At 48.8% G+C, this 71,146-nt stretch overlaps 1 protein-coding gene across 3 annotated transcripts; it reads right to left on the bottom strand.

Annotated features, from left to right (window-relative positions):
* Positions 1-19,756: 19,756 nt before the first annotated feature.
* ONECUT1 (one cut homeobox 1) lies at positions 19,757-50,431 on the bottom strand. 3 transcript variants are annotated; one of them, XM_087814593.1, is made up of 4 exons: positions 49,313-50,431; positions 31,751-31,768; positions 29,762-29,873; positions 19,757-20,049 (listed from the first exon to the last, which is right to left on the bottom strand). In XM_087814593.1, the coding sequence occupies exons 1-4, from the start codon at positions 50,429-50,431 to the stop codon at positions 19,757-19,759; spliced, it is 1,542 nt and encodes a 513-aa protein (XP_087670719.1). The 3 variants fall into 3 exon arrangements, with proteins under 3 accessions (XP_087670719.1, XP_087670728.1, XP_016080462.2); XM_087814602.1 differs by lacking the exons at positions 29,762-29,873; positions 31,751-31,768 and adding an exon at positions 20,145-20,198 and having other exon boundaries at positions 49,327-50,431; XM_016224976.2 differs by lacking the exons at positions 29,762-29,873; positions 31,751-31,768 and having other exon boundaries at positions 49,327-50,431.
* Between the last annotated feature and the right edge of the window lie 20,715 nt (positions 50,432-71,146).

The following is a 71,146-nucleotide window of genomic DNA, read 5'->3' as shown; positions in this document are numbered from 1 at the left end:
CCCCTGAAGGAAATGAAAACTGGAGTGAATCAGAGCACTAATCCCAGTTTATTTTGCAAGCCCTGTTCTTCCTGAGAAACAACAAAAATAATGAAACTATATTTATCTTGCGCTGCCTCACATCAGAAAGGAAAATACAGTCACCTGCTGTGACTCATGCAGTCTACTTGGCAATGATTTCCAGATTCTTCTTCCAGTTAAGAAGTGAGACGGAAGAACCGAGACTGTTTAGTTCAGTCTGTGTGGCAACAGATGTTCGACCAAAACTGCATGAAGTCACTGACAGTGCGGGGACTCGGTCTGTAAATGAATTCTGATTCTGAAAACTCACCGAGACTTTAGGTTTCTCCCATCCTGTCATTTGATATGGCTAAAGAAATTTTAAAAAACTATGTGAAAAATAAAGATTGAAGAGCTATGGAGCCCCAAGGTCAGAATTATTTTATTATTTTAGAGTTTGAAGCGTTTGGGAGGGAGGAGTGGAGGTGTGAGATGGGGAGATGCCCCGGGGAGGGAAGTGGGACCAAGGCCGCCTTTCTGAGATGACTCGGGCATGGGGAAGGGGCCCTCCGCCTTCCCAGCCCGGAGGGGCTCCCTGAGGTTCCAAACAGGCCTTTGGAACCTGAACCAAGACACAGCTCTAAACTGCATGTGGCCCCTCCTGCCCCGCACCCCACTGTCCCCCCTGCATTCTTTGCCGGCGGTCCGAGAGGAGCATTTACCGTGGTGGGGAGCAAGCTTATGTTTAGACGACTACACTGGACTGACTGTGATTTATAGTCTTCAGTGGGCTCTGCTTTATGAAGGGCCATGGAATTTAAGAACCACAAAGGCTCATAATCAGAATTTTTGATGTTTCTACAGACTTATCTTCCTATTGTGTTTCTTTTTTGAAACAAACTCACTCCCCGATTATGTCTGCCTTCTCATCGCTTAAGGGGAGGATGATTCTCCCCAAATGGGCCCAGACTTGTTACTTTCTAGCCCAGCTCTCGTGTCCCTGGTGCCTTGCAGGATATATATTTACTTACTTGAAATGTCTGTATCCCTTTTTTCTTAACAGATCTGTAAATCACTATTCCTTCATCCTCTCTCTTGGTGAGGAAAAAAATAAAATAAAATCCCTGATCCCTGAAATCTCCTAAGAATCTTTCTGTGTAGAGCACACACTTCAGCTTTTGTCCTGTCTCCGAGACACACGGTCAATTTCCTGTTGACTTGATGTGTCTCACGCACGTGCCATTAGACCTTATGACTAATGCAGGCCACCTTCTAGAGAGGACCTAAATAACCTACCTGTAATTCTAGTTCTTTTGTAATAGAGCCACATCTGGTTTCTCTTCCTGGTCTAGTTGAGGCAGGTGATATGGATGTCATTTTTCTCTCCCAGCTATTTTCAACCCGTGTGCTGCAAGAATTTTTAAGACCTGCAATACCTGACTATTTAGTCAGGGGCACTGACCTCTTTTCCCTTAGATTGTCAAATAAAAAAATGACAACAGTCAACACAACAACAGCCGTCCGGTGTGAATGAATCAAATTACGCCTGTTTTTTTTTTGGTCAGATTGGCAAAAATATATTTTTTGATGTGCTGCAGAATTTTAGTAATTGGTTTATGTGTGCCATGGGAGGAAAAAGGTTGAAAATCGCTGTTCTATAGGTAGGGGGTGGGGTTAGCTGCTCATCCCTGCACTGTGCTTCTGTGTCAGAAACAAAAGAAAGGTGACACCCAAAGGGTTTCTAGGGAAGTATAATAAATAGTTTTCACCATTACAGCTTTTATAGTCCAATTCTCCAAGGTGCATAAAACCAGTACACGGAGGTAGGGCAAATGAGTCTAAGCGTCAGATCTCAGCTTTCTTGTCTCACAGTACACCCCAGAGAATACCTGACCCTCCGTGTAAGCCAACACCAAGGTTAAAAATACCTCTCTCTGTTCTGGCTGGGGGAGAGCAGGGCTCCGCAAGGAGAGGGGCATTAAGGCACAGCCGCCCTGTGTGACCGAGGCCTCCCTTTGCAGCCCACCACACGCTTCCCCAGGGCAAAGCTCTCTCCTGGGTAAGATGCCTTCCCTGCCCTGACAACCAGACACCTGAAATTCTCTCACTGACAGATGCCTTTAGCTGAAGGCCCGTCAAAGGGCAAATCTTCCCAAGAAGGGTAACATTATAGATCAACGTATTAACAACAAAACTTGTGGTTGTTCGAGAAGTCATACATGCACATGGTAGAAAAGATTCCAGGGGTGCAAAAGGTTATACATTAAAATTAGATTTCCTCCCACCCCATGCCGTCGGTGCCCCCTCCCCTGATGCCAGAGATTATATTCATCAGACTCTTAGCTGGCCTCCCAGAAATACTCCATACATATTCAGGCATATGTAAGGTAGAGGACCCTTTATGGCGGCCTCCTTGGTTTTTTACCTACATGTGAGCAAACAGTTGTGACTCCTTGCATTCCCCCCCCCATCCAACCTCTTTTTTTTTTCCTCCTTCCTAGCTTCTTTTTTTTTTTTTTTTTTAAATGGTGCCCTGACTGGGGATGGAACCTGCAACCCTGATGCATTGAGACGAAGCTCCAACCAACTGAGCTAACTCGCCAGGGCCTTCCTAGCTTTCATTTTTTTACAGACTGATTTACACTGAGGGTGACTTAGCACTTGGAGATGGAGCTCATCCTTCCTGGCCCCTGCCCGGAGCTCCATGATCACCATAACAGAGGGAAAAGATGACCTGTCCAAGGATGGTCCCGAGGCTCCACATTTCCTTGAACAGAAGAAATGGCCAAAATCACTTACGGTGGCGTCTTTGAATAAAACCCAAGCTCATAGAACAAGTTATTTATTTGATAAAACATGGTAAAATAGTTAGATTTGGGGGTAAATTAAGTTTTGATTTTGGGGTAAATTAAGTTTTGAAATTTGAAGCTCTTATAAACTTTGAGAACATGGTAGAACTTCAAATGTCCAACCTTCTTCTACCTGGATTTGTTGTTGCTACTCATGATTTGTCACCAACGGGGCAGGCTGAGGTAAGGACCAAACAGAACAGTGGGAAGTAAGTGGGTTGGACTCGGACCAGAACCAGTGGGGGCAGAGTTGGATTGTAAGTCAAAAAATGGAAACAGATCCATTTCCCAAGAGGAAACAGGGATGTTTTCTATAGAAGGTTTAACTATGCTAATTTCTTTTTTGTCCTATTTTCCAATCCCTATCAGACCACATGTTTGTGATTTATGAGATTCTAAAGGTAGACTGATAAGAAGACTCCTGTCCATAGGGTCAATATGTGAGTAGGTTTTGTGTTTCATGAGATTAAGATAAATGTGGTCTAACTGAGCAGTACCAGTTGATACATGTGTGATACTTTATGCAATGCAGGTCATTGTCATTTATGTCATTCCGCTTTTCTATAGGATACTTTCTCTTTTATAAAATATACTTAGAATTCTGGCACATTAAAAATGTTTAGCCTGCATCTAACTTTTATTTATTTATTTAAAAACATGTTTTTATTGATTTTAGAGAGAGAGAGTAAGGGGAGGAGAGAAACATTGATCGGCTGCCTCCTGCACGTCCCCTACTGGGGACTGAGCACAAAACCCCTGTATGTGCCCTGCCCAGGAATTGAACTGGCAACCTTTTGGTGCATGGGATGATGCCCAACCAGCTAAGCCACACCGGCCAGGGCTGCATCTAACTTTTAGACCTAACTTCTAGGTTACGGGAAATTTAAGGGATAGAGAAACAAGCTGAACCACATCTGGAAGTAGCCATCAGATACACCCAAGCGTTCTATAAGTCAACTGACCCATGTCTGCAAGGAGTCAATAGCATGAAAAAAGGTCACTGTTGTAGATTAAGAGATCATAGGGACATAAAACACAGGTGCAATGTATAGTCCTGTTATTGAATCCTAGTTTAGACAAACCAATTATAAAGGACAATTTGGGGGAATTTGAATTTTAACTGGTAATTATATATATTAAGGAATATAATTATATAATTTAACTTGGTCAAATGTGAATTTCTTAAAAGATATTTTTATTGATTTTTAGACTAAGAAAAAGGGAGAAGGAGAGAGAGAGAAACATTGATGTGAGAGCAAAACATGGATCGACTGCCTCCTGCACACCCCCCACCAGGGACGAGCCCACAACCCTGTGCATCAGACTGTGCCCAACCAACTGAGCCACACAAGCCAGGGCAATGTGAAATGTTATTTGGACTATTTAAAAAACAAAACAAACCCACAGTTCTTATTTAAAAAAGATGTACACCGAAGCTAATAAACAAACAGCCATCACCCCCCTCCCCCACCCTGGGAACTTTGGGTCCATAAAATGAAGGTTTACCAGATCAGGCAGGGTAACAGGGCTGTGTTCTTATTTTCATTCTGGTTAAAAACAAGCGTCATCATTGACAACTGGGGTTGGGGTGTGTAGGGAGGAAATTATAGCAACTCAAAATGTTTGCAGCCCTGCATGGCTGTCTTTCTTGAGTTGCCTCATTGTGGGTATTGAGTTCTTGTATTAGGTTTTGCACTGTCAGCAGAGCGTGCCATGTGTTATCTAAAGCCATGGATTGTTGCATCACGGTACTCAGGCCCTCTGACCCACATCCTGTCACATTCAGCTGCAGATGTGGCAAGAAACTCCAAAGCAGTACAGAAGACCTGTGCTTGGGGCCTCAGTGTGCTGCGTGGTTAGAGTGAACTGCAAGGACTCAGGCTGGAAGGGAAGGCAGATGTGAGTCACAGCGGACTTCAGGGTCTCCTCAAGCACACAGATTCCAGAATTTTGTCTGTGCCTCTACATTCTAAGGGGTCCTTTTTCAGGAGGAATCATTGAGAAGGACCACCTATGATCTGGGCCCTCCAGTTCCCTGGTTTGGACTAGACCCTGAGACTCCCACAGCGATAGCTTCTCTCAGTGGCCCTAACCTGGGCCTGAACCAGAAACTCAAGAACAGCTCCTGTTGGAACTGGTTCTTTAAGCTCATCCCTGTCAGTCCTCATCTCTCTCAAGCTTAGGCCCCAAGGATCCCTGCTGCTTCTGGCGGCTCCTGAAGGCCATGTCCTTCCACACATCCTTCCAACCTGCTGCTTTGCAGAATGAGCCCTGAGGAGGTGGGGGGTGGGGGGAGTTTCAGGATGCCAGGCAAGGAGTGCTAACTGAGTATTTTAATACTGGTGGGGAGCTCTCTGAGCTGGCACCACAATGCCCATCTGTCCATTAGCAGAAGGCTATGGATTAGGAGCGGTAGAAAGGGTATCTTTAAATAGATTTTTTTGTTTGTTTGGTTTCAGGCCTGGTGATTGAGGTCACTCTGGGAGAAGCTTCAGGGGTAGCAGGAAGCTCTGGTCAGCTTTGGGTTTTACATTTCATGACCATTATCCTCCCACTTCAAGGGGGGAAAGAAAAGGTTAGTGGGGTGGGGCCGTGGAATGAGGAACAAACATTCTCAGTCTAGGAAAATCAGAATATAAAACATTATTAAAACATGTTTTATATGTCTTAACCATTGCGGAGGCGGGGTGGAGTGGCTTAGTTAGTGCAACTCAACTTCACCAGGCAGACCTTGGTGCCCACAGCCAGAAACCAGCCGAGAGTCCTGCCCCCTTGGAGCCCCGACCTCCACAGATGAAAGGCAGGAGTTGAGAATGGGTTTAAGCTCCATGGAAGGAGTTGAGGGAGGACTAGACTCGCCCAAAGTCTGGTTTTAAATCCCACCTCTGGCACTTGATGGCCGTGGTATTTTAAACAAGTCTCTTGACCCGCCTGGGGCTCAACGACTACTAAAGATAGTGGAGATAACTCAGGTATTAGACTTTGATGGGAGCAGTTCTGGGATTTAGAGAGAAGACCGAGAGAGGAGAGAAAGAATTGAGTGGCGTTCTTTCCAGGCCCACAATTCTAAGAAAAAAACAACAAAAAATTTGGTAAGAGTCTTAATTAAAAATTATTGAAGTTCTTATGCTATTAATGATTTATTGTTTCTTTGTAATTCAGTCTTTGGAAGTCTAACAATTTGCTAGTCCCCTTTTGTTATTCTTTAACTGGGTGGCGTTAACCTCTCGGGGGAAGTGGTGTCTCCGGCTCCTTCCTGTTGCCCCAGGCTGGGGTGGGGGCAGGGTGAGGTGGACAATTTTGCCTCCAAGCCTTACATCACTGATTACGAGTTCTTTCCTCAGTGCCTCATCACTTAAATGCCCATAAAAATGGCATCTCCCTGTGGTGACTGTGCGTTTGTCCCGGTGGCCTCATTGCCTCCCTCCCTTCCTCCCTCCCACTGTTGCTTTTCAGCTGTTTTTCTTCCTGGGTTTTTCTGATGAGAAACTGGTCACGTGCTGCCACCTACTGGCCAAGGTGTATATAACGGAGCGGCCGTGGCCTGGAAAAATGTTAAAACTTAGGTTTCCAAGACCATGAGTGCTTCTTTTCACGTTATTCTGTTAGCAACTCTACAGTAAAGACGACCACAACCGTACTTTCAGAGAAAAATGAATCTGAACATAATTGTTTAAATCAAATATTTAAGACTTTTTTATGCTGAAATAATTTTGGACACAAGTTGTACAAATAGGCTTGGCCCGTGTGGCTCAGTTGGTTGGGCGTTGTCCCTGCACCAAAAGGTTTCTGGTTTGATTCCTGGTCGGGTCACATGCTCGGGTTGTGGGCTCAATCCCCGGTAGGAGGCGTGCTGGAGGCAGCCAGTTGATGTTTTGCTCTCACATCAACGCTTCTCTCTCTCTCTTCCTCCTTCTCTAAAAATCAATTTTAAAAAATCTTTAAAAAAAAAAAAAAAAGGTGTACCCTCTGCCCCGCCTGCCTAATATTAACATCTTGCATAATCTTAGTGTAATTATTGAAACCAGGCAACACATCACTACAATACATGACAAATAGTACAAAGCGTCTAATCAGAGCTCCTCCTACTCTACAGACGTATTTGAATTTGACCGCTTTCCCACTAGTGGCCTTTTTGTTGTCCAGGATCCAACCCGAGAGCTCACGTTGCCACGTCTCCTTAATCTCTTCCAAAAGTGACAGTTTCCCAGTCTTTCTTGACCTTAACACTTTTGAAGAGGACTGGTCATTTATTTTGTATAATGTCCCTCAATGTGTCTGATTCGCATGATTAGATTGTAGAAATATATTTTTGGCATTGCATCATATCAGGAAATATATGATGTTTCTACTTCTTATTTATAGATAATGATGCTAACTTTGGTCTCTTGGTTAACCAGGTGTCTTTCAGGTTTCTCTGCTGTCATTAGTATCATACATATCCAATTTCTCATCATACTTTCGGCTACTGATTTTAGTATCTATTAATGATTGTTGCCTGCGGCAATTATTATTGTGGTGATTACCTGTTTCCACTTCTCCCTCTACATTTTTCAATTGGAAGTCTACTGTAAGGAAGCCTGCCCCCCCTCTCCCCCCGATTTATTTATTTATTCCATTATGTATTTATATCAACACGAACTCATGGATATTTATTTTATACTAAAGACTCTCATGCTTTATTTTTTTGTTCAAATTGACCAAGCTGAGGTCTTTGGGGGCTTTTAGAAGTCTGCTTCTGTGCCCTTCAACACGTTCCATCGTTTTTTAAATAACAGCATTAGTAAGATATAATTCACATACTGTAAAATTCACTGCTTTAAAGTATAGGATTCAGTGGTTTTTAGTATTATCACAAACTTATACAACATGACCACTATCTATATAATTGTAGGACATTTACATCATGCCCTTAGCAGTTACTCCCCATTTCTTCTTTCCCTCCACCTCTGGCAACCACTGATGTACTTTCTTTTTCTATAGACTTACCTACTTTGGACATTTAACATAAATGGACTCATACAATATGAGGCCTTTTGTGGCCGGCTCCTTTCACGTGACATAATTCTTTACGGTGCATTCCTGTTGCAGCACGCTTCAGTTCTTTTCATAGCTGAGTAACAGTCCAGTATATGGGCATTCTGCATTTGGTTTATCCATTAACTAGTTAATGAACATTTCACTTGTTCCCATGTTCTGGCTATTACGACCAACAACGCTCTGAACACTTGTGTACAGGTTTTTGGATGAGCATATGTTTTTAGTTATTTTGGTTGTATAACTACAAGTAGAATTGCTGGATCAAATGGTAATTCTATGACTAACTTTTTGAGGAACTGCCAGACTGTCTTCTAAAACAGCTGAACCTTCTTATGTTCCCACCAGCAATGTCTGAGGGTTCCAATTTCTCTCTGTCCTTGTCAACACTTGTTGTTTTCTTTTTTAAAATTGTTATTATAGCCATCCTAGTGGGTATGAAGTAATATTTCCTTGTGGTTTAGGTTTGCATTTCCTGAATGACGAATGATACTGAGCATCTTTTCACGTGCTTATCTGCCGCTGGTATATCTTATTTTGATTTACTTAAATGTTTTGAATTTCTTGCAGCTGTGGTAGGCAGTTAGACGGACATGAGCTGAGCAAGGATGATGGGCCAGGTACAGAAGGTCACTGGGGTGGAAAGTCCTGGGTGCCTGCAAAGGACAATGTAGGGTAGGACCTTGCCCCCAGGGTCGCCTTTCTTCCCCTAGCATATCGATAGTCATGTGGTCTTGGACTCCCTGACCTTTACTCCCCAGAGATAACATCTAGGCCTCAGTTGTGTTTCAGCTCCAGGCCCAGAAAAGCAGCAAAACCAGACAAGTGACCCCACAGCTGACCTCAGGACCAGCTGCATTGGATAATGACCCTCCTGTCCTGGTGCTGACCAATCAATCAGTGGAGACCTAGACCCTGAAAGGACACACCTGGAAAACTGCTGAATATTCTATTGAAATCTTCCCCTGGGACCTCCCCTAAAATCTCCACCCTTAAAACCCTTAGGACTGAGGACTCAGCGCTTTCCTTCCCCGGAGCACACCTGAGCCTTTCTCTTTCCCTTCCCCTCCCCTCTCCCAGGCTCCTTACCATTACCTTCCTCACTCCCAAACTCCTAGGACCCTTCCTTTGCCTCTATAACTTGCTTCCTAAGCCCATTTCTTCTACGAATTACTTCTTCCACCTCTGTGATTTTATAAATAAATGTTCTCTTACGGTTTGAGTCTTGGCTCTGAATTCTTTCCTAGCCAGAACTCAAGTACCAAGGTTGCTGAACCCAGGTCCAGTCTGACCCCATGGGTCTAACACCTGGTGCTGTTCTCGCCGCCTACAACAGAATATGCTGGAGTTTTCAGTGTACAAACCTCCCACTTCTTTTGTTAAATTTATTATTTTTGATGCTAATGTGAATGGAATGTTTTCTCTTTGTCTCTCTCTTTTTTTTAATTGATCTCACAGACAAAGAGAGAGTAACATCCACGTGAGAGAGAAACATCCATCGGTTGCCTCCCACTTGCGCCCTGGCCGGGGAGGGACCTGCAACCTGGGTATGTGCTCTGCCCAGTGATCAAACTGCTACTTTCTGGTGTCCAGGATGATGCTCCAACCAACTGAGCCACACTGAGCAGGGCAGAACTTTTTTCTTAATTTTATTTTCCGAGTGTTCATTGCAAGTGTATAGAAATATACTTGATTTTTGTATAGTGATCTTGTGACCTCCAACATTGCTGAATTTCTTAGCTGTTCCTAGATCCCTCAGAATTTTCTATATACAAGATCATGCCATCTGTGAATAGAGATAGTTTTACTTTTTCCTTTCAGTCTGGATGACTTTTTATTCCTTTTTCTTGCCTCAGTGCCCTGGCTAGAACTTGCAGTGAAATTTGGAATAGAAGTGGTGATACTGGACTTGTCCCCAGTCTTCGGAGGAAAGCATTCAGTCTTTGGTCATTAAATATGATGTTAGCTGTGAACTTTTCATAGATGTGTTTCTATCAGGTTGAGGAGGTTCCTTCTATTTCTAGTTAGTTGAGAGTTTTTATCATGAAAAAACACTGAATTTTGTCAAATGCTTTTTCAGCGTCTTTTAAGGTGATAATGTGGTTTTGTTCCTTATTGTATTAATGTGGTATATTACATTGATATTCATATGTTAAGCCAACCTTGCATTCTTCGGATAGATGGATTATTTCAGGCCGGGACAGCTTCCCTAAGGGGACGGCTGAAGGCAGGTTGCCTTGCTAGTGCTAACCAGGAAATTCTAGATTGATGGTTTAAAATTCCACTCCAGGGAGAGGCTGAAACTGCAATTAGGGATTAAGTCTTGGTAGGATCTAGCAAAAGCGATTCCATCTTGTGTCTGTTGTTTCTTTTTAACAGCATATACCCTGTGAGACTATTCCTTACAAAATATCTGAGCATCACCGTGCTTTCCTGTTGCTTAGACTGTATGTTTGCAACTATCTATTTTACATCTCCAGTGAATTGACCTAAAGAGTTGAAATGTCTATTGGCTTTCTCAGGAATCGCAGAGAACATACCACGATGTTCTCAATGTGTGAACCCAGAACAGGGCAACACTCTTCTCGGATCACAGTTCACTGTGCCCAGCCCAGGCCCTCAGGACCTTGGTATTTTACCCTGTGGAGAAATAGCCTTGGCATGACAAAAGTAACAACCATGGAGAAGTTACAAAGGTTGAAAAAAATCTAGGCGCTCTAACAATGGTTACCACTGCCTTGTGAGCCCTGGCTGCCTTCCTGAGGCAGCACCTGGATGGACATCGGCTCTGTACCTTCATCTTTAGGGGTGTTGGGGGGGAGGATGGCAGAGAAAGGATCTCCAAAAAGCCACTCCTCCATAAAAGGAATGACAACGGCGACAAAAATAAAAATCAACATTTTCAGAACTCTGGAATTAACCAGAGGCTTGCAACAGGGTGAGGAATGTGTATTTAAGAAAAATAGCTGAATCTCAGTAAGTACAGCTAAACTTTGTGTTATTTTAATCTGTGCTGTTCCCATCCGCTTCCCCAGTAGCCTTGAAAAGTAACAACCCTGTAATCAGAGGGAAAACCAACAGCCTAGCAGCCGCTGGAGGGGCAGGTGAAGCTGGAGCTCTCCCAGGACACCGTTCTCAGAATTATCATTATTTGATCCATCTGGAAGTTCCCTTGAAACCTCCATTCACAGGTTTTTGATTTTGTTTGTTTTTTAAATTTGGCCTAACTCAGAGCCTGCTCAATCCTGAAAACCTTGTCTCTGGGGCATTTGTCAAAAACAATCAGGGACAATTAATTGCCTAACCCGTAGCCGCCTGAGACAATGGCAACGTGGGGAAAACTGGGAAACTCACCAGAAATCGTAAAAGGAAAAGCTGGGGGAATGAGCTACCCAGAAAGGACGCTGATAAGCTCTGACATATTTCTGGGAATGGGAACATCTTTATGCACCCTTGTGGGATATTCCCCTTTACTTAAAGTCAACTAATTATGAACAATAATAACATCCCCAAAATACCATCACAACACCTAGATCAGTGTTTGATTGAATAACTGGGGACTAGAGACCAGCCAAGTTGACACATAAAACTGACCATCACAGGAGAGAACAGAACTAGAGAGGAGCAAGGTTCTTACATACTATTGAAATGAAGTTGGCATTAATCATCCCGGGGGCAGAGCTCGACATACCTGCCACCATCCCACTGGGAGGCCCCAGGCTGCACACACAGCCAGCAATCAGCACATCGGTAGTCCCAAACCTAGTTCCCCTCCTCCTTAAACCAGGCCTCTTCATCAACCACTGCCCTCTATTAAATAGAAGAAGATCTAATTTCCCAGCACCCCCAACCCCCCAGCTCCTGAGACTGACTGATAGACACCCCCCCACACACATTATTTTACTGGAGAGGGCTATTTAAGGCCATCCTCTCTAATAATAATTTTCCTTCTCCTGAGAGTTAATCAGGTTAATATCAACAGCTGACACCTACAAGGAGAACATTTAAAAGCACACGGTTCCACTAGAGAAAAACACACGGTTCCACTAGAGAACACCTCCTTCGTGTGTCCCCCCCCCCCATAGTTAATCTTTCTTTAAAACGTGGCCCTGGCCTTCGCTGCCCGGCCTGCCGTCCTCTCGGCTTCACCCTTCCTCCGAAGAAAACCCACGAGCTACTCACTGAGGTTTGCAGACAGAATAAACACAAGAGAAGGCGAGAATTGTCTAAATTTAAAGTGCTGGAAAATCCAACATTTTATTTACTACATTTCGGTGACTACATAAATGCTGAAACATTTTAACACTGAAAAGCATGATGGCATCATCACTTGCTTTTTTTTTCTTTTTTTTTTTCTTTTTTGCTTAGCAAACACAGCAGATGATATTGCACGGCATAAAGTGAGAACAGTCGCGAAGCTTAAAAAAAAGAAAAAAAAGAAAGAAACCTTAATGCGGTACAGGAGATACTCATAAACAAACCAGAATAATGCCTAATGCATTACACTTTTTGTCGCTAACACACAAAAATACAGAAGAAGCATTGGACAGAGAGAAAGAGAGACAAAATATTAGCAAACAACCATAACTGGGTACAATAATCATTTCGTCTGAAATGGAGATGCAACGTAGAAACTACCACTGCTTTCTAATTGACAAAGAAAATGACAGCAACATTTGTCTTTTATCAAAAATCTTCTAAGCCCCTCATGGTTAGGTTTTTAAATTAATTAATTATTGAATTACGTATTTGCTTTTTCTCGCCACCCCCCACCCCCCGTTGCTAAGGAAGAACTCCCTCTGCTCTTGGAAGATTTTCTACTCTACTAATCTTTTTTTTTTTTTCCATTTTATTTTTTTTTTACCTGATGATTGTCTTAGGCACCCTCCTTACATAATAAACCATCAAGCTAACTTGAACAGGGAAACTGAGTCACACTCAAACAATAGTAAGGTCAAAGGGGTATTGAAAAGAGAAGCGGGGGAAGGGACGGCCTAAGTGAGTGACCGGTGGGCAGACTTCAGAAGGGACAGGAACACGGGGAGATATGGAGACGACTATCGAAGCAAGTGGAAGACAATGTTTGAAAGTTTATTTTGTTAAAAAAGACTTGTCACTTGATTCCGACGGCACATCTAAAATGAGCCCACAGTGATTATGCAATAAATGCAGAACATACCACGAAAAAAATCGAGACTAACACGGAGACAGGAAAGGCGGCCTTGCGAGCACAACCCCGGTCAGCGGCGCCCCGCCGGCGGTGCCTCCTCCCTGCACCGTTCTCCTGGGCTTTCTGCAACTCACCGCGCAGCGTTGGTGTGAAAAACAAATACTTAGTCAACACTCACCCACGCAGCACTGAATGATCCTGTGACTCAGAGCAGATTTATTGCCCTATTAAAACACATAACTAGTATAAAAATGCTTCTAGGAAAATGTAACATTTGACCCAAAGTCTAAGCCCTCCCTTTCCTTCCCCAAACACCCCTGCAAAAGAAAAGAATTGTTATCGAGAGGAAAAGTATTTACATCTATGGATTTATGCCATGGGGTTGAAGCAATTTATCTCAGCAAAATAAAACAAAGTTAGTGGGCACTGGGTCTTTTGAGGATGCCGTGAACCGGCTGCGAATTCCGCGTGTGCTGATCTAAATTAAAGCAGGGCCAAGTGTCTGAACAGCCTCCATGAAGTGGCCAGAGGCAGGGACCGTTCCAGGGTGTGGAAAAGAAAACTAGTGGCAAGATGAACAGTGAGAAGGGACAAACCCAAATAGGCCTGGGGTACAATTCACTAGGGACTCTGACGTCTGAGGAGAATTCTTCCAGTTTTGGTGAGCAGGGGTATGTGAGTAGCAGGTTCCGAGAAACACGTGTGGGGTTGGGATAGGTAACTGTGAAGCATTTTCCTTAAAGTCGGCTGATAACTGGGGCCGAGCAATCGTGTTTTGCTTCTTTCATGGGTTGGCCAGATGGGCAGGGGCCTGGTCAGCTGCCCCTGGGCCTTGCCTTTGTCTGAAAGGGCTTAAAGCCATTATATGCTCCTCTCAGCTCTGCCAAAGGGACTGTGTCTTCACGCCCTGCCTCCTGCCTTGAAGCAGTTCAGAAACTTGGTGGAGCCCAGGAGGATTTCCAAATTCAAGTTAGCTTGTCTCTTTGAGTTTTTGCACCCTTTACTTCTCATACCCGCGCGAATGGCTAAAAAACAATAAAATTAAAAAAAAGAAAGTAGCAAAGTATCTCGCAAATGCCGGTGCTTTGAAACATTAAACAAATCTTAAATTCTTTGGAATTTCAGGTCTAACCTGCAAAGTAACCTTTCTTAAAAAAAAATAAGTTAAAGGAAGACCGCGAACAATGCCTTTCTTCTTTCTAAGTGACAAAAAGGACTACCTTGAAACACTCACTTTGGCATGTACAAGTTTTCTGAGGGGGGAACCTGGCAGTGTTCACAACACACATTGAAGTGCCTGCTAAGAAAAAGCTAAAGCTACACCCTGCAGTTAAGAGAAGCTCTTGCCTTCAGCTCATCTTAGCATCAACAACAAAAGGATTGTAACATAAAGCTTTGGCCATTTGGGTTCTACTATATACATTTTTAAAAACTACACAGTCATAAATTAAAGCAGTGATTAAATAAGCTCATATAAAATGTAATTAAATTAAAAAATCACAGCACATTATAGAGAAAATAGAAACCAGTTTCACAAAAAGGAGATTATATATATATATATATATATATATTTTTTTTTTTACCCTGTGGAAACAAATTTTACTACGAAACACAAAAACTTCATAAGTAACCATCAAAACGAAAAGCATTTCTTATTTCATTCTTGCATTTTTACACAACCCTTAACCCACGTGGGGAACATTTCCAGAAATTAAGTCTTCCTTGAGCAACAGAGCAGTTCTGCCAAGAAAATAAACCCCAAACCAAAGCAAGGAGGGGGCGGACATCCCAAACATACAAACTACAAAATAAATAAGAATTATAAAGTTTCTTTTAAAAGTAACCTTAACAATTATCAAACTAGTCAGTTCTGCCTTATCACATAGACTCTCTATACAACATAACCCTAAAACTTTATTCCTATGAGGTATTTGGAGGAATTGGTAAAAGTGAAGCACGGCCTGCCTGGTGAAGGGGCTCGGTGAGGTGGGGGGACCGCCAGAGGGAACCGGGAGGAGGAGCTTTGGTTTCTCAGCAAGAAATTGGGAAAAAAAAGTCATCCTTTGGTATCAAAGAAAGTTTCATTGCATGGTTGCACGGAAAAAGCACCACGGTGAATAATTATTCCTTTTTTTTTTTTTCTTTTTCATTAGTGGCCTTTCTAAGAGGCTGAGGTATTCAAAGAGTATAAGGTGAGAGAGGTCAACAGCGGTTTAACACTTTGGTTCAAGCAAGGCACTCGTCCTAGGAGTTTACAAAGTTTGCAACAGGTTTGCCTAGAGATTTACAAGTAGAACTAGCAGTCGTGTTTCCTAATGTTGTTGTTGTTGTGGTATCATTATTATTAAGAATGAAGACAAGTTTACACACTGAGTGGACAGTGAGGAGGGGCGAGGAGGCGGGAGAAGGGAGGGGCGGGGTTCCCTCTGCAGACGGAGGCCGTGCATGAAAATATCTTTGGTATTCTTTGGTATCATATCAATGTGATTAAAATCACCAATGGAAATCGAGTGAGGTAGCGTCTTTGGTTCACACTATAAATAGTAGATCTTTACACTTTTTTTTTCTTTTTCTTTTCTTTTTTTTTTTTACTTTTTTTTTTTTTTTTTTTTTTTACACGTGGAAGTAGCTATTTCTTACCTTTTGCTTCTTTGTCCTTCCTGTTTAGGAAATAGTTACCAAATGCACTGGAAAGCTAACCACACCACAGGAGCAACCCAGAAGGCCAACCGCGTCTCCAAAGGGCCTCTGGTGTTTGAATGCACCCTAAACTAGATAGGAAAGGGGGAAGTGCTTTCTCTTTGTTTGCTAAATGCATAGTTTTCATTTCAGCCTTTATGTACAAAGACGGGAGGACCTTTTTGAGGGAAAATGCCTTTATAGCTCACGTGAGAATGTCCTAGGACTCTTTGGTATAGCAAAGTTTGCATTTAACCTGCAAAGATGGGTCATTCACCTGGGGGAGCAATGGGAGGGGCATGAGTCCAAAGGTTGCAGAGTGCTTTTACTTTTCTTCCTGGAAAATTAATTATGCTTTTTTGGGGGGGAGGGGCAGAGTGAGTGACATGTTCAGTTAGAAATTCTGAATTTCCCCTCACATTTTCTTTGGTTTTTGGGGTCTATTCCAGCTGCATCCAAGGCCTGGAACACTCAGGTCCTGACACCCAGGATTCTTTTACCTGAACATTTACCGAAGTCTAGGCTTTTGGGGTGTCCAGATCTCCCACTCTTTCTCCTGGCTCCCTTTCAGGGAAGCTTCTGGTCGTGAGAGGACATAAGTGATTTATGGCCAAAAACAGTCTAACTTCCATTCTACGAAAAAACCCCCAAAATGTGGTGTTTGAAGTGCAGTTTTGGGATAAACATACATACAAGTAAAAGAATTAGATATCTTTGTAGGTGAATTTTGTTCCAGGACTGAGAAATGATGGGCGAACAAATAGCATGTGACCTGCTCGGTTACGGTAGGTTTAGAACCTGAGCCATAAATTAGTGCTCAATGAAACAGGAATTCTCTCTATGTGACAAGTCAGAAGCAGAACAGAATCAGTCATACACGATGGAATAAGTGTATTGCTTGTGAGAAGCTGAGTTTGTCCATTATGATTTCTAAGAAGCAGAGGTTGTGAGGATGCTTAAACAGTCAAGTAAAAAAATTGCTTTTCAGGCTCGGATTTGTGCATCTGTTTATGAGAAAATAGATCTCTAGGCCCTGAAATTGCATAATGGGTGCACATTCAATGCTGGTATGAAAATTATCTTTGGTGTTAGCAAATAGAATCACTGGTTATTTTTCAAAAAACCATCATGGTGAGAATATTAAAAATGTAATATTCTTCGTTACTGTGTCTACACAGTACCAAAATAATTGGTTGACAACTTAAAATGCAGTTAGATTAATTGGACAGGGTAATGTAGTGAAAAAAAAAAAAGCAAAAAAACATGGTTGTCTGAATTCAACTTTTGCTTTTCCAGGGGTGTTGAATTTGGTAAGATTGGGTGTAGACACAGCTTGAATTTCCCTGCATTTAAAATTCTCATGTTTTAAATAAATAAGGCTTTCCTCCCTCCTAAATTATAAATGCATTATATAGCTGTACTTGTGGCCCCCTCTGTTCCTGGAGAGAGAGAAAATGTTAATCAGTTTTTTCCTTTTAGTTTATGTCATTGACAAGATTAAATTTTTAGCAAATCTTGGAGGGCGGCCATTGAAATGGTCTCTTTTAATAGCTGAATTGTACTTGTGCCATGTTTAGAAAGGAAAATTTTAAGCTGGAATTTGGGGTGAGATAAAGAAAATAGACAAAATGTGTCAAGGCAAATGCGCTCTTTGATTAAAGGGGGAGCATGTGTTGGTTTCCTTTCCTCCCCCTACAGCAGGCACGAAGGAGACACAGGTGGATGGCTGGTTTTGCCCCCTCTCTCCAGGCGCCTGCCTCTCCTAGACCTGGGCAAGATGCTGAGATGTGATCCTAAGGAGTTAGGTTTTATTTCAAGATGGTTAAATTTTTTTTTTTTTTTTTTTTTTTAGCATTTTAATGACTCTCAATAAACAATTTATTGTTGAGATAATGTTTAATTTTATATTTCTAGTTAGATGTGTTAATTAACCAAGAGTACCCAGTTCTTTATCTAATAGTACAAAAGACATCCACTTATATGAGTGAAAATTCAATGGAATTCAGAGAGAATTTGGGGGTGAGTGGGGATCAAGTGATTCATTTGGGTACTACTAGTACAACTGTATTATCTTTTGGTGTGGTTTGGGTTTTTTTTGCCTTGATTTTTATAGGCCTGGTTAAGTGATTTTGGAAAATAAAAATTTAAATGTTTATATTTCGAGGTTCAGGTCTAGTTTTTATCTGTCCCTATTAGAGAGTGGAATCTATGTTATAAAATTTCCAGCTTAATGCAGTAGCAAGAAAGAATGTAGTGCGCTTTGGAGGCGATGCTTAATGAAATAAACAGTTTAAGACCTGTAGAGCCTAAAGCCTTGTCTTCCACTAGAATGTGGGTTTTTCTACGCTCCACCATTTCTTGGTTGTACCTGCTATTTTTATTGATGTACATGTCATAAAATGCCTGGGATTAGCAATAAAATCAGTTTGATTATATTTTTAGAATAATTACAAATATTGGATAGTTCATTTTAATAATAATGTTGGTCTACTCACTTTGTGTGTTTGTAAAGTATTTTTAAAAGGTGTTTGTCCTGGCCAGCATGGCTCAGCGGTTGAGCATTGACCTAGGATCCAGGAGATCGAGGTTCGATTCCTGGTCAGGGCACATGCCCAGGTTGTGGGCTCCATCCCCAGTGGGGGATGTGCAGGAGGCAGCCGATCAATGACTCTCTCATCAATGTTTCTCTCTCTGAAATCAATAAAAAGATATTAAAAAAAATAGGTGTTTGGTGTCAAATGCATAAAGCAAATTTGTAAAATTAATCTAAGTATGGAGTCCTTTATTCCGTGGTGTTTTTACTAAAAAGCATTCCTTTAAACAGACTTCTAATTTAGTTACCTGCCCTGTTAAACTTAGTTATCTAGTTTACAAATGGGACCCTACTTTGGAAGAATCCTCAGGTTTTCTCAGCTATAAACAGATTCTGGAATCATGCTTATATGTCTACTTAAAAAGTGACATTTATGGATCCCAAAAGGGCGTGTGCCGCCCGGATGTCCACATGTACTGCATCGACCTCTCTGTGATGGTAGCAATTGCTTCCCTGAAGCTACATTCTTTCTTGCTAGTTCTGAAAACAAACATTTCAAAAGCCTCAAGAGTCATAAATAATAGTCATGATTCTACGTGGCATGTGTATTACAGCTAGATCAGTTCATACGTATAACTTTACATAGTATCTTGTGTAAAAATAGCTTTGGTTATTAAAATCATTGCAATAAAATACCTGCACTATAATATTAAGTGTGTTCTTTGGTACCTAGGTGATTTTTTTTTTTTTTTTAATGGATGGACTCTTGTTTCATTTCTTAAAAAATATCTGAACATTCCTTAACAAACAAAGAGAATGCACTAGTTTAGGTGTCATTCAAATTTTCTTTGCTGGGTTTGAATCTGCATTTAGGTTGCGGGCCTGGCAGGTTCAAACAACAGGCTAGACGAGCGAAATCACACCGCGAATCCAATGAACTCAGACAACCCCACGCTGTTGGCTGCACTCCCGCAGTACAACCTGCCGGGAGGCCAGCCCTGCCTAAGTCCCCAACCACTGGTGGGGGGTGTGTGTGTGTGTGTGTGTGTGTGTGTGTGTGTGTGTACACGCACGCACCACACACAGTACTGAGACACCATACACCCTCCTGGCCTGGTGGAACAGATGAGAAAGTCTGATCTTAACAGATGTCCACTCAATGGCTCAAAATCACTATGCTCCAAACCATGAAACAGCCACGCGCAGTGCGAATGATCACGGACTGAAGGCGTGAGATCCAGTGGCGTCTTCCTGCTCATAATTTTTCTTGCCAAGTCGTCGCCCCGCTGAGGTGTGTGTCTCCGAACAAAGTCAGAATGCAGGTGAGCTAAGTCTTTGGTTTCTTTGGACTATAAATAACACTTTTTTTTTTTTTCCCCTTCTTCAAATATTTCTAAGTATAAACCTGCTATCTTGAGGTCCTGGTCTTTTAAAAATTTTTTTTAATTTAAAGCTTTTCCACCGAGGTTTTAGTCTGTGGTTGTTCCTTCATGCTTTGGTACAAGTGCTTGATGAAGAGGATGAGTTGCCTGAATTGGAGCCGCCCTCGTCCTGCCACTTGTCCAGGCTCCGCCTCCTCGCGTTCATGAAGAAGTTGCTGACGGTGCTCAGCTCCAAGCCCAGCTGCTGGGAAATGGTGATTTGCAATTCTTTGGACGGACGCTTGTTTTCCTTGAATATTGCATGGAGAGTTCGACGCTGGACGTCTGTGAAGACCAACCTGGGCTTTTTGGGTGTGTTGCCTCTATCCTTCCCGTGTTCTTGCTCTTTCCTTTTGCACGCTGCAAAGAAACACAGAGGCTGTTAGAACAAACCGTCTGGGAGAACCAGGAGTGGAAAGGCAGGGCCAGGAAAAGGCGTTAGCCGTTCCTCATGCCCGCTTTCGGCCTGCTGGCCTCTGATTTTAGCACCGCGGCGAGCCGGGAGGGAATGTGACAGAATGATGGAGAATTAGCAGGAGGTGGAGTCCTGGGAGTCCTGGGCGGGAGTCCTGGCTCTGAGGCTTTGACAGGACAGTGTACCTGCCTTTTGTCTGTGGTAAATCAGTAACCCCGCCTGGGCCTCGAGTCCTCACCTGTGGAACATAGGGTTTGGGCTGAACAGACTTATTGCTTTAATTTTTTTTATCACCAAAATGGATATAAGAATACCTACCAGGCTGGGTTGTGGGAAGGATATAGGATATAGTTATGTAAAAGTTTATGTTAAGCAAAGTGATCCACTGGACGTGGTTGCAGCCCTGAAAGGGTTTACAGTCTGCTGTTGGTAGAACACTGGGAGCTTAATTGAGAATCTGAAAATAGAAACTGCACTGGGTTGCCCTCTGATCTTCTTTGCTTTCTAGGAAATGTTGTAAGAAAACTGTATGCAGTGTCCTCCTATGCCCATCTGACAGCCACCCACTGATTTTTAGTGGAACCAGGGCTTGTGGAGACGTGAAGGCTGCTTCCTCACCGCTGGGACAAACCTGTCACGTTTGGCGTATTCATCTTTGGGGTCTCTCTGTGTCTCCTTTTTGCTTTTCGTGAAAGACTTGCTCTTGGAGTGCCCCTCTGCCCTTACCCCATCTCTCGCTAAGAAGCTCCCTTCCCTGCTCATGCCTCTTGGTCCTGTATCATGAAGCTGCTCCTTGGCTGCTAGAGCTATTCTGGAACATCAGAGTCTGGTGCTGGATCAGGGTCTCCTCTCATCTCAGATGCCACTGACACTCCCCTTTCTAGCCTGCCGTGGCTCCCTGGCTTCCGTCTGCCGAAGAGGCACTACGGCTGCATTGCTAACAACACTCTCCCCTGCTCACACTTTCACCATAGTCAATCCCTACGGCTGTCCCCAAATAAGTATACAACCCACGTGAAAACAGTGCTCTGGTTATGCTAATGCAACTTCATATATATATATATATACACATATACACACACACACACATATATGTATATATATATAAATTTATATATTTATATATATTTATATACAAATATATATTCTTATATATAAATATATATATATTTTAAATATATGTTTTTATTGATTTCAGAGAGAGGGAGAGAGATAGAAACATCCATCATCTGCCTCCCACATGCCCCCCTATTGGGGATCAAGCGTGCAGCCCGGGCATGTGCCCTGAACGGGAATCAAACACGATCTCCAGGTACATGGGACAACGCTCAGCCAGCTGAGCCACACCAGCTGGGCTGTGCTAATGCAACTTGAAGACCAGGCCCCTGTGCCCTCACTCTGGTCAGACTGCTTCTCCTCAGCCCCCCTACCTAGCATTCCGGAGCAGCGGCCGCTATCTTCGCCTCTGGCTGGCTATACTCTGACGTGAGCCCCCACCGCAGTGAAAGGCAGGTGGGAGGTAGGGACTGTCGCCCTTCCCTACGCCCTCGGGCCTCCAGTTGGCCGCCTGGCCTGCTGCTGTCTCTTGCTCCACCTCCTGATTGCTCACCACCTCTGGCTAGACACAGCCTCTGCTCTCTCCAGGTAGCCCCGCTCCTCTGCCTGACCCTACCTTTCATTCCTAACTGCTCCAGATCTCGGATTTCAGTTGCCCTAAGGCCTCAAGTGCCCATCAGTGCAAATTAGCTCAGCAATCAGATCAGCTGGAAAATGAACGGGTGAAGGCTGAAGAAGCCTCCAGTCTTCGGAGTCCAATCTAGGGGTATCCGAGTTCTTTTTAAGCACATGCTACTTAGTAAAAGATGATCTGAGGGTACACTCCCTAATACTATTTATTTATAAATTAGAGAATGTGCATATACATGTGTATTACTATGTTATGCACATTAGAAAGCATACGTGAAACACAGAAAATGTTAAAGGGGCAAAATAAAAATGAAGAGACATAGGAATTCTCTTCTACAGATGCATCAGCCTGCCCACACCTTAGGGTGTGTTCACCCCCCTGAAGGAACCGCTGATCCGATCACAGAAAATATAGGGTAAGAATTCCAGAATGGACAGGAGGGGAGACCTCAGTCATAAAAGGGAGATCTTTGGGCAAGTCAGGTCACATGGTACCTTTCGCAACACATCCCATCGGTCACTGGCTACGTTCCTTTCCCAGCATGAGGGGCAGCATCAGCTTAATGGGGAGCATTTATTAGCCGCAGGGCACTGAGCTGTACACACCAAACCGGCTGAATTTCCCCAAACAGAGTGCCTCCCCCCAGGGACCTATCGCCCTCGTCGAACAACTATATTAAGTCCCTGAAAAAAACAGCTGACTGGGCCACAAACTCTGGCTGGTTTGAGTCAGCCCATGTAGACACAGCTTTATACAATCCTGATGCACATGCTGATTCATTCGTTCACATTCAAAAGTGAATATAACACAGACTTTGCTCTTAAAGGGGTCAGTCTTGTGGTCAATAAACAAAAAACTGCAAGAGTAGAAAAAGACCGTACAGGATATTACCTCTGCTTGAGGATATTAGGGAAGGCACCACAGAGGAGGGGGTGCGTATCCTGGGCCCTAAAGGATGAATAGGAGTTTGCTAGTGAGAGAAGTGGGACAGACTCATACTCAGGAGGGGGAACAGCATTTGTGAAGGATTGACGAGGTTAGTAGATTGGTATTAGTGGGGCAAGAGAGCATGCAGGAAAACTGTGGGAGACAAGGCTTCACCCTAGACAGAGATCAGAACTGAATTATCTTGTAGATAAGACAGAGCTATTGAAAGGTTATGAGTAAGGGTGTAGTGTGATTAAATTTGGGTTTAGAAACACTCCTCTGATGGTGTCATGGGGGATGTACTGAAAAGCTGCAAGATTAGAGATAAAGATGCTGTGGAATACCACCCCGACCGCCCCAGGACTAAGGCATCATCATTCTTCCACCTGCTGGGAGAGCTGGTGGCTCTCAAATGAGGTCCATTTTAGGAACTGCCCTTGGCCAAAGGTTATGCCACCCTGGGGTGGGGTAGGGGGGCTGCCCATATCCAGTGGGGGTGGGGAAGAGGAGGTGGTATGGATGGTAGAGGTTGAAAAGAGTGGAAATGTGTTGGTTTAAGGTCCCCCAACCCCAGCCCCTTGCATCAAGTTGGGACAACTCTGAAGGCCATCCAGTTCCAGATCACCCCGTAGGATTGAGGCTACTCTTGCAACTACATCAATGTTCACCTTCTCCCTCTGCTTGGTGTTACCTCCTCCCTGCTCCCCCACATGGGTTATTCCCCATTGCTTTCTCTGATAGCCTTCCTGCATGCAAGTTGCAGAAACCCAGAGTCTTTTTCCCAGAAAACCTAACCGAAGATGGAGGCCATTAGAAAACCACTGTAGTGAGAACCCCAAATTAGACAATGGCAGTTAAGGATGCAATACAGGGAGCAAATTCAAGAGCTTCTTGGAAGGTCGAGGAATCAAGAGGACTTACTGACAACTTGGCTGGGAGGATGGTGTTCAGGACACTTTCCAGGTTTCTGGTTGGATGGAAGTAATGAGGCCATTAGGAAATGCAGATGGAGACATGAATTTTACCAGGGCAGAAATCACTTTCATGTGGGACAGACTGCATGTGAAGTGCTTGTTGGACATTTTGTTAAAGATCTCCAATAGGCGGTTGTCCCAAGGACAGCAGGATATAGGGGGTCTGTTGTTCAGGGGAGAGGTCTGGGCTGGGGATAGAGGCTGGGAAGTCATTAGGGCTCTGGATGATAAATGACACAGAACACATACCTGCGGAAAAGTAAACCACCGAGTGTTGGGTGCAGACTGGACTTATTCAAAAGGTGCAGTGAAGGGAAATCACAAGAGATCCATTTCCCACCTAACCAGGATGTATGTTTGAATGACTTCCAGCTGGTCGTTGGCATCTGGCAGGACCAAGTGGGCTGAGGCTACTCCTGAGCCAGCATTTCTCAACCGGCATCAGGGGCTCCTCGAAAAGATGGTTTGTGGGTCGAGCCCACGCACACAAACCTGCTATATACGGCCTCCTCCTCAAATTCATAGCACGTGTTAGCACAGGCAAGGCTGTTTCCCAGATTTTCTGAACCCCAGGATCCTTTTCGGCGGGGACTGTCTATTAATGTCTCATATAATACTAATGTTGGGGGGACACAGTTTGGAAGTTCCTGCCGCGAGCTCTCAAGCATCGTAGACGTCACAATATGAGAAGCCAGGGAGTCACCTTCTCCCAGGCCAGAGGGCCTGGCTGGCTCGCTCTGTCTTCCAGGGCCTCTGTGCAGAGGCTGGAGTTGCTGAATAAGAAAGCAGAGATTTCGGTAGAACAGGGGTGGACCAAAGCTTGTTGAGGGTCCCTGGGCGACCTCAACAAGGAGGCTAGGAGGAACAGCTCTCAGAAATAAAATACTTCTAGGAGCTTGTACAGAACTATAGTTGTTAGGACTGTTAAGAGAAGATGAACGACAGCAATGATTTGGAATTTCCACGGAATTCACTTCAGGGTATAGGTTACCTGTTATAAGGTGGGAAACCACCAACTGGGGGTCAGGAGAGTCATGCGCAAGTTAGAGAGAGAGAGAAGGAAGTGCGAGTGGAGCATGACAAGAGGTACAGCTGCTTAGGGAACAGCAATTTGTGTTTTAGCTGAAAGCGACACTCTTTGTGTGTGTATACGGTTTCCATGAAAAACAGACAAGCATTTACCATAGAACTGGGTTTATGGGAAGAGGATTCCTCATTTGTGAAAGGTGATACTGCAGAGGAAGATGACCTGCCACAAGTCACCTCCGTGAAGGTGGGCAAGCAAATATATTGTCAATACTCAGTGGCCAAGTGTAGTGGGGCTGTCTCAGACAGGCGACTGTGACCTTCTTTATGGGTGACATCACCTGTAGCGAGACCTCTGTGGGAGGCAGAAGTAGGCATGGAAGTTGGTAGAAGGCAGAGCATGACTTTGTGCTCTAGAGAACAAATGAATATAAAGAATTTTTTAAAAAAACAGCACATGAGGGCATGGGCAAAGGACAGAGGCTTTCATTTCAGGCGTACCTGGGGCCTGTGCTTTATCCATAGTTGGCAAGACAGAGCCAAGGATATTTCACACAATATGAACTCTGCAGGATGTTGAAAGGTATTTCATGAACAATAAGTTTTTGAGGTCAGTCTGTTTGGGAAAGGCCGAGTTAATCAATTAAACAAGCTTCTTTAATGCAGGACTTCTCAGAGCCTTCAGTATGCTAATGTGCACTGATACATTCTAGCTTATAGAGACTTCCAACTTTATCTGATTAAGGAACTCTTTATTCAGAGAATTCTCCTCGGAAATGGAGTTGTTGAGAACAGTATTTCTCATGCTGGTCTGTGACCTGTTACTGACCTGGAGCAACATCAGTACAGAAAATTGAGAATAAGCAATTAGAAATGTTTGTGGCAGTTTGACATTACTGCAGCATTCAAGTATGTGATTATTGTTCTAGTAATACATTTTAAAAATTGTATTATCAAAATTATTGGTCCAGGACAGATGGAAATTAGAAACAAACAGCTAGTCCTTCACTACTAGAGCTTAAGAAGCCTTGTCTTAGGACACACTTTATAAAACATGGTGTACAGTAACATCCTAGAATTAGCTATCAGCCAAGTGTTTGCATAACCAACTTATATCCATTTCCCTGATTTAATGACACAAAAGACTTTACAACATCTAAAGTGCTGATCGAGCTCCACAAAAGTCTGCCAAGAACTTGTCTGGGGATATGTGGGCACAGACATATTGGCCCGAAAGACGTTTATAAGCCAGATAGATTTATAATACAACTTCTCAGATGAATCTGGACTCAGAGGACACAAGTGCAAGTCCCAGCTCTGTGGGCTGATAGATGCGTGACATTGGGCAAGTCCTTCATCTTCTGTGAGCCTTAGTTTACTCAGCTGCAAAACAGAGGAAATGGCCTTTTTTCCTCGCAGGGCTATAATACACATTAAACAAGATAATCTATGTTGAAGCAATTATTAAAAACTATAAACCCTTGACCTGGCCGGTGTGGCTCAGTTGGTTGAGTGTCGTCCCATGTACCAAGAGGTCATGATTTGATTCCCTGTCAGGGCACATGTCCGACTTGCTGGTTCAGTCCCCAGTAGTGGGTGTGCAGGAGGCAGCCAATCGATCTCTCTCTCTCTCTCCTTTCCTCTCTCTCTAAGTCAATAAAAACATTAAAAAAATGAAAAAAACCATAAACCCTTGAGGAGTATTCTAGATGTTTGCAAATTAATTTTCTGATACTTTCTTCCTTCTTTAGTCAAGGTGCAAGTATAAATAGTGAATTGACACGGCAGGCTGGAACCTTTGCTTTGTCTCCAGCCTGTGGTATGAACTTGGACACCTCACTGATCTCTGTCCCTGCGTCCTTTATTTTATTTGTTTATTTTTTTAATCCTTACCCGAGGATATTTTTTCCATTGCCTTTCAGAGAGAGTGGAAGGGAGAGAGCGAGGGAGAGAAGCATTGATGTGAGAGAGACACATCGATTGGTTGCCTCCTGCGTGCACCCCGACAAGAGCTGGGGGTGGAGGCATGCACCCTTGGCTGGAATCGAACCCGAGACCCTTCGGGCCGCGGGCTGACATTTTAACCACTGAGCCAAACCAGCCAGGACTCTCTGCATCCTTTCAATGAGCAGGCTGTGTTCCAAGGCCCCTGTGGGTGCGAAAGCCCTGTGAGTCAACGAATGCAAGGCTGCAGTGTCTCCTGGTTTCCAAAGTTTATTAGAAAATGTCTATGGTAGCTCCGGCCGGGTGGGAGCATCGTCCCGTACACCAAAATGTTGTGGGTTCAATTTCTGGTCAGGGCACATACCTAGGTTGTGGGTTCGACCCCTGGTCGGTCGTGTATGGTCGGCAACTGCTTGTTGTTTCTCTCTCATATTGATGCCTCTCTCTCTCTCTCTCTCTCCCTTCCTCTCTCTAAAATCAATAAACATATCCTTGGGTGACGATTAAAAAGAATTTCCCAGGTAACTGTAGTCTGTCTTTTCTTTTTATCTATTTATTAAATTTGTAAAAATTGATCTTAAAGAGAAGAGAGAGAAACATTGATATGAGAGAGAAACATTGATCGGTCACCTCCCAAACGTGCCCTGGCCCGAATCGAACCCGCTACCTCTTGGTGTGCTGGGCGACCCTCCAGCCAACTGAGCCACGCGGTCAGGGGTACAGTCTGGGGTACAGTCCGTCTTCTGGAACATACCCCACAATGCTTCCCTTTCCCCTGCATCTTCTCCATCCTTCTGGCTTCTCAACAAAAGCAGGTACTGGCTCTGCAGGGACATCGGCCAGTCCTGCAAATAATCCAGATCCACGTCCATCTGGATGAAGGTGATGAAACATAAACTCACGTTCCTCACAGCTGCTCTCACTTTCTGAATTCATAAGCTTTATAGATGAAAACAATTACAACCCTCACTATCAAAGACCCTGTGAACAGTTAAGCATTTGCCCTCCTAGGACTCCGAGCCAATAAACAATAGCTAATTTGTACGTTTATCGAGTTTCTGCTTTTTGATTAAATTTGTAGGACAGTTTATTTAACTTGTTTCCTGATGTTCTTAGTCGGTTTGTCCCAGAGTCGGCCACTTCGCAGAGGATGGACCCGCGGACTAGCTGAGGCTGTGTGTCAGCCTGTGCTTTCTGGCAGCACACCGAGGGTCGGGGCACGGTCGGGGCGTCCTCCGCAATCCTGGCCCATGACTGAGGAAGCGTCTGTAAAAAGCACTGCTCTAGGTGTCAGAAATTCTGGGTTTTGGTCTGGCTCTGTCATTAATTTGCTGAATGACTAGATTAAGTGCCTTAACCAAACCGAGCCCAGCCTCCTTTCTTGTACAACGAAGGGACTGGACTAAATAACGTACAGCCCCTTCTCGGTGCCGCTCCATGACCAGATGTGCATTAATGCTCTCGACGCTGGGCGCAGCAGCAGAGGTGCAGACCCTGCCCCGGGCCGCTGATTTCTGCATCGGAAACGGGCGCCTGGAGAAGCGGGACTGCTGCGCCATTCATTCTGGGGGTGGCTGGGCCACGCTTCCAGTCCACGGCCCCTCTTTTGTCAGACTATCCATGTACCACTGGCTCTGTCTCAGTCCTGGCAGGCAGAGATGGGGACAGAGGCCTTGGGGGCAGAGCACCTTCAGGTGAGGTAGGAAGGGGACCTCGGCCTCTGCGCTTAGTAACCAGTATCATCAGGAAATTGGACTTCATAAACTGAGTTATTCTTAGACATAATTTGTAAAGGTCCTTTAGAAAACTCTCGCTTATGATAGCTACACGAAGGAGGAATAGGAGAAGAGTGTGGTTTTGGGGGGTGGTACACATACAGACAAGTGACAGTCAGTGGTCAGCACGAGTCGAGGAGGCTGTGGTATCTGATAGGACAAGATGGAAATGGAGCCAAATGAATGGCATGTCTGTTGAGCCCCCAAAACCCTCTCTTGACAGCTGAAGCTGCTTTTCAGAGTCAACTCCATGGGACACTATATATGGAGGAGAAACATGCAAATAAGAGATTTCAGTAAGACAGACAGGGGTTGGGAGAGACATAAAGGGGGAACAGTGGAAGTGACTGTGGCAGGTCTGCTCTTGAACCCACCTTACAGGTTGGCACATTGTGGGGAGCGCAGAGCCAGCAGGTGGCCCAGGACAGCTTCAGGATTAGAGCTCGGACTCCAAGAGTCCAGGGTCAAAATGTTATCCGATCTGCCTCGAGTTATTTTGCTGTATTGTGCATGATTTTACAAGATGAGGCTCCTAATAGTTTTTTGAACCAAGCAGCTATTAAGAGGTGAATTTAGAGGGCAGAGCACAATGTACAATTTGAAAACCAACTCCAGTGAGTTCTAATGGATACGGCCAAGGGCAGCCTTTGCACGGGAAGTGGACTCCTGCTCAGGCTGCCTGGCAGCTGAGATGCCCAGCAGAGGGAGATGAAGCCAGCACAGCGTGCTGCACACAGGTTCACTCTGCTGTGTCTGTGAGTCTGTGGGCAGCCAGAGCGGCCATGGAAACTCTTCAGGGCGTGCACAGGAAAGGCCTAACAAAACCCAAAAAGAGCAGACATTCCCAGTTAGGAATGATCACGATAACCCACCCCTGAATCTTGCTCTACGGTGCTTAAAACACACTGTTAAACCTTCCCCTGGGAGCCCCATGAGACTCAGGGGAGGTAGAAATGTGTGTTGTTTTTTCTGTAGATGAAGAAACAATATCAGAGAGGGCAGGTAACGTGCCTATGGGCACACAGCTGGTTAGTGGGGAACCTCCAAATCCACTGTGTCCTGGAGGCAGATGTCAGCATGGTGGATGCACCATGAAAACTTTGCCCAGGGTGGGGAAACGGGAAGGAGTAGGGGAGCCCAGGGACCCCACAGCCACAGAGTGCACAGTGGGAGCCACTGGCAGCTGGCAGCAGGCTGTTTGTCAGCCAGGCCTGCCCCTCTGTGGTGGAAAAAACTGCAGGTGGCCCACCCAGGAAAGTGGGCTGCAGGGAGGCAGAGATGGAAGGCGTTTGGGCAGCGGGCGGTGTAGGGTGAGCACACGCACTCTGGCCTGGGAGAGGGACAGGAGGACACCCAGTTTCAGCGGGAGAGCAGAGGAGCCCGAGGCAGCTGTCTCCATATGGATATGGGCTTTGGGAGGAAGCTGACGGAAACTGCTGACCCGATGGAAAAGGAAAGGTGGGGAGAAGTGGGCTGAAGCCAGGACATGTGCTCCATCAAATTTGGGTTGGGAAAGTCACCTGAACCTCTCCTCACTCCTATTTGCTATTTTAACAGCGCTGTCCAGAACAGAGTTCTGCCTTCCCGTGCATCTGCTAGAGGCCTTCTAGAGTCAGCACATAAAATAATTCCATCGCCCTCTCTTCTCTAGGTAAAGCTCCATAGCTGTAGCCCAGGACAGGGGAACCCATTGGACCCTGTGATCAAAGGGCGGAGGCTGCCAGGGCCTGGGAGGGTGGGACTGGATCAAGTGAAACTTATGGCTGCTTCCCCTGTGCTAAGCCCACATGGGTTGTGTTGTTACCTTACAGAGCCTCACAGCACTATGGGAGGGCCAAATTGTTATTATTTCTAGTTTACAAATGAGGCTCAGAGATTAAGGGACTGGCCCAAGGTCATCCTGACAGTAAGTGGTGGAGCTGGGATTAGTGTGAGGCCCAGTGACACTACTGGAGGAGACCAGGTGTGGCCCAGGTATTCCTCAGGCACAGGTTGGGGGGAAATCAGAGAATCATACAGTAAGTCTTCATTTAACTTCACCTATAGCTTCTGCGACTTTAAGTGAAACGACTTATAACGAAACGGATTTTATCATAGTCTAGTTGATACACACAGGAGTTAAATTCCTAGGCATCTCATCAACATTAGAATGAAACTACGTTATTGGAGGACTTGCTGTACCAGCTTTCACTCTTCATGGCCCCTCAAACAGACCTTCCTATGTGAGTCTAGACTATCTTAGTTCTTCCCACAAGCTGTGTCTTCTCTCTTTTGTTCTGTGTTCCCTCCAGCATAGGCTGAACCTGAGACAGTAAAGTGAGCTGGGCCTCCTCGGCGGGTGAATGCATGTTCACACTCCTATGACGGACACTTGCATTGCCGGCTTGCTGGCCATTCATGCTCGCACGCACACACTCTCCCCAGCACAGGATGAAGCCTTTCGATACGGACAGGAAGAGATCCCCACCACCTAACCCTTCCCTCCATGAGGCTCTTTCCCTGCGCTGTAGCCTCCAAGGAACCAGTGGGAAGAGAAGCTGCTGATGGCACCTGCTTGTCGGGTCAGTAACAAAAGGTCACGTGACTCTTTTCTGAAAGACTGGCTCAGAAATTCTGATTTGTAAATTCCTAAACTTCTGTTGATGCCTGATCCATTGGAGTTTTATTACATCAGTATCCCTCACCTTGAAGAGCCCCTCAATAGTTTGGACCCCAATAATTGGAAATAGGTGATATTGAGGCCCTAGTTACAATGCTGATTCAACAAGAAAAAACAAACGGTACACTGGACGAATTACATGCTAATTATGCACTATTATCTCACATAAGCCTATTGTGACTTGTAAGTCTTAGTTTCATGATCCCATTTCTTTAATTAATAGCTGTATATAATGCCTTGTAATACCTTATAATATTCACAGCAATTGAAAGTTATAAAATGGAATTCTTTCAAAAATAACCTATAATTTCGACTTTGCACTAAGTCAGCGGACATTTTCCACAAGTAATTTCAAATTAGTGGTTTGCATTTCTAGAAAGTTGTCTGTGGAGTCCAATTGTAAATGCTATTCTCCCAATGACATGTACACAATTAGCCCTACAAGGGTCTCCCAGAAGCTTGGGAGGAAAGCCCTCGGTGGGTGGTCCACCACGATAGTCAAGGATCTTGACACTGACCCCAGCCACCTTTCCCATCTCATTTCCCACGATGGCCCACCCACCACCCACAGTGAGCCACGCTGTTCAGAGGGTCCTTAATACATTCGACCGTTCATGCCCCCATTCCTTTACTCACGTTGTTCCCTCCACCAACACGTCCTTCCTTCCCTTTCTTTTCCATGTAAAAAGTTCCCTATGTAATCAAGACCGAGCCCAAGCGTCTCAGTTTCTGCTAAGCCTTCTGTGTCTCCCCTCCCATCCAGGGACAAGTGCCGTTTCTGCCGTTTCCTGTGCCCATACAGCCCCCTGGACAAGTCAGTGAAAGGGGCTAAGCCCTGGGAAGAAAGCTGAAGGTCCCCAGGAGCTGGGCATTTAAATGAGCTGGAAATAGGGCAACCAGCCCCTCCCAGAGGAGGTGCTCAGGTTGGGGGGTGGTGGTCCCAGGGTCCCAGAAGGCAGGGGGATGCTATCTGTGTCTGTCCTCCATGACTCTGGGTGGCGATTATATACCTTAGTCAAATATAGAGTTGACAGGGATCTCATCTATGGATAATGTCAGCAAATATCCACACAGAGTCTGTGTGGTGAAAACCATACAATAAATTAATGAGATGATCCCAGGGGAACAGTTTTGGAGAAATTCAAGTTCAGGGGATGAAGGATGTAGATAAAGAATGCTTTATAAAAAAGCTGAAATGACATACCGTTTTGTTTCTTTTTCTTCTAGCAACTGCCATGTCATTGGAATTTTTGAATTGGTGCCCTGGATCCGTGGCTGAGGGTGTCATTCCTTCCCCCTGGACTTAAAAGCTGTGGAATGGGAGAGCACCCCCACCCCCATACCAGGAAGGGCACTTCCACACCCACCCCGCCCCCTCCTCCGGCTCGCACCACAAAAAGAAACAAGGCCAGAGGCCTGTCTACTTTTACACCTATACCTCTGAACCCACGCTGTGACAACAGGACCCTATTAGCAAGCACTGGTCCTGTTTTTTTTTTCTTTCTGTTTTTTTAAAAATGTCTTTATTGATTTCAGAGAGAGGAAGGGAGAGGGAGAGAGAGGTAGAAACATCGGTGATGAGAGAGTCATCGATCGGCTGCCTCCTGCCGCCCCCGACTGGGGATCGAGCCCGCAGCCGGGCATGTGCCCTGACCGGGAATCGGACCGCAGTCTCCTGGATCCCAGGTGGACGCTCAACCGCTGAGCCACGCCGGCCGGGCGGGCCCTGTTTTATGTGCTACATTTCAAATATGTTGATGGTATTATTTTACATACTTACACGTGGGCGCATGGGCACACCATTTACCCATATCATAAGCACGTGCTGCGTGTTTCAGCGTGCACTGGAGTCACTTCAAGGGGCTTGTTAAAACAGATTCCTGGGTTCTAGTCCGGAGTCTCTGAATCAGTAGGATTTCTAACGGGGTCCCAAGTGAGGCCTGGATGTATATGTGCAGGGAAAAAATGCAGGTGAATCCTAACTAAACATATTTTAGCAGGTTTGTTTATTTTATGGGAATGGGCGAGGCAATTTTGAAAGTATTTTAGATGTATTATTGGACTGAGTAAATGAGTAAATGCATGCTATGAGAGAGAGAGAAATGTTATCGGGGGCCAGGTTCTCAGAGAGGAAGCGACATACAAACATGGAGTGGGGCAGGCAAGGGAAAGATCCTGTGGGGATGTATCACAGTGGAATGTGGAGGCACTGGTGCGAACTCATGATTTTAAAAATATGTGCATAAGCATATTTATGTGCACATGTGTATTAAGTATGTATGAGCGTGTATATGCACATTTGTGTATGTGTGCATATACACGCTTATTTTTCCTGGATTTGCCTGAGAGGGCCAAAAAGAAAGTCACACTTGTAGTCCCGAGCGCACCTAGTTGCCCTGGTCTTCTTGGTCTCTAATACCGTTCCCCACCAAAGCAAACAGGGCTCATCAGAGGAGGGGTAGAGCCTAGGGCCGGGGCAACAGGTGAGCGTGAAATACCTTATTACGATGTCAGAAAGTTAAAAAAAAGTTGGAAAAACCCAGGAACTAGATTAAAGGGACGCCCACCGGTCAAATCTGGGACACCTTGAGCACTGAAATAGTGAAGTATAGTAATGAATTATAAACCACTGTGAAAAAAGGAATGGGTGAGTCCACACCAGTAATAAATGGGTGAGTAAATGAGAGGGAAGGGGGCTCTTGCTCACAGTAGAAAGACAAGAGCTGACTGTTAAATATGGCTGGAGCGCTGGAGATGGAAAATCATTTTGAAACCATTGTCATAAAGACTAGATCAGGCAAGAATCAATAGATGCTAAAATCTATGGGGAATTTTGATGAGGAAGGAGATATTTGCAAGGTTTTAAAGTGTATCCCCAAAGATTGCTCATTAGTCGTTAGGGAGGGGGGAAAGCCCCAGTGATTATAAAGTGGAGAAATGAGACAACATCGTCACTAATGATCAAAATGAACTCTCCGGTTAAGTGAGGGACAGACAGACTTCGTGGGCCCCTGAATGAGATCCCTGGGGAAGGACATGCCTCACCATGAAGCTTTCTGGGCAAGTAAGCATCTCCTCAGTCTAACCGAGGAAACATCAGATAAACTCCAAATGAGAAGTATCTTTTTTGAAAAGTGGGGACTGTATTTCTTCAACCATGTGAATGTTATAAAAGGCAAAGAACGGCTGTGGAATGTTTCAGATTAAAGAAAAAAGATCTGTGACAACCTAATGCTTGACTGAATGGAGGTAACAATGCCGTGGAAGACTTTACCAGCGCAAGGGAGCTGCGGCTATATAAAAGCACAGCCCTGCCCTTGGAAATATACTCAAGTATTTAGGGACAAGGGGCATGATGTTTGTAATAGACCTGCCACTGGTGCACGAAAAAATTCTGGGCCGGAGGGAGACAGAGAGAGAGAGCATGTGAACAAGCCAATGATAAAGCAAGTAAGGCAAAATGTTAACAGTGGTCAATTAGTCATGTTAACAATTGGATCAAGGGTATAAGGACACTCTTTGTACTCTTTTATTTTTGTACCATAAAAATTTGAAATAATTTCCAAATAAAAATTACTTAACATCATGTTTTTGAATAACATTGAATGACATCAACCTGGCAGGGTAGCTCAGTTGGCTAGAGCACTGTCCCGATACACCAAGGTTGTGGGTTCAATCCCTGGTCAGGGCACATACAGAAATCAACCAATGGATGCATAAATAAGTAGAACAACAAATCGATGTTTCTCTCTCTCTCTAAATCAATAAATAAAAATTTAAAAAATTTTGAGGACTTTGAGATATGTCCAGTTTAAATTCTCTATGAGCTCAATTTTGTGAAAATTAAAAATTGAAAATGTATCTTATGTATGTACTTTGAAAAGCTAAAAGGAAACGAACCAACATATAAACAGGCACGATCTCTGGGTTATGAAATTATAGATGATTTGGTTTTGTTGTATTGTTTACAATGTCTCATAGCTTTCAGAGTTCTACACTGAGCATGTATTACCTCAAAAATTAGAGACAAATTAGCTTTGAAAGAGAAAAACAATATTTCCGTAAAGTTTTATGTATAATGCTGCTGACTGCTGTCATTCATTAGTAAGAGCAAAAACAAAGCCAAACAAAAAATCCTGAAATCACTGAAATGTCCAGTGATGGGGACAGTTGTTGGAGAGGTTGTGTAAATAATGATACTAAAATACTACAAAGTCATACAAATTTATGTTTACCCAGTCGATTCATGGGCTAACCTCAGAGTCCTAAATAGGGGGTTGATTAAATTATAGCATATCTATAAAACAGAAAATGTGTAGATTTTCTGACATGGAGTGCTCCAGGGGCAGAGGGATGGCTTTTACCTTTTCCTCTGCTGTTTTTGAAATTGTGAAACTCTAGCTCTACATGTCTGCTGACTGAATGGGTGCTACTTATGAGGCATTTGGGAGGGGTGGTAAAATTTCCAGGGATTTTTGTTGACTCAGTTATTTTTTTGTGTATTTTCAAATATCCTACCATAAATTTAATAAAAAAATTTTTTTTAATTTAAAAAGTTACAAAATTGTATATATCATGTTATTGAAGAAAGATTGGAAGGATATTCACAATAAAATGGAAGGGTTATCTCTGTGTGTGGGTTTTATGAGTGATTCTTGTCTTCTTTTTTCTTGATTAGCATATTATACTTTTACAAGAATAAGTTACTTTTTATTTTTATTTTTAAATATATCTTTACTGATTTCAGAGAGAGGAAAGGAGAGGGAGAGAGAGACAGAAACACCAATGATGAGAGAGTCATTGATCGAGCCTGCAACCCGGGCATGTGTCCTGACCGGGAACCGAACCCCGATCGCCTGGATCCTAGGTCGACGCTCAACCGCCGAGCCACGCCCGGCCGGGCAGAATAAGTTCCTTTTTAAAAAGCATTGGAGTTAAGTAAAATTTAAAAGTAAGACCGGCCGGTGTGGCTCAGTGGCTGAGCGTCGACCCCTGAACCAGGAGGTCATGGTTCGATTCCCGGTCAGGGCACATTTGATCCCCAGTAGAGGGCGTCGAGGAGGCAGCTGATCAATTATTCTCATCACTGATGTTTCTATCTCTTTCTCCCTCTCTCTGAAATCAATGAAGACATATTAAAAAAAGATAAGATAGAAGATGTTGGACATGGTAAGTATGCAAAAATGGTAAAAAAAAATTTAGTAGGGCTATGTCACGACATTGTGTCTGCAGAGCACAATAATGAACTCATCAGGAAGAATCCTTCTCCCTGTGTTGAAGGCTCTAAGGTGATACAGGCTGTGTCTGGTTGCATTACTTTAAAATAAGGAGGCTGGGTGGAAGATAGAGTATATTTTTATAAGCTTAAGTTTTGGACCACTTCTGTGTACTGAGTTGTCTTTCATAAAAGAGCTGGATTAAGGGACAACCACTGAAGCCACCTGAGATAATTTTCAGTATATCCAGAAGGGTGGTCACCGTGCGCTAATCCTTTAATTTTATTGTTCAGATAATTGCAGTGGGCAGCACCTTGTCGGGCATGTAAATATATTTCCAGGAAGGCAACTGTCAGTTAAAAGAGCAGAATTTTGCAAGAGGCATTCACTATTTTCCCTACAAAGTTATTGTCTGGGAGATGGAAGAGGCCCTTGATTACTTTTCAATATGGACACACACACACATGCACACACACGCGCGCACACGCGCACACGCATGCACACACATGCTCACACACATGCTCACACACATGCTCACACACTTGAAAGGCCATAGGCTGTCTCTGAAGAATGCACAAGAAGATGGTAACGGATTGGTTCTAGGGAAGGGGGACTGGGTAACTAGGGAACTGGTTTGGAGAAAATCTTTGTTTTGTCTAAATACCTTTTTTTGCTGTTTAACTTAAAAATAGTGATATTCCCATAGTATGTATGTATTCAAAAATAAATATTTATTAGAAATGATTTAAAAAAAATTGGGAGCTCATGGGCAACCCTGAAAACAACCAGAACAAAGCAAAGTTTTCTTTTGTATGAGAATATGCTTGACTTTGGAATGGTCAGTTCCCGTGCCAAACTGTGAAAAGTGACTGAAACCAAGACTTGCCAACACTTGTCTGTCCCTCCAACAGGCCTGTGCTTATCTCGCCCCCCCTGTTGTCTTCACTTACAGACAGAAGGCTCCTGACCCGCAGTTACGAGGGATGACTTCTTTTTTTTCCTACCAGCAGCGATGGATTGGGCCACCCTCTACCCTGGCTCTTCATGGGTCTTAGGAGCCCAACAGCAGGCAGTTGGCCAGGTCAGAGGACCCATCGGTGCCCACCAGCACTGGGAAGTGAAAACCAGACTCACAATCTTTACCTCAGTAGCATCACGCTAACATCACGTTGCCCCCGTTAAGTGACATGTTCTGGTGAGGCAGAGACAACTGAGCTGACTTTACACATCACATCTGTGCAGAGGTGACAGGGAGAGTGTGGACTCTTCTGAAACGTTATCACTTTATATTTAAATGACCACAGCCGCCGACAGCTGAGGGTGTGCCCAAGTACCCAGCTTCCCGAGCCAGAACCGCAGGGGGCAGTTCCTCTTTCACTTTCGCTCTCCTGGATTCTGCTTTAGGAATGTGCCTCAGATTTTGCCTGCCCGTTGTCTCCTTTTCTGCTGACAATGACATACAGTCGGACCCTCATAGCTAGTCCCCTGCTATTGCCTCTCCTGTCATCTCCCACTCAATCTTGCTTTCAAAAGCACCAATCCCACAACTTCCTTTGGCTCCTACTGTCATAGGCCCAAAGCCCTTGGACCACACAGACATGGTAGGTTCTTGGGAGTCTCTTTTCAGTCTTCTTCCCACTTTGCTTTCCTGCTCCACGGAACTTTATTCCTACCAGGATGGGGGCGCTCATCAGAGAGAGTAAGTATTTATTGGCCTGCACGCACCCTCCCTGTCTCCTCCAGGGTTCCACACATCACTCCTCTTGAGGCCAGCACTTAGCCCAAGGCCCGACACATAGGAGGCACCCAGTCAGTGTTTAGGTGAATGAAGGAAAATAGACCTTTTGGGTGATGTGACAGGACCCTCAACGCAGTGTCTCTGACTCGAACGTGCACATGAATCTCCTGGGGATCTTGTAAAGATGCAGATTGAGATTCAGTAGGTCTGGGGTGGAACCGGAGAGCCTGCATCTCTCCCCACGCTCCCAGAGGAGGCCGGTCCTGCTGCCTGGGAGCCAGACTTTGAGTGAGAAGGGCCGAAAGAACAGTAATAATTGTTTAGGTGCAGGAGAGTATGGAAACAATTTTTCCTATAGGACTCTAGAATTTGTGAGTAAATTTTGATCCCAAAAGAGATAAAAAGAAGTGAAATATTATATAATAATATATAAGATTATATATTATGTAATAATATTTAAGCTATGGAACTACAAGTTATTTTAGGAAAAGGGTAAGATAAATAAGTGATAAAGGGGCAAAAATAAAAATTACTTGCTCTTAAATTCTCAATGCCGACATTCTAATTCTCAACTTGGACTTCTATTAGATCACGTGGGAGGCTTTTCCCCCAACATATATTCTCCTTGCCCTCTCCGGCGCCCCTAGAGGGGTCTGAGACCCTCTGCCCCCCCCCCCCCCCCGAAAACCAGAGCCTGGGGGCGCTTCTGTTATTGACGGGTCGGTTTGGTACAAATTGTTGGGGTTGGGGAACCAGACAAAAGCAATCTTTCTCCTTCCCAATGTTAAAATTAAATAATGTACACTGCCTACGAAATATTATGTATCATATATTTAAGAAGGAAGCATAGTAACAAAATATCGGTGAAGGTAGCAAAAGAATTAGAGCCTCGGGTGCCTCGTGAACTCCCAGGAGCGCTCTCTCCTCCATCCCCTGGCTTTCCCGGCCAGAGGAACCACCACGCTCCTGAATTTTCCTCATCATTCATTTGTGGCTGTTTTTTTAAACAATACTTATGTATCTTCCAATAATAATTTATTTAGCATTGCTCGCTTTTGAGCTTTGCAAAAATGGTATTGCTCTGGTATGATCTTCTACAGCTTGCCCTTAAAAAAAGCAAAACTGTTCTTAAGACGCAACTGTGCTGTTTGCGTAGCTGTGGCTCATTCATTTTCATTACAGTGTACTTACTATACACTATATGAATACGTCACAATTTATTTTTTATTTTTATTTATTTCAATATCTTGCAACATCTTTGTCCTTTTGTTTATTTGTTTTTTTTTCCTTAACTGAGGATAAGTTTATTGATTTTAGAGATGGGGGGGGAGAAACATCGATCAGTTGCCTCCCTCCCGCGTCCCAGGGAACGAACCTGGGTATGTGCCTTGACCGGGAATCGAACCCACCACCTTTTGGTGTTTGGGATGATGCTCCATCCTACTGGGCCACCCGGCCAGGGCCATCAAGTGAATGCATTCCCCGTCAGTGGACAGTTGACTGTTTCTGTTTTCTTCTCTAATGAACAATACTGCTATAAGCCATTTTGCACACATCTCCAGGAATGTCTGTAAATTTTTCTTGAGTATATACCAAAGATTTAGAGTTGCTGGATAGAAGCAGGTTCAGGTTTATAAGATAATGACAAATTATCTTTTGAAGCAACAGTGCCAATTTACATTCCCACCGGCAGTGTAGGACTTCCTGATGGTCCAGTGTCCCTGCCAACGGCTTGTGCTATTAGGATGCAGGAATCGCAGTCTCAGACTGCAGCATCTCTGTGCCAGAAGGCAGCACTCCCGACTGGTTGGACTGTTTCCTCCTGGCCGCCCGACAGGAGAGCCTGGCCCTGAGACTCTGCCCAAGATGGGCGCCTGGGCCTTACACCTTGTTGAACCCTGACTTTGGGACAGAGCACTGAATTGAGAAAACAGACTTTGAGTGGATACACAGTCACCATAGAAGGCAATCGATCTTAGGAGGTGGGACCTGAAAGGGCCCCTAAGGCCAAATCCTTCATTCTACATTTAAGGAGACTGAGGCCCAGAGAGATTCAAGGACTTGACAAGTTCTTGGAGCTAATTAGTGCAAGGACCTGTCTCTGGGGCTCTTGATGTTTTACTCCAGGGTTTTAAAAAAATTTGTTTTGTCTGTTTTAGTAATTTAAGGTGGCATAACATGATCTATTAAATTAACGACTCTGTAAATATTCAAATAACTGCCCATTTATTTTTTAAAAGGTGGTTGGTTGATTTAAGTGACTGATAAATTTGATAACTTTAGCTTCTTTGCTTATGAAGTCAACAGGGGTAATATTGAATTTCAACGAGATAAGTAGGGAAAAGATGCCATCTCCACAATTATGGTTTTCAATATGCAGACTTAACAATATTAAAAGATACCCATTCCCTGGGGAAAAGAATCCCCAATTTTATAACTGATCATCACCTGCCCCCCCTTCCCCCCAGGAAAATGCTAGGCACTGCCCTAAGAAGCCCTTTTGCAAGGAAGGCAAACTTCAAATTTAGTCAGTTCCATTCATCCCACTCTTATGAACCCTCATAATCAAGCCACAGCAAGAGGCTGGGAACTATGTGCACAATGTGGCAAAATAGTCTCAGTAACCTGATGGTTTATAATCTCATTTGGCTTTACATGTGAATGTAGAAAAACACTCAGAAAGAAACCAATTTGCAGCTGAGGTACTTCATGCGCTTCAGAGTTTGCCTAATAATGAAATAGGGCATGATCCTGTGCAGGGGAATCTGTCTCCATGCATTAAAGGCAGTAAAGTGGAAGTATGGAGAGGGAAAAGGGCTGCTTAATAGCAAGGGTGTTGGCCTGAAGGAACGTGGCTCCGAAGCCTGCAGTGAACATTTTCATTCAGGACCCCTCCCCGCACACAGACACACCTCCCTTGCCCATCTCTACCCCAAGAGTTTATTTACCAGTTTAAAATATCTTTTGGTTTAGCAATGCCTGTAGGCTGGCGATAAAAGATTTCTGTGAGCCCAGCCCTCTTTTAACATCAGGGTAAAACTCAGGAGCTGTTTGTTACTGTGGGGTGGGCAAGAACACCCAGTCACTTTGCTAGGAATGCTGAGCAAATGGTACCGAGGTACTTCTGGTTCAGGTTTTCCTCCCAGCAGTCATTTTAATCAGCACTTCCCCCTATTTAATGAGCCAGTAGAGCCATTACATAATCACCCAGCTCACTAGATTAATGATGAAAAGAGGAACTGATTTTTCCAGTTGCGTCATTTGAAGTAAATGTTAACTTTCTTTTCTGAGTCCTTAGTTAACCGCATTAGTGTGACAAATATGTCTTTGTCTAGCATAAGTAATTAGAATTTAATCACTTTAACTGCATCTTAATTACCTCAAATGAATTGAAGGGATATTTAATAGCAAAGATTAAATTGCCTTAATGAACGATTTTTGTGACTCCATCAATACTTGCATCGCGTTGGCCACTCCTCTCACGCACTGCGCCTGCAGTGAGCAGGGGGGTCACTAGGTGGCGCGCTCCGCTCGCTTATTTGTTTAATTTCCCCCATTGATCTGTTTTAGAAGACAACAGGAAAGAAAGCGAAAAGCACATAGTTTATTGTGTTCCTTTGATAACCTCTCTTTGGAACTATGAGATCATCACCAGATGCGAAAACGAAAGCAGTGATTTCAGAAACTGTCGATTCTGAGTGTCCTATGGCCTATGCAAAGGGAGATGAGAAACACATGGATAACTGGAAACACACGGTATTTGATGGAAATTGTAAGTTGCCCTCTGGATGGTTGCCAACTTATATACAGAGTTTTAGTCAATTTATTATTTTTTAGTGCAGAGTCCTAAAATATGAATAATAGGCGAGCTTTGGAATAGCAAGACGGGCGCTGATGTGAAGCCAAGAAATGTAATTGCTGTGCAAGTACAGATCCGAAGACCAATGCCTGGAAGTATGGGAGGCTTGGGCCTTTGGGCCCTCCTCCAGGCATGGGTCCCAATGGGCCAGTCCTACCCACAGAACACATCTAATGAGATGGGTCTTGCCCATCAATAATTGTTTAAGTGAACAAATGGATAGGGAGACTTGGGTTCCACATCTAGCTCTGTTACGGACTTACATTCCCTCTCGCTGCTTCTTCAAAAGAGAGCAATAAAAAGTCTCGCTTATAAGTCTTGAGTAAAAAGGAAATAAGTTTCCATAAGTGACTCTCTTTGGGAGTCTCATGGGGAAGACACACACTCTCTAATTTCAAGACCTGTATTATGCAGAGACTTTCTAGAGTGGGTGTTTATGATAGAGAATGAGACATTTCTGCATTTGGGGTCCACTGACCTGGCAGACCTGTACGAGCAATAGAGGCACAGGGAGGAGGGCAAGGGGGTTCTGGGCTGTGAGCTGGGAAACCTGAGCTCTGGGCATCAGGGATTTCCAGCTGTGCTATCACAGGTAAGTTATTTAACCTCATCGTAGAGAGACACAGGGGAAGTAATAGTAACTACCACATAAACTAGTGGTTCCCAAACTTCGCTGCATATTAAAATCAACTCAAGCTCTTAAAAATCCCAGTGCCCAGGTCATGCCCTATACCAATTATAGCAGAATATCTAGGGTTGTAGCCAGGAATCTTTTTAAAAAAGACGAACATCTCTGTGCCTAGCATGTATCTGACTAACAGAAAGTGCACCGCAGACATAAGATTCTTCCTTGGCAATTGCCAAACTGCCAAATCTGATGGGTTGTGCTTCAGGGTCTGGTTCTGTTCAGCTGTTGTCTTATCAAATTGTCTCACCTAAATGAGAAGAAGACTTCTAGAACCTAATTTGTTCCAACTTTATGATAATATAATTTCTTTTGGGAGGAATATAATATCACTCTATAGCAAGACCCTGTGATAAAACATAAATCTGAATGTTTGTATCAAAACAATCAGATTGTCTTGTGATTGGCCACCTAACCCAATCCTATCACTTCAGGAGGAAATAAAGCTTCATTACTATTAACATACTTGTGTTAAAATAAAAACCTATGAAAATCTATTGATAGAAGACAGGAATTCACATTACAAATAAGTTTTTTTCTTATCACTGAACTCTCTGAGGCTGACACTTTCCATGTGGAAATAATATACCATTTTCCTCCCAAATGCGCTTTTTCACCGTATTTAAATAGGTACACAATGAAAACAGTATTTAATGAATAGTCATTGAATGCTTTTATCCAGAATTATAAGAAACCTACTCTCTAACTACCATGGCTTCAATAAGATCCTCCTTCCGTTGCTGCCCTAGGGGACCATTCAGTCTTACCAAGAGTGTGGAAATTCTGCTGTTTTAACAGGGACTGAAATGAAATTAGTCATTTCTCATCCAACCCAACAAGACTTCCTGGTTAATTTAAACATTAAGTTGGTGTTTATTCTGATATGTGGAGCTTACAAAGAGCACTGAGCGCTGTTACTTGAAGGGCAAGGCTTTTTCTAGCTATGGATTCTGGGGAGCAAGACACCGAAACCCTCCTCGCTAATTACCCACCTTCATCAGATTTCAGGATTTTCTTTCTTACCAGGAAATCAACAATACATTTTACCGACATACTCTGTAAGAACTGTTCCTTTTGAGAACTTTGGGTAGCAGCATCTGTTTGATTAGCTGAATTCGCCATGAATGTGGAAATGATGACATCAAAACAGCCCCTGTAACAACTCCTTAAAGACCTCGTAGATTAGAGATGACTATAGATTTTCCCCAGCACGGATCAAAGGGACTGAATTGAACGTTTTAGCTTAATGATCCAACCCCTGTCACACCCATAGGGACTCGAATTCCGATTTTATAAGCAGGTGTGCACATGCACTCAGCCGCACGCAGGAAGCTGCCAGAGAGGGAGGGAAAGATCAACCACCTGATCGACGAGAATAGGTTTGATCTTTTCGATTACTTGACTGTGGCAGTGTATATTCCTGACGGGCTCTTACAATTTCTCACAAACTTCTGAATATTGGCTGTTAGTTTTCGTTTTCTCACTACAACTCTCCCAAGACAACCCAGCCACCTTCCCGGGCGGAGAGCGTCTGCAGCCGGAGGCGCGCCCGCGGTGCCCTGTCCAGGGTCCTGACGCCGCGCCAAGGCTCCAACGCCCTTTCCCCACCCACCCGGCACCGGAGGAAACAAAGACATCCAGGCTCGAGGCCCCAGAGCAGCCTCCCAACTTCCATCAGTCAGCTGGAAGGGGAAACAACAAAACAAAGGAGCCGCTGATCCGCCCTCTGGGTTCGACAGCCCTCGGCTCCAACCTTCCTCCGACAGCCAGAGTCACCTTCTCTACTCTGACCCTGCTTTTCTCCAATAAAAACATGCCAGCAAAAGTATAATTCGGAGAGAAAATCCGAGCACGCATATTGTTTGGGTAGGTTAGAGTTGGAGTGTACTTTGGGGGGTGGGGGTGGGGGGAGTGGTGGCAATTTTGTGTCATCACTGGGTAATATTAAGGCATTGTTGGAGACCGAGACAGATCCACTAGCTAGCCTTTTCTACCTCCTCCACACCCTCACTCTATCAAAAGGGTTACCGGTTTGAAATCCCTGGGACAATTCCACAGCAGGTTGAACCACGGAGGATTGCTGCGCGCCAGGCGCGGGCCCGCAGGGGGCGCGCGCGGCCGCCCCAGCCCAGCGCGCCCGCTCCCAGGGAAGGTGAACCCCGACGAGGGCAGGAGCCCAGCTCCCCGCGGCGCGCTCCCGGCTCGAAGCCTGAAGATAAAGAAAGTCGTGCCCTGGGCTAGTTAGTGGCTCTGAGGCTACAACACAGCTTGCTATGTGATGGCACAGTCCTGCCCAACCGCCCGTTGGTCCGGCTGGGTCTCTAGTGACCCCAGCAGCTCTGGGTCAGGCGGGTCGCTCGGGCCAACTCCGACCATCCTCGTTGTGCTTCCCAGGGGCTGGGTGGGGGCTGCGCCGCGGGCGGGACAGCCGGTGGCCCTTTGAACAGGCCGCGGCGTTTACTTATCTCAGGTGGCTGACCCCAGGGTTGCCATACCAATAACCGTCAGGCCTCCTCAAGCCCCAGAAGCAGGTCTTCCCCACCCTAGTCAAACCACGTGCACAGTGCTTCCTGACCCCACGAGCTCCTTTCTTTCCTCACGAGGGGTTTGTGCTCCCTAGCGGGGATGGCAACAGGAAACTTTTGTCTCATACGCTTTAAGGGTCAGCCATGGGCTGCAAGACAGGCCCACGGAGAACCTTCTGGTAACTGTCCCCAAGAGCGAGGCTTTTTGGTTTCCTGTTAGGATGGAGTGTGTGGGGTCTCCAGCCAGCTCTCCGGGTGCCACCATTCCAATTAGCCACCATTCGGCCTGGGGGGTGAAGGTGGGGGAATCGGGGATCCCTAGGTCTCCGTCTGACAACTGGCCCAGTCCCCAGCCACTCTGGGAGGAGACCATCCCAGGCCTTCTGGGGACGCGCTGCTCACGGATTCGAGAGGGTGACTGCGGGCCGCGCCCCGCCGGCCCTTTGTTCCCGCCGCCGGCTGCCAGCAGCTGCACTGCGCGCCAGGCCGGTCGCTGCGGAGACCTGGGGCTCGAGGGAACCAATCCGCCCGGCGCCTTCTCTCCCTACTCTAGGGCTCAGGCACCCTTCCAGTTCCCGCGCCCCACACCCCCAGTCCTGGCGGTTCCCCCGGCCGGCCTGGGCCCGGGAGTCTGAGGATTGGGGAAGTGGGGTTCCCAGAGCCAGCATCGCACTCCTGCTGGACTCCCGTGGCCCAGGGAAGGGAGGGGACAGTTGAAATGTCACCCGCCGGGATAAATATTAACAAAAAGCAAATGAACTTGCGCGGGGGCCTGTTATCAATCAACCAGGCCGCAAGGCCACTTATGGCAAACACAACCCAGGTTGGCCAGGGCGAGACTTTCTCATGGCCACCTCCTGGCCCGATCTCCCTGCCCCCCAGCCCCCTCCAGCCCGCCCCCTCCCGCACACGCACCTCCACCCCGGCCCTTTTCTAAGTCGCTCTGGAACAAATTCCCCACAGGAAGGGGGCGCAGTCCGGATGCGGGAGACCCGGCCGGCGCCGTGGTGCCCTTTGGAGGTTTCTTGCCTCCAGGTACGAAAGGGTCCGAGTGGCCCAGCGCGCGCACCTGCCCGAGCCCAGGGCCTGCGGGCCCTCGCCTCCCAGGTCCCCGCTGTTGCGCCAGCTGGTGGGTGCGCGTCGCAGTCTCTTCCGGCGCTGGCAGCTCCCCTAGTGCGGTGGACGCCTCCTGGAATCTTTAATTGGAAACTAATCTCCTTGCGTTTTAATAGGCGCCCACGTCAGAGGCGGGGCACCCAGCCACCCGCACAGCCCGGCCCGCCCACCCCACCTGGGACGAGATGCCGCGCGCGTCTGGTTGTGCTGCACTTCAGTGGGACAGCAGCAAGTATTGCATTGAGGGAACAAGTATTGATTTTTCAAAGGTAGTTAATTTGGTGAGAATCTCCTCCTGTCTCCCGTCTTCCACCAGGAGATGCAATTTCATAACGAGAAGGCACCGCCCCAAACACACGGCCACGTGTGAAGGGCTTGGTTCTCCGCAGCAAACGGCGCGGAACCTGGGGCACGGGAGGGGCAGAGACAGGCCACTCTCCCTCCCACCCCACGGGGCCGGGACGCGGCTGACGGGCCTCTGAGCGCAGCAGCGCGCACAGCTGCACGGAGCATCTCGGTGCGCGAGAGGCGGCGACGGGGAGGCGGCGGCAACGCTGCGCAGCTGCAGCCGACGTGCCCCGCGACCCCTGCTGAGCCTCCCGCAAAGCCCAGCAGAGATCACTGAGGGGGTTCAAGAAACGGCCTCACTTACATTTACTTTTTATAAATAACGGTGTTAACGGAACGGCTGGTAGTTCTTCCGTGGCGTAAAAATAGGCGGTGGCTTTTGCAGCAGAATGGCATTGCTCCGGGTCTCTCCGCTCGCGCGCTCCTCCCAGCGCTCCCCACCCCCTTAATTACGCCAAAGAAAGAAAAATGGGAGGTCACGACGCTCCATCCGGGTCTCGGCATGCGGCGTCCGTTTGGGATTAGGGGGCCAAACGTGTGTCTGGCCAGAGTCTCCGACCCACCCCCCCAAAAAGGCCGTATGTCTGGGGCCCAGGATGCCCCGGCCCCGGCTGCTGGGCCTCAGGCGCCCGCCCGTTGGATAGCGTCTGGGTCCCGCGGCCTCGGCCAGCACGCCGCCCGCGCCTCGGGCGTGCGGGTCCCGGCTTTCGGGCTCCCGCTCAGCAGCACTGCGGCGCCCAGGCCTGGAGGTCAGAGCGCGCTCACGCAGGACAGGGCCCTACACCCGGCGTCCAGGGCTCGGGGGTCTCTGAACAGAACCTGTCAGTCTGTCCTTCCCGGCGGCAACAGGAGGCAAGGAGGGAGGAAGGCTCATTGAAGTCCCGAGCGAGCGCCTTCGCGGGGTGGCGGGTGGGGCACGGGGTTCCCAGGGGGCGCCCCTCCACTTCCACCAACCCTCTGCGCCCACCCCCGCCAGTCCGTGCGGGCACTGCCTGGGCAAAAGGTCCTGAAGCCCCGCACGAGTGTGGCGTGGGCGCGTGAAGAGGCGCTGATCACCTTGGGCACCGGCAGAACCGGCGCAGGCAGGGGCGGGAAAGCCGTTTCTTGCACCCCCCCGCCACCCTGGAACTTCAGCTGCGCTCGGGTCTCGGTCGGCCCGCGGGCAGGGGGCGGCTGCGCACAGCGCTGGACAGGACGGCAGCGTCGCCGAAGCCCGGCGGGCACCCGGCCGGCCTCTCCCTCCCCCTGTCCTGCTCCGGGCTTCCCGCGTGGGGCCTTTGCTGGGAGAGAAGAGCGCGGGACTGAGGTCCCGCCAGCGCGCGCTCGGGAGGGGAGGCCCGGAGCGCCCCGACCCGAAGGTGGCTTTGGGTCACCTCCCGGCTCCAGCCGCGGGCTCCCCGGCCCGCCGGCCCCCGCCTCGCTCTGGCTTCCCATTGGCCCGCGCGGGGTGGGGGAGGGGGCTGGCCTCCCGCTTTGATTTCAGTCTGTGGAGCTGCTCAGCGCCCTCGGCTCCGCGCGGATTGACTGTCTCTCGTTCTCCAGGGACGAATTGACCGAGAGCGATCAGTTAATTAACAAACCCGCGCGCCGGCTTTTACCTTTCTCTTCCCCAGGACTCCGGCCAGGGCGCCGGGGCTGAGGCTGGGGGGCTGCGGGTGGTGTGTGTGTGAACTCAGGAGTCAGTCCGCTCAGCCCCGGTCTCACCAAACCGAGCCCGCCCTCGGCGCCCCCTGGCTCTGCCTCCCCTCGTGTCCTCTGCCCTCAGAGGTCGCGGAATCCGCACGAAATCCCTGGTGCCGTTCAGGCTGGACTCAGCTGTCCCCTGGGCGAGCGACCGGCCGGAGCCTGCGGGCACCTGGGCCTGAAGAGGCGGGGTGCTTGGCGCTGTGTGTGCAGCGCCGCCCAGACCTTCCCGCTAAACTCGGAAACGCCCGGGCGTCGGGGTTTGGGGCCCGCGAGACCTCTGCTCGCAGACTTGGGGGCCATTTCCACACTCCCACCCTCCCCTGCACTGGGATTCAGACGAAACATCACGCAGAGGAATAAAAATGAAAACGCGAAGTCCTAACCGACAGGCGACAGAGGCTGTCCCCGGCCTCGGCGGGGAGCTCCCTTGTTGCCCCGTCGCCTCACCGGGACCTCCGCCCCGCGGGTCTCCCTCCGCGTTCACAGCCCGGCCGTAGCCGGCGCGCGCCAACCCTTGCCGGGCGTCCGCCGCGCAGGGCTTTAGGACCTTCCGCCCGAACTCTGACTGCGCCGCCCGCCACCCTCCTCCCCGCACCCGCCCCGCGCCAACAGGGTTCGTGCGGGAGGGGAGTCGCCGCAGCGAGTTCAGGTCAACATTGGCAGGCAGCTCCAGCCCTGCGCGCGGGCAAGTGCCAGGCGCGTAGTTCCAGGCACGTGTTGCCTCCCGGTCCCCGAACCCGAGTGCCCAGCCCAGGAGCGAAGCACAGACGACGCCTGGCCAGGTGCGGGGATTTGCCTGCGCTTCCGGCAGTGCGAGCTTCCCGCACGAATGCGCCCCCGCAGCGGCGGGGACCGTGCCACACAGCTCCCGGAGCCTTCCACAGCCCGTCTGCCGCCTGGAGCCGCATGCCGGCTCTTCCAGGCCCGAGGATCCCCCCCTCGGGAAAAGGAAGACGGGGTGAAGCGGGCCCAGCGCTCTCTCCTTTCCGCCCTCCTTCGGTCCCTAGGCTTCCCGGCTGCTTCTCTCCCCGCGCGCCCAACACCTCGACCCGCTCACCTGCTAAGCGGAGCGCAGACATGCGTTGGAACTCCGGCTCCTGCAGCCACTTCCACATCCTCCGGAAGGTCTCCCGGCCAGACTTGAGTTTGCTCCAAGGTTTGGGGTTGCGCAGCAGGTCCGAGAGGGTCCCTTGGGAACGGCAGAGCACCCTCTGCGCGAAGATGGCCTGTGGGATGCTGTAGCGCTTGAGCTCGGTGGTGATACGCTGCGCCACCTCTTTGGTATTGATCTCTTCCATTTGTCCTGAATTACTTCCATTGCTGACCTGCGCGCCGGTCACGGACGGGTTGGGCTCCCGGGCTGTGCCCAGGAGCTGCCCGTGGCCCTGGGCGTTCAGGTGGGCGTGGGGGTGGTGCGGAGGAAGGCCGTTGATGGGTACCATGCCGGCGGAGGTGGGCGTGAGGTGCTGCTCCCCGTGACGTCCCAGCATGGCCGGGTGGTGGGCTTCGAAGCCGTTGGGGGTGAGCATCTTGTCGGTGGGCATGGCGGCGCCAGGGTGAGCATAGTGGGGGAGCCCTTGCTGAGAGTTGTGGATGCCACCCAGGCCGGAACCGGAGAGGGGCGAGAGGCTCTGGCCCATGCCAGCCACGTCCTTGTGGTAGGGGGTATAGAGGTTATTCATGGAGGCCAGCCCGCGCTCGTCCCGCATGAGCGTGAAGCTGCCGCTCACGTTGCCCGCCAGGCGCTGGTGGTGGTGCGGGTGGTGGTGGTGATGGTGGTGGTGGTGATGGTGAGGGAACTTGTCCGAGACGGTGGAGATGGGCGGCAGCGGCTGCAGAGGGGTTAAGGTGGTGTAGGTGGTGGGCATGCTCATACCTGGGGGAGTCTCGCAGGCCATGGTCATCGTGGGGTGAAGGGGGCCGGCCAGGCTGTGCTCGGGGGCCCGGTGGTGGTGGTGGTAGTCGCCGCCGCCCCCGCCGCCGTCCAGCAGGGACGCCATGCCCATGGAGCGCGGGTGCGCGGGGGGCAGGTGGCTGCCGCGGTGCGCTACGGAGCTTCGAGCGTGGGGGCTGCCGCCCAGCAGGTCGGCAGGGGCGGGCACCGGCTCATGGCTCACCCCGTGCAGCTCGCCGATCGCCTCCATGGTCAGCTGCGCGTTCATCGTGATCCGGGCGAGCGGGCGGCGGACACAACATCGATGAGGCCGGAGAGGCGGCAAAGGGCGCACGGAGTCCGGTCTTCACATCGGCTGCCTGCGCCTGCTGCCTGCCTGCCTTCCTCTCGCTGTGGGGCTCTGTCTCCCTCTCTGCGCGTCTCGCCTTCCCTCTTGCCCCCACCTTCCCCTCTGCGTCCTCGGTTTTTTTTTTTTTTTTTTTTTAATATTAATTTCCAAAAAGGATCCTCACCGTTGGGTGAGCCCTGCGTCCCCAGCCCCCTTGCCCCTGGCCCCCTCTCGCCCCTCTCCTTCTTAGAATTGTGAGGTCCCGGGCTCCCCTGACGCAGCCCGCGCGCCCTCCGCGGCCGCTGCCCGCCGGCGCCGCTGGCCAGCTCGAGCCATGGCTGGGTTACTGTCGCCGACTCTGTGGCCGCGGTGCCGCCGCCGCCGCCGCCGCCGCGGCCCGCCCTCAGGCCCGCGGTGCAGCGCGCAGGCGCGCGCTCGGCCCCGCCCCTTCCCCGCCCCCTCCCGCGCCGCCCGTGACGTCCCGGTACAAACGGAGGAGGGGTCCGGCGCCCTGCCCGCGGCGCCGGGTGGCCGGGCTCGCCGCGCGCACGTGGGGAAAGGCCTGGCGTCCAGAGCGACCTGGGGCGGCCGCCGCAGCCCCGGGAGACCCGCGCGCCTGTCCGGTCCCCGGCTCGGGTGGGCTCCCCTCCCAGCCCCGGGCTGCACACAGCGGGTGGTGCGCTCTGCCCGCAGGGCCGAAGGCCCTCCAGCTGCGGCCTCCCGGCGCTTCGCCCGGGGTGCTGAGGCTGTGCCATCACTCCTTCCACCCTGGCCCCCTAAGCTTTATCGCCCGGAGGGCTTCTGGGGGCCCACGTCTTCCCCATCCTCAGGGAACAGGTATCTTGAAGGCCTTGGTCAGCTTGGCGGCTGTTAACCCAGAAATCTCGGACCTCCCTGATAATCCTCTGCCCACCCCCTCCTCTGCCATGCTCTGGGAGAGGGGAGCGCAGTGCCAAGAGTCCCAGCCCGGGCCATACCTCGCTGTCTCCCGCCGGCTGGGTCCTTCTCTGGCTCAGCTGACAATTAAGACCGTGCGTCGCTTCGCCAATGACAGTGTGTGTGTGTGTGTGTGTGGTGTGCTGGGGGGCGGGGAGTGCCAAGCTAACTTCTGGGTGCTGGAGGGGCGGCTGAGGCTCAGGCCGTTCGCCCGGCCTCTCCATGGCCCTCCTGGTAAAGCACCCAGAAGCCACTGCTTGCGGAAGGACTGACAGCCGCAGGGTGGGCCAGGCGCGCGGGTCTCCGCTCGGCCCGTAGGGACGCCCTCTTCCCAGCGTCCCCGCGAGAAGCCTCCAGATTTGAAAATCAATTCAGCTTCAGGCGTAACTGTCCGCTTCTCACAATCACGCTCCAATCCAGAATCGAACTTGGTCCTTGAGCCTGGTGGGGGCCCGTGGGGAGGCCCCCAGTGTGGGGCGTACACCAGGCTGCCACAGGCCCTGGCGGCTTTCTTTCATTTACAAAGGCAAGAAAAAAAAATTCTGTAACAAAAGGCAGAGCCGTGTCCGCTTAGGTGCTTTCATCCCTCAGAGAAAGGACAGATGTGCCCATTGTCAGGCTCTTGGCAGTTACGACCGGGTCAGCGCCAAGCCTCAGCCCCGGGCGAACGGTGGTCACAGTGGGGGACTGCCTCTCAAAGCCTGGGTATCTGGGCCCGGATCCGGAACGAGGTGTGTGTGGCCTGTACTGGTTCAAACTCAAATTGTAGGTTCCTTTGCTGGAACACCCCCTAAGGGCCCACCAGTGGTGTCTCCACTGAAACAGAGACCTAGGAGAGACCAGGGCTGGGGTGGTGGGAGTAGAAGTGACTGGCTCCCTTAGGCAAAAGCTTGGGCAGGCCTACCCTTAGGGGAAAATTCCCACCAGCTAAGGCATGAGCAGGCCCATCTCTTTGCCCAGGTTCCTGCAGCCACCAGGCAACATCATGATCCAGGTAGGTCAAGACTGGTAGGTACAGTCAGTGAACCTGACTTCCTTGAAAGTGGTCATGTCCTGGGATTGATCTGACTGGTTCCATCACCGGAGACACTCCTATCTTGTCCAAACAATGCCTACAGAGGCCCTGGAAATGGGAATCTACCTCAGTGGACTTGGCATCTACTAGCACAGTGAACATTTAGGAATTTAAGACCCCAGAGAGGGAAAGATCTTTGGGAAAAATACACTGACATAAAGAAACCCAGAAAACAAAATTACTCTATTTAAACTTATCTACACGTATCTATTCATATGCCCAAGCATAAAGTGTACTTTCTGCCTCGCGGATCATAATATGTTGGTGGGAAGCTTCACTTTTGTTTTCTTATTGTTTCTGTTCTTTTCTGTTCCAGCACAGAGCATGTGGCTCTTGTATGAGACCAAACAATGGGTTAAAGTAGCAGGCAGCCTTTGAGCTAAACTGCTGTCTCCCTACACCCCCATATTCTGATCCCTTGGAAATTATTGATTTGCCCTTATGACAACTCTCTTCCCAAAAGGCAGTTTGTTAAAAGAAAGAAGTAAATACCACCAAGTGCACAAATTGTTCATGGTTTTCTCTTTGTGGAACTAATTAGGGACTTGATCCTGGAAACCCTCCTTCACATGAGGCTTTTGGCTGAGCCTCGGAAGCTACCTGAAGAGGCCGGGATCAGGTGAGCTCAGCTCCCCTACTCCCCTTATGAAGAGGGGGACTGGTTCAGTGTTGGTCCCCAAAGGAGAAATCAAGGAAAAGATCTGGAGGAGCGCTGTATTTGTTGAGCTAATACGTGTGCGGGACTTGCTTTGGTTTGCAAATCTCCCTAATTTTTCTTGGCTAGTCATGCTATTATAGTTAACCACTGTTTTCCTGTAGTTGACTGAGTTGCAGTGATTTCTCAGAAACATTTTATTCTTACTTGACTTCTTGGAAGATTTTCCTATACTAAAGAAAGGGACAGATGCTCTTAGGCCTACTTAAAGTGAATGAGTGTGTGTGTGTGTGCGTGTGTGTGTGTGTGTGTGTGGGGGGGAGACTAGACAGATTGCCAACTGCTGGAGGGTTGGAACAGCTTTTTGTCATTTCGTTCTTTCCCTCCCTTCCCTCGTCCAGTGCCCAGCATGAGGGCTGGCACCCATCAGGTGCCCTATGGGGGAATGAAACATTTAAACCCAAGGAGGAGTTCCTTGAAACTATTTGGTTGGCCAAGTGTATTACAGGATGCTGCATGTTTCTTTACAACAGTCAAGAAGTTTGAGGGGAGGGCTTATTGTCAGCCGGTTAGATTTTGAGTACCTTCAGGGAACTAAAAAAATAGTGTCAATCACCACCACAAAATTACGTACATGTATATTATTTAAGAAAAAGGGAAATAAGACTGTTGACTGGATGCTTGTTGCTGGTAATATTTTTGGTGTGGAAACAAGGATTGCAGACTGCTTGTTTTGTAAATATTGGGGTGGTGATGACGGTGATCAGGCAGGTGCAATCTTTCCTATGCTGGGTGGGCTAGAGCTTGCCAGGTGACCCTATTAAGCTTAGAAAAGAGAATGAAAGTAAGTCCATTCCTCCACATGCTGGCCCCACAAGCTTTTCTGAAACCCTCCTTCAGCTTCGGAGTTACTGCTTTAGTTCTCTTTGTGAGTAATAGAGAGGGAGCATATGGCCCAGTCCCAGTTTCCAGGGCCATTCAGAGAAATGTTTCTAGCCCCTCTGAGACATCAAATGTTTACTTCCCATTTGTTGGCCCCACAAACAGCGAGCCTGGGTGTCAGGGCAGATCCCCGCCCCTTGCGCCCCTCCGGTGGGAGGCCTACTCCTTGGCCAGGGCCTCAGAAGGTAACTCACCAGTGTTTCTGATGCCTGTAGCAAGCCTCAAATTAAAGTCCTGGTGAGGAACCATTTCTTTGGTGTCTAGCAACAGTATACCGGTCACAACTTGATAACTATGGGGTGAAGGATTTGGTGGTGTTTTCTGCCGGGTTCTCTTGTCTTCCTCCCACCTCTGGAGAAATGCAATTCAGAAAATTGCTGTTGGCTTAGAACACCAAGAAATTCAGAAGGGGGTGGTCTGGTGACTCGCTATTGAAAACCATTTAAAAAAATTAATCGATGACTTCTCTCCACTCTCTGGGGGCCAAGGAAAGGGTAACCAATGATTCCAGCCCTGTTCATCAATCTTTGATCTTCTATTTAGCATACAGGTTTTAATCCATCTGTTCAGTTATTTTTTTCCCCTTCTTTAACCTAAATGATCGTTTTGGCCCATGACAGTATATTTTATACTCTGGATTTCTGCGCTCCCCTTTGTTCTATTGCCTGCCCGCCCCCTCCAAACCCAAAGAGAAGCAGCTCTGGTAAAGTGCTCTCCACAGCGAGCGCCAGCTCCAGCTGAGCTGGGTTCTAGGAGAGGAGTGTGGCCAGGACGTCAGGCCCCTCTGCCAGCATCTCCAGGCGCTTCCTCTCTTGGGTCTAAATCTGTTCCTGCGGTCCCCGATTTCCACGAGGGCTTCTCAAGGCCTCAGGCCCAAGGCGCAGAAGGGAGGGGTGTTCTAATATTGTGGGCCTGCGGAGGGGTCCGAGGCTCCCCGGTGGCGCTCTGGCTGCGGCACCCCGCACTGCATTCCTCAGCCGGTTCCCTTCTGGGGAGTTGGCCTTCTCTCCAAACTTTCAATGGGTTTTTCTTTCTTGGTCTTATTTTTATATTGTTGAAGTATATTACAAAGGAGACCTGTCCGGACTCCTTTGTAATAATATAACGGGGTGGGGACAAATTTTCCAGATTTGGGGCTGCGGTGAAGGATCCGCTTCCGCTCCCTAGAATCTCGGGCTCCGCCCTGGATGAGGGGCGCGCGCGGGTAGATGCCGGGGCCGTGGCGCAGTTCTAAGCGACTCGAGGTGGGGAAAATTCAGAGCGAAGAAGGCGGGCGGAGGCCAAGGTCGGCTCTGGAGGGTGTCCAGGTGCACCACCCTCCCGCCTGGGAGGACAGCAGAGGAAGGACGGAGGTCGCGGGTGGCAGCCCGGCGTGGAGCCGCAGGTGCGCGGGGGTGGCCCACGTTGGCCGCCCCACCGTCGCGGCCCCTGCGGCCCCTGCGCCCCGCTCGCCGCCCGCTCCGCGAGCTCCTCGGCGGCCGGGAGAACGCCGCCCCGGCCCGAGAGCAGCTGCGCTTGGGCAGGAAAACTCTTTAAACAAATCATTTTGGTGTCTAATCAATTAGTGTTTGCGCAGTCAAGTACCATAGATTTAACAGAATAATCGTTACCGCCCTTGTCTTTATTTGACACGCAGACACCTAGACGATTTAAAAATGAAACGCTGGTGTTCTGGGCTCCCCACCTCGAGCCTGCGCCCCCTCCCTCCCTGCTCGGCCCGCCGGCCTTTTGTTTCCCGCAGGCCGAGCCTGCTCTTTCCTTCCTCCGGTCTTTCCTGCCTCTTCACGCTTCGCGCCCTTTCCTTCCCTCCTGGCCCGTCCTGCCCTGGCAGCCTCGCAGGTCCCGGCCCCTCACCCCTTCGCTTCCGCGGCGGGCAGCCTCCGGGTGTGGGGCCCTTGGGGCTCTGGGCGAGCGCCCTGCCCTTTGGCCCCCGCGCCATCCCCACGCGGGGCTACGGAGTCGTCGAGCGTCCAGAAGCCTTTCCCCGGGACCCCCGCCCTCTAACGTGATGCTCACCCGCTCACACCCTCCTGAACCGTCCAGGACCTGAGTGGCCTGTGCGCGCCCTTCCCCGTCGGTGGAGCTGGGGAAAGACCTTCAGCTGCGCGTGTGGGGCTGCGCGCCTCACAGAGTCTTGGCCCATATATGTGGGGACCCAGGGCGCAAGACCCGGGTTGAGAAGAAAACCTGAGAGTGCGGGCTTGGCCCCCAACCCCTGAACGCCGGGCGAGGAGGGCGCGCCCGCGGGCGGTGGCGCACCTGGGGACCCATGTTTGGGGGCTGCGTGTTGCCTCCGAGGCACACTGCTCTGGCCCAGGCCAGCGCCCAAGGCCTAGGGCTCAGGTCGGGGTCGGGAGGGCCCCAGGTGCTCGGGAATAGATGCTCCGGTATCTCTCTCCCCACCTCGAACCAGTTTTTCAGGGTGTGGGTGCAGGTCTAAGTGTGTGTGAATGTATTAGCGTGAGGCGCCAGCTGTGCGTCCCGCCGGGCCTCAGGCCACCTGGGCTGGGACGTGGGAGTCCCCAGAGTGTTGTAGGGGTGGTCCCCAGACCCAAGAGACCTGGAGGCGGGACTAGAAGGCTGTGGGGGTGATGAGTGGCCGCAGTGAGAAATTTGGGGGAGCCGGGTGGCCAAGAACACCTCCACTCCTCAATTGCTCTACTCACCATTGGACCCAGCGGAGAGGCCGAGCCTGACACACCTGGGCAGCGGGTTGGTTAAATGCCGGCTGTAATTCTAAAAGCCGGGAGGAAGAATTAGCTGGAGGTGAAGCCCCCTCGGGGGCTCGGGCTGCCCCAACCTGAGCCCGGATGGTCTCAAAAGCCGCTGGATCTGCCTCAGGGTCCCAAGTCTCAGGCACTCACCTGAGAGACTTTGCTCTCAACAATAGACGATTATAATGTACTTGACTAATGTCTGTATTTTCCTGTTTAACATACATTAATCCAAAGTAACAAAAAAATCAATATTGCTAACAATATTGCAAACAAACCCTAGTCTCTCTCAGACAAAAACCTCCTCAGATTTTCAGTCACTTTTACCCACTTGAATTGCATTATTTCTCCTAGCCCACTGGTAGCTTCTGGCTAGCCCGGAGTTCAGTCCTGGCCTTCAATAGCCTTTCTTTCAAAATCCTGATTTTTTTTTTTTTTTTTTTTTTTGCCTTTGTGGGGAACCTGGAACCCTCCAAATCCCAGCCTCCTTTCTCCCCAAGGCCCTTTGAGGACCCCAAGGGTTTACCTCAGACTCTGTCTCTTTCTTCGCCAGCGAATGCCCAAAGTCACCGCTCAGTGACTTTGGATTTGGTTTTCCCTCCAACAACCCCCCCCATGTGGCAGCCCCCAGCCCTCCCAGAGCTGGAGAACCCACACTAGATGTCCCCGCCAGTCCTCCTCACCCTCCCGCCCGCAGCTAATTACAGTTCTTGTTGGGAGTTTATTATGATTCCTCTTCTTACTTCTAAAATATTGGTGTTTTCCACCTGGAAAAAACAAACCAGAGGGGCTGGCTAATGAAGGAAGTTAGGTTTGCAAAACACTGTAAATAATTTAGCATTGTATTTCAAGGGAAAAAAATAGCTTTCTTAAATCATCCCCGCAATATAAATTGCAGACTTACAGTATGGTCCTGGTAAGTCTAAATTTTTAAAGGAGCAATATTCAAAGAGACATAGATGTCTGTATTAATTATTTATTCGCCGGTGCCTTCCTTCGTTTCTAACTTATTATTAATTAGGCGCCTCTAGTCTTTCGCAGAGCGCTCCACTGAGCCGGTTGCAGCTTTAAATATGAATTAAAAGCAAATCCAAGCTACTGTAATGCGAAAATTATTCCGTGTCTTGCATGGCAGAGATGAATAGCTGCGTGGATCGATACCGCGAAACTCGGCTTCGAACGACAGGGTTATTGATAGCTTATATTAATGATGTTAATGATGGGAAAGGGAACACGGCGGACCGCCGGACTCAGAAACTTTTTGCCGCTGAACCCCCCAGCCCCCCACCCCCCGTGCAATAAAAACGGGAAGGGGGCAGGACTCGGGCTTAAGTGTAATAAGAAAATTATTTATGAAACCGGATAAATGACTTCAGAGCCTTGATGCATTTGAACCTAACGCTCCGGGCTCCTGGCGGCCCCGGCTCCAGCTGGGGAGACCGCGAAAACCCCAAGCCTCTGGGAGCCGGGGCGGGGCGGGGGCGCTCCCCCGGCCGCGGCCGCCTCCGGTTCGCTGCCGCCCGCGCCGGTCCCCGCGGGAGAGCCCTCGGCGGCGGCGAAGCAACGGGGCGGGCGCGACGCTAGTCCCTGCCGGACCCGGGGGCGGGGAGGCCCGTCGGCGGCCCGGCCTTGGGTCCATCTCCTCCCTGGCTCTCCGGGCACCTGCTACCCGCGAGGAGTCAGCCGGCTGGGCCCCGCACCGCGCACCTGGGACCCCCAGCATGTAAACGGGTAGCTGGCTTTTGGAGGTGAGGGAGTTTGGAATAAAGAAAAACTACTCTAAACAGGACAAAAAACAAACCCCAAAACAACCTGGGACAGATGCCCGCTTGGCTCCTCGATGCCTCTGCCGGGGCTCTGCCAGGGCGTAGCCGGGCCGTGCCATCCCGCGCCCGGCGCTGCGGGGCCTGGAGGCTCGGTTTCCCCCGCCTGCGGAGAGCAGGAGCGCGCAGGTTTGGGCTGCACCCCGAGCCGCCTGCAGTGCAGCCTGGGCGCCCCCCCTCCATGGTCTCAAGCACCGACCCACTCTCCTTTCCTCACTTCCCCAGGGCCACTGAGGGGCGGGGGGTGGGCGGGGGTGGGGGAGCAAAAGGTTAAATACTGACCCTAGAGGGCGGCGGGAAAGGTCAGAGCCCCGGGGTCACTCGCTGGCCAGAGCCTCCATCCCCCCGGGCCGGGCGTTAGGCAGCCCAGCCCCCTCCCCCAGGCGGGGCCCTCGGCCCTTCGAGGCCAGGAGATGGGGGAGGTGATGCTGGGCGGCGGTGGGTGCCCCCCGGACGTGGAGGTCAGGGACCTGAGCCCAGTCTTTGGGACTGGAGTGGGAAGTTGGGGGGCTTCTAACTTATGCTTGCGACCGTGATTTGCTCTGCGTTTCAGGAGGGAGGAGACGCCGCCTGGAGCTGCAAAGGCCCAGGTCGCCTGCCAGGCAATCAATGCCAGCCTTCCTCCGGAGGATGGGTGTTTTGTGTATTTTCTTTATTAAAATCCGTTTTCCCTCCTATCCTCCCTCTCCTTCAGTCTTTTCCACGTCTCCGTTTCCCGCTCTTTGCTCGTCTCCTTCCGTCAGTTAGTTCTTCCCACCTCCCCTTTCTTATTTTGTCTTCTCTTCCTACCTCCCTTTCTCTCCAACGCCCCCGCCCCCCAACTTCTGCCCCCTCATTCCCTCCCCCCGCCTCTCCCTCCCCTCGGCAGGCGGAGGCCTGGCCGACCTCTCTGCTCCTCGCGACGATCCCACGGAAAAGGGCCAACTCCACTTGGCACGGTCGTCACGGAACCTTGTTCCTGCGAAAGGCAAGTGAGCGCCAGAATGCGGAGGGGGCGCCGAGCCCCTGCGCCCTCTCGGTGCGCCCCCGCCCCCCTGCTCTGTGGGGCCTGGGCAGCGGGGGTGTCTGGGCCGCTCAGGGTCCCCCCCTTTCTGGAGCTTGGGGCTGGGTCGACGGGTGAGCCCCGGAGCGTGCTCCTCGGCTAAGGCTCCCCGCGGCACCATCAGCCCTCCCCCGACATCACCAAGATTTTTTGACTTGTTTTATTTTTATTTATTTTATTTTGAAAAAAAAAATTAAGCCAAGTGACTCTCTGAGGCCATAGTTCCTAAAAGCACCTGTCGAGCCTTACATCTATTCGAGGGCACCAGGGGTGGCCCAGCTGAAACCATTATCTAGATAATTAGACAAAAACCAAATTTCCTGCCACCCAGCAAGAGCCCCCTGTCAGCTATCTGGCTTCAAAGCCTAAATCAACTACAGTCCGTGTTTCACTCCCGCTGTAGACACAGCCTTCTAGCCACACAAGGTACCAGCAAAGGCCCTTCCTCCCAAAGGAAACACAACAGACACTGTACAAAATCACTTGATTCTGGGGGGGAAAAATCAATATCGAAATTAGGTTTATTGTCTGCTTATATGATTAAAAATGACAAAGTGTTGCCTTTTATTTTCATAGAAAGACAGAAGGCTGAACAAAATAATTTACTATCGAGTTCTGGTTGTTTCATTTGCGTGGCACAGCCTCGAGGAGGCCGAAGGGGCGGCTGGAGAGCACTGTGGCCCCCCTTGGCCCACACAGGGTGAGCTGCCACCCGAGGAGGCGTGCGCCCAGGGCAGGTTTCCTAATCTCCAGCCTGCGGCACGCCGGTTCCGCTGGTGGTTCTCGGTTCCGCCACGTTCCGGAGAAATGCCGGGCCGTCTGTCCCTAGCCCCTTTTTGAACTTAAACCCACGTCACAGGTTTTGTTCCCCAAAATAATTCTCAGGATGACTCTGCTTGAGTGGTTCACGACTCCCGCGGCGCCAGAGCCTTCCTGGCTCACTCAGGCGCGGCCTCCTAGACCCCTATCCAGCCACCCTGGATCTTCGATCCTACGAAGCTCTGCCTCTTCTGTTCTTTTGTGTGTGTGTGTGTGTGTGTGTGTGTGTGTGTGTGTGCGCGCGCGCGCGCGCTGCTTGACCAGGATCAAGGGGTTCCGAAACCTCCGTGGGCTGGATTCTTCGACGGTGACTGCGGTGAGCCGCATGCGGGGGGAGGGGGGTACGGCTGCATTGGGGCACCCGCTGGTTACACCAACGCCGGGGTGTACTTATCTACGTTAAAAACAAAGAGGAAAACCAAAAAACATCCACCGTGTGAACCTCGTCGTAAACTCCCCTCCCCATGCCCTCACCCCCCAAAGCCCAGTTAGAATCTATCCTTAGCTCTCCACTGCTGCGCTTCCGTGAGCGCCCAGCGTGGGCAGAACACGCTCCTATCCGTTCACTGCCTTGTTCTAGAACAAAGCGGCTCCCAAACGCTCGAGGGTTCACGGAGCGCGGCCCACGAGACAGTGTGAACAGCTTCACGCACGCTTAAAAGCACCATTAGGGCAATAACTGGCCAGCCAGGTCCCTCCGAGTCCCTCCGTGCGCCTCGGCGTTTTGGAAAGTGCGCAATTTCGCCGGGGCGCGCGCCCCGGACTCATTTGTTAAAGTCGTTCAGGGGCCTTCCTTTCATTCTGTCCCGGAGGGGGCCTTATCTCCTGGTGGTGGCAAAAATGAATCTAACCAAACCATCTCCTCCAGCGTCGTCCCGGCCTTCTCTCGGGGCCGACGGCTGAAGCAGAAGCGGACGCGGATGCCTCATTACTTGAAAATCTGACAGGCCTCCGCGCCAGACGAGCAGCGGCCCAGCCCCGCCAGCTCAGCCGCCCACTGCCGAGCTCGACGTCTCTCTCTTTGCCTTTGTCGTGCCAGGTCCGAGCACTAGCAAGTCTGTGCTGCTTTCCCGGGCACCGAAGGGAGGCGGCGTGGTTCCTGAAGGGCAGGCCTGAGGAGGCCGCCTTGGGGTGGAGGAAGGCGGCCAGTGGCTTTGGGCCTTGGATGGCGCTGCTTCTGGGAGAGGGGGCAGCTCCGGCTCCTTTCTGCACAAAGCCAAATTCAGCCGCCAGCTTTCCCGGGAACAAACCTGGCCTCTTCTTTCCTCTCCGGTCCCTCTCTCCAGCCTTTTTTCTTTACTGGTCTCCCTCTCCAGCCTTTCGCCCCAAGCTGCCAGCCCGAGGGTCAAAGGTCAGGTCTTCACCAGGCCTTGTAGTCCTCCCCTCACTGCCGCTGGCGCGGGCCCAGGAGTCGTCCAGCCTCGCATTTCCCGCTGGGCGCCTATTGCCAACCAAAGAGAGAACAGATGCAGATCTCTCCTCCTTTACGAAGCTCTCTCTGATGACAAGGGGTCTCGGGTGTGGGGGGTGGGGTGGGGCAGGTTAATGTAGGAAATTATGTTGAGAGTATAAAATCACTCGTGGTTATTTGAGATTTTTTTTGGGGGGGATGTTTAATGATTTCTGTAAGTATCCAAATCGGTGTGGTTATCATTTCTGTTGCCCAAACCCTGGACAGAGCTGGAAATAAGTTGCCAGAAGCGATCTAGAAGACACAAACGAAGCGCAGCCCTCCAAGTAGGCAGATCTCTTCCAAAGGGGCTGACCTTTTGCATGAGTGGGGGCAAGGCCAGCAGAGTAAAAAGCAGATTTCTATGCATGTTCACGTGGCCCAATGTAATGAACACATCTCCATCAATTCCTGGAGGCAGAGGGCTCAATTTATTTTGGTTTTAGCTGAGAACATCCTCAGCCTCAGCTCTGACTGACTACAGAGCAGCCAAGTAGTTAGAATTCTCTCTCCAACGAATGCGATGGTCAATAGAATTCTCGGTATCAAATGAGCAATAATTTGCTGTGGCTACATGCTGGATAATGAAAGATGTTAGCGGGATCAATAAAAAATGAAAACACTTTTACTTACATCTTGAGTTACTGTTTTAAGAGTGAGAGGGATGCAACAAACCCAAAGCTAGGTTCAGAGCCTCTCCATGCCCCCCTCGGACCCACAGAGGGCTGTCACCGGCACACAGAAGCTTCTCCCCGCCAGGGCCTCTACCTGCCTTCCTCCCTGCTCAAAGGCCAGGAGGTTATTTACATCAAAATTAACCCGTTAGAGACCAGTGCTAATTTAACTATCAGGGTTTTTAAATTTTTCTTTTCCCCCTGCAGTCATAAATTGTAAATTGTTTTTCATCAGAACTAAACGGTCACATAACTGGTTATAGTTCACTGAAAAAGTAGGAAAGCATCCCAAAGTTGAATTGTCCTTTGAAATGCCTCTAAATGTGCACTTGGCCCAGGCACTCAGGAGGGCCTGTGTTCTCTGGCTGTGCATATACAGGCAAAGGAATAGATTTAATTCCTTTTGATTTGCTATGTTTGGCCATTACATTGGAAAATCCAGACCTTAAACCTGCTCTTTCCAGATGAGTTAATTCTCTCATCTTCTTTCATAATCATTTTGTCTCTTCAGTTTGTTTTCAGTTTGCATTGGGTTTATTTTTATCTTCCAGTCTGCCTTTCTCATCATTAAATCCCAAACACTCCCTGACAGATCTGGTTCCTAAGAAACCTATTGTGAAACCACCGGGGAAGCATTCTTTATATATATTTTAAGATACCAAGACTTATATAAAAGAAAATATCCCGAGTGTTTTGCATAAAACAGGCGCAGCAAAACAGTTGGCGGCCAGATAGCTTCTAGCGCCGGAACCAAATAAGCAAAGGACATTGGGATATGTGTTTAGAGGCTTCTGTAGGTTTAAGAAGCCTACGTTTTCTCACCAGTTAAGAAAAAAAGACACGAATTTAGCTGCCGCTCTATGTCTTCTGACCAGAGGACCTGGTTCTGCCACCAAGATAACAGTGCTGCAAGGACAGTGGACTGTGATAATCTTGAGCATGTTTGGGCTGGATCTGGAGAGACAGCCCAGCAACCTGGGAAATTTAGAAAGCAGGAGCCAGCCTCGAAAAGTGTAGACAAGTTCCAGTTTGGGGATTTCCCCGGGTGAGTGAATCTGGCTGGCTCCTTTTATACAACTCGCGCGAACACAGGTGCGGGTCTGCCGCCGCACGCTGCGTAAAGGGAGAATCGCGCACAAGCCGGGACGCGCTCTTGTACCGGCCCCCCGCGCTGGGCGCACCCGGATATTGACACCCTGTTTCGGAGGCCTCCTCCCCGTCCTGATTTGCTACTTTAAGCTCCACAGGAGGACCTGTTAGTGGCCCTGGCTGCCAGGGCAGGCTGGGAGGGTGGCGCCCCCGCTTGGCTCTCCAGCTGTGACGCCGTTGCTGCCGTCCGCCCTCTGCTCCCTCCCTGTTTGCGTGGACGCTAGCTCAGCAGTGGACCAGCGTGGCCAGGCTGGTGGAGCCCCTGCCCTGGCTAACCACCCCCGCCCCCCGGCCTGTGCCTGTGAGACTGGCTTACCCCAGTGGGCGAGTCGCAGCGCACAGGCGGATTTCATGGCAGGTTGCTTCCAGGACTAGCGGCCAGGTTCCCGCTTGAGGATTTGCCCCCTAGGAGGGAGGGAAAGGAGAGTCAATCTGCATAATTTCAAATGAGAAAGAAACCATAAACCGGGATCCTAATGTCAACCTCCCTAAAGCCCTCCTCTTCCCCTAACCTGTAGCCCCCGACCCCCCACGCGCAAGGCACAGTAAGAAAAAGTAATCCGCACACGTCGCCCGCGATACCTTTTATTGCGCTCATGTTAAAGACAGGATGGCCCCTCCACGAAGCGTTCTCAGCAGCCCGGGGCAGGTGGGTCAGCCAGGCCGCTCCGGGGCCCGCGGATTCCTGCGAGGTCGCGAGGCGTGAGGGGTGCAGGGAAGAAAGATCTCGGGCTCTGTGCCAAGAGGCCCCCGTGGGCGCCCGGGGTCTGAGCTAGACTCACAAACCCAAATTCCCTCCAGCGCCTTCGGCTCCATCTTTCAGTCCAAGCGAAGATCAATTCTCCCTCTCCCTCGCTCGCACGCATTTGCAGCCATAAATAAACAGCTCCCAGCGAAATCAGGACCGAGGGGAGGAGAGGAGAGAAGAGACGGCGAGAACCCCGGCGCGGGGCTCGCTCTGCCCCGGAGCCCGAGCCGGGCGGCTCTTTTTGGTCAGGCCAGCCTCGCATTTGGGGTTGCAACTTGCATTTGAATAACTGCCTGGGCTTGTTATGGACCGGGGAAAGCTCTGAAAGGGAATCACTATGCAAATTGTCCCAGTTACAATCGAAAGGTTCGATCTCCAGGAGCCGCCTGACGGAAGTTGATGTCAGCTATCTGTGCATTAGGGCTGCATTACCGCCCCCGCGCCCGCCGCGCCCGCTCGCGCCGGCCTGCCAGGCTTTTCTTTCTTTCTTTTTTTTTCCCCTTCTCTTTGCTTATGTGTGTATTTTCCCTCAGTAATTACAAAAAGGGGTAAAAAAAAAAGGCTGAAGGTGGCGGCGTCGCGGACTCGGGCCTGAGGCGCCCACGGGCGGCGGGGGAGGGCCGCGCGGGAGGGGTGCGCGTGCGGTTCTTGGCGGCAGGTGTTGGTGTGCGTCCGAAATCAAACCTTTAGAAACGGTTTCCTAGCGCTTCGCAGGCCGCGCGGCGGCGAGGGGCGGGGGCGGCGGCGTCTGCCTTCGCCCGCCCGCCCGCCCGCTTCCACAGCGCCGGCTGCGGATCAATACCCGCGCCTGTAATCCCAGTAATTGCAGGGCTCGCGGCTTCTATGTTAAAGAACCGGGTGCTGGTGCGCGGGCGGCCGCGGCGCCTCCGGGCGCCTTTTGGGGCGCCCACCTTTTACCCCGGGGTGCTGACATCGCCTCGCAGCGGGGTGGCTTTGCGATCGGCGCGCGCGCAGCAGCCGGGGCGGACCTGGGGACCCGGGGACCCGCTGGGACCGCCGAGGCCTCTGCCGGGCCTGCCGCCCGCGGAGGCATCCTGGGGGCTCAGGGCGGCCGCGTGCGGCCCGGGGGCGGCCACCGGGGCTTAGACGCCGGCCCGCCGGCCTCGGGCCGCGCAGGCTTCAGGCCTCGACGCTCGGGGCGCGAGGACGCGGGGACCTGGGCCTTCGGGCAGCGGAGGCGCGAAGTCTCGTCCCGCTTTGGTCGCCTTCCAGGGCCCGAGGCCGGGCTCGGCTCGCGGCTGCTCGGGGGGCGCTCCGCCCGGGGGCCTGGCACCGGCGCCGGGACCCGGCGAGTCGCCCGAGCGGCACTCAGGCTCCGGTTTCCTCCGGCGGCGCTGGGCCCGCGGGCCCCGCCGCGCCCGCGGGCCGCCTGCTGCCCCCGCGCCCGCCCCTCGCCCGCGGAGCCGGCCCCCGCGCGGCGGGCAGCCCGCAGCTTCTGGCGCCCCCGAAGATGACCATCTGTCATTCAATTAAGGTTTCAGGGCAGCTGATGGGGGAGCCAGGGTCAGCGACCCCAGGACAAAACGGCCTGCTGCCTCGGATGGGAGAAGTTCAAATGTTAAACGCGGAACATTGTGCCCGCTCCGGCTCCGGCCCCCACCCGGCCGCGGGTCCGGCCGGTGGACAGCAGCGGGGTGAAGGGCAGCGGTCATTAGCACTTAGATTTCAGCCCAGGGCCGGGCTCCTTCTGTTGGGTCATTTCGACCAGAGAACCTTTAACCCTTTCAGGCCCCCCTCCCTCTGGGGAAGCAGCCTGTCCCGCCCAAGGGGGAAGGCAGGGGGATCAGATGCGCGGCGCCCGGGGAAAGCTGCATCTCTGGTCACTTCTCCACAGGAGAACACCGACAACACAGAAGACAAACACTTCATTTCATCCCAAACAAACTAAAAGGTCTTTAAAAAGTTTTGGTTTATTATTATTTTTTGTTTTTGTGAATCCTCTCTTCAGGATATTTTTTTCCATTGATTTTTTAAGAGACAGTGGAAGGGAGGGAGGGAGGGAGAGGGAGAGAGAGAGAAACATCGATGTGAGAGAGACACATGGGTTGGTTGTCTCCGAGGAGGCACTGGACTAGGCTTGATCTAACCTGCAACCCAGGTACAGGCCCTTGACCCGGAATCAGATCCCCAACCCTTGGGTGTGTAGGTGGATGGTCCAACCACTGAGCCACACAGTCAGGGCAAAGTTTTATTTAAAAAAAATTTTGGTTTTGGGGAAGAAGTACATTAAATATGATCATGGAACTAATGGGCCAGTGTGGGGAGAATGGGTTTGTAAAGAATTCCAGGTTTTTCTCCCATAACTAGGTTTGTTTGCCTGAATGTGTGTGACTGGCGATGAGCATCTGGTCACAGACAACTCCATTAAAAGTGCTGGTGATGAAAAGTCTGCTTTGCAGCCAGCCTCATCTAGAGTTGAAAACAGGTTGGACAGTTGGTCTTTCCCTTCTGGAGTTTTCCCATAATAAAATGAGGTAAAACAATAATTTTTATGAATGGAATTAATAAAATACATTCATTGAGCATCCACAGGCTGTGGACATTTAGGTGTTAGTAGTGTTGGCTTCCCTGCACTAGACAGAGGGAGAAGCAGCCACATAGCCATTTCCAGTAGGAGATCCAACTATTCCTCTCAATTATTAACCGCAAAGCTTGAAAACAACTCTGTTAGCAACATATCATTTCAAGGAGTATACAACTAGGTCCTTCAGCAGGCTAGTTAGTAATATAGAAGAAGGACCCAGGACTTCTGGCTTCCAGCCCCAGGTCTCAACATTAAACCTAGTCCCTACTTTTTGGGAAGTAACTATCAAATCAATTAATCAATCAGACGTTCAGCATTGAAGCACCTTAGCAAATTTTTCAGTGGATAACAATGAATAATGCATGGCCCTCCAGTATATTGACTGTGGTAAATGATCTTTAAAGTAAGGTGCTGCAACAAGTACCTTTAAATAAAATCAAAATAAAAAGTTTACCACAATCATAATAAATTGTTCAGTCATCTTCCTATTGACTCATGTAGCATCTTTCTTCAGGGGCATTTGGAGTTATTTTTCCCCCCTTACAAACAGACCAGAACAAATTGATGAATTGAGCTTTCACTATGCTAATTTAGACATTATAAATATTTAATTAACATCCCTAATAGCCAGTCATAGAGAGCCCCCTCTCTACTTTACACTGTTCTTAATCTAAAGTAAATGCTTTTCCCATTAATAGCCTGATGCCATATTAGCAGCTTCCTCGGTAAAAAGGCCCCATTTAGTCCAAAAGGAGGGGGGTGTTGAGTAGCCTGCATTAGATAGGGGTTTATTCCTGTTTGTAAAGGAGCCTAGGAGCAGCATGAAGTCTCTACAAATTCCACCTTTCTCAGTTCTTGCTCAAGTGAGGCTATCCTAAGAAGAGTGGTAGCCTCTCAGTTTCATTTTTCTAGACAAGGTAATCTTTTGGGGTTGTAGTAGGATAAAATGCATTTATTTTAGTGAGAATTATGTAAAAAGTGATTCATAGATAATAGATGACAAAATTCCAACCATGGAATGTACTAGTCTTTTCCATAGAGTGGTGCAGCGAAAAGAATTCTGAGCCAGGTGACAAAGGACCTCAGTTCAAATTCTGTGGCACTCACTAGCAGTGGGATCCTTGGAAGGGATTTAATTCCTTGAGTCTCAGTTTTCTCTTTTAATGTGGCTATAATTAATATCTATACCACAGGGTTACTTTAAAGATTAAATAGGAGAATATATGTGAAATTGCTTGGCATACACTCAATTAATATTGGGTTAGATCCAAAATCACTGCCAAATATTCATGAACCCTTCTTTCCCCTTATATTTATTTTTGTCCTCTCTAAAATTGTCTTGTTATGACCTAACATTATATTTGCAAATGTTATTGGTCTCATCAATTCTTGTATCATCAAGTCTTGGAAGTGAGGAGAAACTGGGGAGCTTAAACCCTGACCAAGAGGCAATGTACGAGCAGATACTGGAACTTAGACTTTCAAAAGCTCTGAGTCATAAACTCAGATCACTGAAGTGTCCTTACATAACAGTCCTTGTGTGGTTTAGAAAGATTCCAGAAGCAGCATTACGTTTCCTGGGGGTGGGTGTGGGGTGGGTGGGGTGGAGGTGGGGGGGGGGGGGGCAGGAATCAGGCCAGAACTGAGAGTTCAAGAAATTGGAAATGCTCCAGGCTGATCTAACTCTGGGACTAGAATCTGCAGATACTAAGCATTAGAGTAAACAGCTGGAGAAAGGAAAAGAAGCTTCAGACAATTTACATTTAAAACATTGGAAAGATAGGCCATGTTATTCTGAGAATATTTTCAAAGAATTTAAGGAAGATACTGACTGACTTGTTGGATGTTGCTGGTTACAGAGACAGTAGGAACCCTGAATTATTATTCTTATTTGCAAGCACAAAATAAATACTACTTAATGTAATATACGCATTAATATTGACAAGACAGATGTTTATCTAGGTATAGTGTATATCCTAGTAAAATTGCATCATTTCTAGTTTTGGGGCAAACCAGATTTTCCTTTTTCTTTTTGGTTAGCTAGCAGTGGAAAGACTCAGAAAGATCAATGCAAAAGGGGCAAAGAATCTGCTGGGATGATTTCCCAGGCAGCAGGGGCAGTCGGAGGTACGGGCAGAGAGCTCCATCTCTCTTCCCTGCTCTGCTCTCCCTCCCTCTCTCGATCTCTCTAATCTGTGATGATCCATGAAATAGAAAGGGAAACATTTTTGCACCCCTTGCCCTCAACCTTTTGTTTTGAGACACCCATGGGGAATATTTTTGACAAATGGCTCCTAGGGATGTGTCCCAGAGTGCTGCCTCCCGAGGATATTGATTTATCCTAGGGGATGCTTGGTGTGGGCTTGGAGATCTCTTATTTTCTATTTCCTGGTCCTCCTGAGTGAGGGCAATGGGCCTCTTGAGTTCAGCTATGGCGAGTTGCCCCTGAAGCTCTTAGAAACAGGGATTTATAGAGTGAAAAGCTTCATGTTTGCTTAGTCACCTACTGCCCACTGTGTGTCAGGTACCTTGCTGGGCACTGGGATTAAGAGGAAATAAAAAGTGGTCCCTGTTCCTAATCTGAGGCAAGTGACAGATATTTAGATGCTGCTTCAGAGATCTGAAGAGAGCTGTGAGACTACAGAGAGTGTGGGTAGCTGCCCAGGGCAGGGAGTTTGCCACTGAAGATTTTACCCCAGGAGGCAACCCCTCAGACTCCGGGAGATGGAGCTGGGCAGGCGAAGATGAGGAGGGGGGAAGAACATAGGGGCAAAGGAATGAATAGGGTGCGAATGTTCCACACGGCAGGCGCGAGGGTGTACAGCTCGAGGCGAAAGTCAGCTGGGGCCTGTGAGGGCCCTCGTTGCCAAGTAGGGTTTGGATTTTATTATTTACTCAACAGGGAACCAATATAATTTTTTAAGCAGGCAAGTGAGGTGATCAGATTTGTTGCTTAGGAAAATTAACTGGTGGTCGAATAAGGATATTGGAGATAGGAAAGCAGCAAGCCAAAATAAAACTGGTATCCATGCTATTGGTGTATATAAAGCCCTAATTCACGAAATCCCCATTTTTAATTCAACCACAGAGAATCATGTATCAATTTATCTGAGAATAAGTGATTTTTTTCACTCACTGTTGCTTCTGGTTAATGTTCCTGTCTATCACAGTAAGTACCCCATTAACTTTGCCTGTGAATCTGTTCTTGTTCTCTGTTGAACTGAATTTGCATGTTTTGGGTGGACAGGCATTGCCCCCGGCCTTGTCTTTGGTGGCAGTGTGAGCTGATCACATTCAAACAAAACCCAGAGACACCCAGAAAGCCTTGAAGAATGAAGTGGAGCTTCAGTCTCCACTTGACAGAGTCTTCAAACCTGCCCTTTCTTATACAGCAATCTACACATTAAGCTCCCTAAAGTCCACTTTAGACTTCTCTTAATCCCCCTCAGGTCCCTCCCTTCTTCCTTAGTAATGAAATTTCTGTATTTTTGGTGTAGCAATATGCCCAGATATGTAACGGTATCTCCCAATCCCTCTTGCGGAAAAGGGCAGTGGTCCAAGAGAGGTAAGCTGGTGTGTGGTGCTGAGACTATCAGAAAAGCACTTTAAAGGGGGCTGAACCAGCGGGGATGTGCGACCTTTGGTCCCTGCCCATTTATTTTTCCTGATGCCTGGATCGTAGGCTTGATGGTTGGAGCTGCAGTGATCAACTTGCAACTATGAGGGAATTTCAAGGATAAAAGCTATGTTTTAAAGAAAGGTGGAAGGAGCCTGGCTCCTGATGATGATGGGGCCTCTGGATTTTTAAAATGAGAAATGGGCCTTTAGCATATGAAACCAAGATTATTTCTGATGTTTTACTAGAAGCTGAATGTATTTCTAAGTGATACAATCTCCACGGACTTTGAAAGGAGATTCTAAAATCTGGTTATCCAGGCAGGGGTGTACTGACATTATTAATTAATCCAAAAAATATATCAATTTCCTCATTTGCTTCACTTTGACAGTTTGTAACTTGCGACATATTGGTTATTTCCCTTTTTGTCCTATTGCAGACAGGTACATTTTGATTTCTTGTTACTT

The sequence above is a fragment of the Miniopterus natalensis genome, chromosome 1, assembly GCF_054644295.1.
Source record: "Miniopterus natalensis isolate mMinNat1 chromosome 1, mMinNat1.hap1, whole genome shotgun sequence".
In the NCBI taxonomy this organism is placed as follows: Eukaryota; Metazoa; Chordata; class Mammalia; order Chiroptera; family Miniopteridae; genus Miniopterus; species Miniopterus natalensis.
This window is presented reverse-complemented; position numbering and strand designations above follow the sequence as displayed.

Coding starts and splice junctions, on each gene's coding strand:
- ONECUT1 (XM_087814593.1), bottom strand. CDS start 50,431: ATGAACGCGCAGCTGACCATGGAGGCGATCGGCGAGCTGCACGGGGTG. Junction 20,050..29,761: donor TGTCCCTCTCCCAGGCCAGA/GTGCGTGTGCTC, acceptor GTTTCTTTGCAG/CGTGCAAAAGGAAAGAGCAA.